Here is a 70,866-nt window from a genome sequence, read left to right on the forward strand (position 1 = left end):
ATAAGTCTGTGGGTTTATTTCTGGATTTTCTATTCGATTCCATTGGTCTGTATGTCTGTTCTTGTTCCAATACCATGCAGTTTTGATGATTATGGCTATAAAAGCCTTTTTTTAATGGGGTCTTGCTCCACTCTCAGAACCCCTGCTTTCTTCCCTAGAAGTAGCTACTTCCCTAGAAGTGTCTTCTTTGGAATATACTTCCATATTTCCATGCTTTTGAACCTAGTGATTAACTTCCTATTAAGATAAACGATCATTTACCTCTAAAATCTCTCTCTTCATATCCCCACCCAAATCACTACCTTTTTATTACATTAGGTTTTTCCATTTATATTACTGATATTATTGCTATATAAATATCATACTCTGATAGGCTACTTATATACCATAATTATAATTTTTTGTATTGTGCAATTTCTCATTTTCCTAGAGTCAATGTCTTTCCAAGTTTGCCTAGCTTTTTTGTACCTATAGCTAAATCTCCCTATATTTTCCAGTAAGTAATATAGTACAATTTTTCATGAAGTCAGCTGGTAAGAGAATCTATCATTGCTCTTGGTTGTCATGTTTTTCCTTTCAGGAAGCATCTCTCCCAGGACCCTCTGTCTTCCAGCTCCAGTCCTGGCTGATTGTTTTCCATGCCGGTGGCACAGACGTGGGCCTGAACTCTCCCTTCACTGTTATCCTTGGAATTCCTATCATCTCTATCCTGTATCGGATCTTCTGCCTTCTGGATTCCATAGCTTCCTTTTCCTTGGTATATTTCTTTGTTTCAGTTGAGATACAATTTTTTTTAATTCTGCACATCGGAAAAAAAGATTATTTTAGTATGAGAAGGTAAGTGTGCACTTTGACAATGAGATGATTGAGTCAGAGCTATGTTTTTTGTACTTTTATTTTGGGGGAGCTGAGGAAGAGGAGAATGGCAGATTAATTTCTGGGTTCAATATCAACTACCTTCTGGAGAACAGGAAAGTGGCTCCCTGTAATGAAAATGAGGGGTGCATGTGAGGCAAGAGGAACAAGGCAGGGAAACTGTTTTGCGTTCCTTATAGGAACAGGAGAGTGAAGGGGGTGCTTCCTGATATCAGGGGACTTGGAGCACTGAAAGGAGCATTTTGGACCCAGAATGGTGCTGGGCTGGTTAGGTAGGTTGCCTGCTGGACCTAGCTTTGGAAAGATGCCAACGTTATGCTGCACATGAGAAATTAAGTACATAGGCAGGTGACATGCTTTTTAGACACTGGGACGCATAGCTGTGAAGCGTCTCCATGAGGCAGTCTTCAAGGCCTTAGGCATCACCTGGGAAGGCAGAAAGAAATATGGAGAGCCTTCAGTATTAGTGAGTGGGTTGGTTTAAACCCATGTGAAGAAAAATAGTAGCAGGAGGTGTGGGAGGGTTTTGTATGATGCAGGAGGTTGAAGTGGCCTCCTTTTAAAGGGAAAAAATTCTGTAGATCCTCATCCACTTTAATTTTTATTATCATCTCATTTAGTATGTGTAGGTCTAAAAATCCCTAGATTTGTATCTCTTATACAACTGTAAAGCAAATTAGGAAAAGTTAATTTCAAGCAGCTATAAAATAAAAATGGAAGTTCATAACATTAATCAAATGTAAAATAAGATATTGTTTTGATGAAACTAAGCCATGTGCACCCTGAACGTGGCCCTGCTGCTCCACCCTAGGTCTCGTAGGTTTGCCCTACTTTGAGCCATGTGATGACCACTTTCATTCACATTTTTTTTTTTTGGAACACAATTGCAGGTATTCCTTCATACAGCAGACCAGCCACCAAGTAGTCCAAATGTAGCACTTTATTTATACAGTCTACATTATTTTGGTCTTATCTCAAAATTAATGGAGTGCTACTTGCTGATGAATACACTTGAAGACTCTAAATATCAGCTGTCTGATATTTATGATTTTAGCAGTTTATCTAAGTGATCCAGAATATAACTATTTTAAAGATTATTATTACCTTGAAAATGCATTAAAAATGTTCATAAATTCCTATATGTATAAGAATAATGAACTAAGCACTTGAAAATTTAAAACCACTTTCCAAATAACTCTTAAGCTAGAAGAAAATTGATGTTATGGTGGACTATTTATAAATTAATAAAGGTGTGAACAGTACATACTAAAATCCATAGGATATTGTCAAACGTATATAGCTCCCAAAATGTCATTAAAGGGAAGCTCTGGTGTGGACAGGAGACAATTAAAAGGCTACTGCAGTAACCAGACAGGAAAGGATGGTGGTTTGGTGGCGGTAAAGGTGGCATGGAGAGAAGCTGATCTTTGAGGCAAAGAAACAAGAAGCCATTGGCTAAAGCCCTCCTATCCCACTGAGGTCATAAACTTTCCCATTTAATTATAACCTCATGCTGACTCTGACCCTGAAAGCCTGGCTATGGTCATTGACTGGAGTGACTGATTCAAGAAGTACTAATCTCAGTAGACCTGTTAGTGCAGAACAAACAGAAAACACTGTCAAAGACCAGTCCTCAAAGGCCCCACCAGAGAGCACCTAGGCTAGCTGATTTTGCCCATGAATTCCGTCACAGCAAAGAAACTATTTTTCTAGTTATAGCAATTGTTCCAGAACACAGAAAATATGGAAGTCATCCCAAGTCTCTACTTAATTACATTATCAAAATCTGATAAGGAAGGGATGAACACACAAATATAGCCACTTTCATGTATGAAAGGAGATGCAAAATCCCTCAACAAAACATTAGCAAATTGAACATGGTAGGGTATTACAACAATGCATGATCAATTACAGTTATCCCTGGAATGCAGGTGGCATTGTTAGAGATATCAACTCCTCTTTATGAATGATTAATTTGGGGCTCATAAAGATTAAGTGACTTACCCAGGACTAGCTGCAAAGTGACTTTCAGAACAAGACTCCAAAGTTGGAATGACTCCAAAGTTATTCTCTTTCTCTGAAGAAGAAGCAAGTGGAGGTGTAAACTTGGATTGACAGTCTCAGGCATCAATAAAATTCCTCAGTTCAGTATTCCAATATTCCCCCTTCTTGTACCCACAGTCCTGATCTTAAAGCACACCTTTCCAAGTCAAGTGACAAGTTTTGATTTCTTTTGCCTTTTCTTTTTTCCGCTGCCTTTCTCTTTCATGCTTCCCTCTCCTCCCCTTTCCTCTGCTTTTCTCTTTCCTCAGCTTCCCATATCAACTTTGTGGAGACAAAAGCGCCACCTATTGGCTACCTTCTGTGTACCTGGGTTGAGCCTGCAAATGTGGAATGAGGCCAAGATCTATTTGGATGCTTTTTTTGGACTGTGGTGGCTTCCGGTGGCTGAGAGGCACCTGTTCTAGTAGAGAACCCAATTATTTGGTGTGGAAGAGGGGTGAAACTGGCTGAAGTTCTTCTGTGGAGCCCTCCCAGATCTTTCCTCTTCTCTATCCCTCTTGGCAACCCTTGGTAGCTGCCCCACTATAGGGGACTTGGAATGGGAGTGGGGTGGGCAGTGCTCCGTGCAGAGAATCCTTTACTTTGTAAGAAGAAAGTATGTGGGGTTGGGGCCAGGAAACCTGAAGTCTAGTCTAAGTCTAGTCTAAGTCTTAAATTCTTTTCATTTCTCTGTCCTTCACAGCAATGTACAACTTTCTTCAGGCTCCTGACTGCCCCTCAGGTGAGGACCCGGCCTTGCTCAGAGGAGTCAAATGTAGGTGCGTGGCAATATTGTACGCAGAGCACTGATAAGAGGGGGTGCTTTAGGTCATCTCGGTCACTTACCAGATCAGGCCTCTGCCTTGAGTTCAGCCTCAGGCTACCTTCAAACAGGGACACTGTGTTCTGCCCTCTCTGCCTGGATGGGGCTGGTCATTATAATTGCTGCAGTGGCTGGTGATACTCTACTCTGCCAGGCTGTGGGCTTCCCAAGACACACAGGCCTGTGTGTTCTCTGTTCAGCAGACTGTCTCCCTGATCAGGCAGCCTGGCCAGGGCAGGGCATGTAGATACTTCCACCTGAACTTTGTTTTTTTTTTTTTTTTTTAAGATTTATTTATTTATGCATACAAGAACTGGGTACAGGCCAGAGGTGTGGGGGCCGGGGCGGGGGTGGGAGGTGAGAGGATTCACCAGAGACAGAGCGGGGACCAGAACAGGCAGACTGACTGAAATACACTGCTGAGGGGAGCAGTGGGCAAGTCAGGAGAGGTCTGCTGTGCCATGTGAGTCAGCTCCCTGGCTGGCCAACGATCAAACTCATGCTGCAGTGGCTTGGGCTAGCTTCCTAGTGCTGAGACTGAACCCCTTGCACCACCAGGGAGGCCCTGGTTGGGAGTTTTGAAGGAGGGAAGGGAAGGCCTGCTGAACCTTTTCTATGAAACCCCTTTTCTTTCATCCTGATCCCTGTCCAGTCGGGTAGACTGAAGAAGTCTGACTGCTGCCAAAGCAGTGGGACCTAGAGAGGAGGGAAGGAGGGTGGAAGATCTGGGGCCTGAGCTAGCAAACTCACCCACTTCCTGCCTGGTGGGCAAACAGGAGTGCTCACAGGCACCTACCAGTTGCCCTGTCCTACCTTCAGCTCATCAGCTGCCACCACACGTGCGGTTGGAGCCTGAAGTGTTCAGTGTCCAGCACACAGTAACAGGTTTTATTACCCTCGGGTGCTGCACGCTCAGTCTTATTTATTGGAATGATTCCATTGTTTCTTTGAAAGTATTTATTTAACCGTTGAGTAGGTACTAAGTTTTCTTGGCTTTAAAAGTATAAAAAAGTAATCAGTGAAAAGTCTCTCTTCCATTTTTGTTCCCTGTTTTTTAAATTCACCCTCCTAGATATTTTTGTTGCATATATAAACCAATATAGACTTTATTTTCTCCTTAAAAACAAACAAACACACAACTGGAAGCATAATATTTACACTGTTATCTATCTTCTCTTTTTTCCACTGGACAATGTCTTGGAGCTCCTTCCAGATCAATATATAAACAACCTTATTTACAGATCAAGCTGTTCTTACATAGATAGGCCACCATTTGCTTCACCGGCCCCCCATCCTTGGGCATTCACATTGTTTCCAACCCTTCCCCTTTCCCCAGTGGCCTTTGATAAGCTCTCCCGGTGCCCTGTCATTGTGTGCAGGTAGATCTGCAGGAAAAATTCTGAGAAGCGTGTTTCTATACAGCCACGGGCAGGATGCCATGCCCCCTGCAGGGTTGTACAGGTCCTTTGGGCAGCTATACCCCGGGATTTCTCAATGGGATGGACCCTTAATGATGGTTAGAGCTGCACTTCTCAGAACTCACTGCCCTCCTCCTCATCAGAGTCTCTCACCAGGACCCCTTGTCAGATGTTTTAGCCTCTGGGTCCATCTGTCCAGGCTCCTCCTTTCTGGCTCTCAAACCCCGGGCCTCAGTGGCAGGTATAGGGGGAGGGCTCTTTGGCCCTCCACCACTCAGATGTCTGGGCCTCTGCCACATGTTGTCATCTTCTCTCCCCTGCCCTCCCTGTCTGCGACTCCCTCTGACCACAGAACCATGTTCTAAGCTCCGCTCCTCTCTGGTGTCATCTCCCATTGCATTGGCTCTAATTCCTCAAACAGGAGTGGCCCAGCTTATGGGAGGAAGTTCATGAGGGATGATCATGCAGAACCCCCAGGGAGAGGCATGCATGTCATGCTTGCTGGAAACAAAACCCTCAGCAGATTGTGGATTTCTGGGTTGGCCAGGTCCTGCAATGCCAGGTCATGCAGAGACGGTGCCAGTGGGGGCTGAGTAGGCTGGGATGAGTGGGGAGCCTGTTCTGGCAGGCCGAGGAGACTGTACAGGGCAACACCATGCAGAAACATGATTAGTATTCTGACCGTGAATGCAATTGCTCATTTGGCATTGTAAGTAGTTAAGAGTCCCGATTCTACAGCCAGACTGTCTAGAACACAGGAGGCACTTCTCACACAAGGGAACTGAGGATCTGGGAAGGAAGGACAGAGGCATGTCTGAGGTGACACAGGAAGGCAGGGGCAGGACTGGAGTAGAGCCCATGCCTCTCCAGTCAGGCTACACTGCTCTGTCCATTCACATGAACAAACCACGGGGAGGTGCATTATTGGCAGGTTCAAGTAGGCGTCCTCAAATATGTCATGGTGAGAGAGGAAATCGAAGGATCTCACAGAGGCGTCCTGACCCCATAGTTAGTTCCAATAATAATAGGTCTCAAGAGTCCCTGAGAGGTGGCAAGCTATGCAACTTTGGTCTGTATCTCTAACCTAGTTCTCTGGATACTTTACAAATGAGGAAACTGAGGCTTAGAGAGATTATTGATCTTATTTGTCTTAGAAACACTAAGCAGTGGTGGAGCAGACATTGAACCCAGCTTTAAGACCTGTTCTGCTGTACTGAGATGCCTTTGAGATTCCTACCCAAGGATTACTAGCCTCCACTCAAGCATTTCCAGGGATGGGGGCTCACTACCATGGAAGTACGTATCATGTCCATGAGGAACAGCCCAGCTGGAATGTGTTCCTTTCGTGGAGTCACAGAAATTGAATCTCTTACCACTTTCAGGCTCCCTTTTGTCTCAGCCTCCCTGCCCCAAGTCAGCCCTGTAGAGATTTGGGAGGGGTGTGTGTGGCAGCTGTATCAACCCTGAATGCTTTATTCCTAAGCATACAACTGTAGACTGATCTGTTATGTCCATAGGACACATTCCCATCCCTTCCTCTACTAATTAAGGTTAAGGTCAGTTGCTGTTTGTAAAATTCAACTCAAAAAAAGATAATCCATCCAGTCTAACTTAAGGAAAAGGGGGAATTGCTATTGGATGTCTGGAAAGTCTAAGTGATCTAGAGTTTCAGGCACAGCTTGATCCAGGGACTCAACATTGTTTCTAATCTGCCTCTTGTTGGGCTGTTTATGTACTTCAGTGTCAAACAGAACTCTGCTCATGGCAGGAACAATGGCCTCTGGCAGCTAAGTATGTATGCCTAGCTTCTGATCCAAAGGGAGAAGCACCTGCCTAAAGTCCCAGAGTCCGTAGATCTCTGCGTTCCAATATCAACTCTTGTAGAAGCAGTGATTGCCTCGACTTAGGTCGCTTGCTTGTTCCTGGACCAATCACTGGGCCTTGAACTTGAAATGCTCTGTTTGACCCAGTCAAGTTACCTGTGAGGGGAACAGAGATTGGACAGTCCCATTAGGACCACATGGAACACGGAAGAAGAGGTCTTACTCAACTCAGCGTTGGGGTACCCTAAAACTGAAAACATGTTCAGCCTACCATACAAAGGAGATAGAGTTCTGTCATATAAAGCAGGAATATTATGGCAGGGATTGGCTAGTTTGATTTGTCAAAACTATTTTTAAAAGTGAGAAACTGAGGCAAAGAGCATAAGCAAGAAATCTCATGACTTCAGGAGTCATGGGAAAACGCTCTGTGATGAGGGGGCATGTTCTCCCTGCAGGGATGGGGACTGATGGGGGAAAAACAATGTCCTCAGAGAACATGTATTTCTATTGATTATGTAAGCTAGCTTTCTGGGGAGTCCCAGACAAGAAGGATTGTCACACCATTCATTCACTCATTCATTCATTCAAGTATTCATATGTCTAACATTAATTGAGCACCTATATGTGTCAGGTTTTGCATCTGGCAGGAGGCATAGTGATTAATAGTGATGACAATGATGAGAAACATTTATGAACTTATAAAGTTTCAGGCACTGGGCTTTATAGGCATTATCTCATTTTATCATCATAATTCAATAAGTGTGGTACAACCATTATCCCCAATTTATAGACGAGGGAAGATGAGGATGAAGACAATTTAATACCTGTTCTACAGTTGATAGGAGCTGGCAGACAAACCATGAGGGAATTTCGGGTGCACAAAGGTGGGGGCCCCTCAGTCAGGCAAGTGTGGGGTGTTTTCGGAGGGAAGCATCTCATAAAGCTTGACACTGGAAATGGACAGATCAGGAGGAGCAAACCAGGCAGGAACAAGCCTCTGCACAGGTGAAGAGGTGAGAAAACAAACCAGATAGGAGTGCAGTGCAGGGGCCGGGGGTAAGGCTGGACAAGCAGGCATGGGACAGGCTGTTGACGAGCACAAGATGCCCAGAAAGTGAAGCTTCTCTGAGAAGGCCTCAGGCGAGTGGCTGATAGGACCAGGGCCTCCTACAAATTATACACAATAACCCTCTGGGCCTCTTCCAGTTGCTCTGTGGTGTTAGCAGCACCCTCTGGATATTAGCAGGAAAGGTTTCTGGGTCCCTCCCTTCCTTCCTGGGGCAAGGAGGTAAGTGAGATTTGTCTGAATTGGGTAGTTCCCAGCCTCCAATCCCACCTGCCTGCTATTTAAGACACTTGGCCAAGCCCTGGAATTTGGAACCCTTCATAGTAGCCTAATCTGGGCCTGGGTTGGGGAGGAAGAGACAGAGCTATTAGTGGGGCTGCCCTATCTGCCTTCCTGACTGCCCCAACCTAGAGCAGTGACCCCCCCTTTAGAGTTCCCACCTGCATTTCTCCTCTATGCCCAAACTCTCCCACCCAGACCTCACCCCATAAAAATGATCCCTTTCTCACCTTTACCTGCATGCCATCCAGGTGAAATGGAGAGGACTCTGACCTGGAAAACAGAATAGGGATAGTCTCACCTCTCCTACCAATTTACTGTGTGCCCTAAGGCAAATCAGTCCTCTCTCTGCATCTTAGTTTCCTCATCTGGCAAATGAGCTTTGAAAACCTAGAGTTCAATTTTGGGATAAATGACTCTGGTTTTATTTTCTGGGGAAAGAAAAACAGCACATCCAGCAATGCAGAGGTGGGTGAATGGCTGGAAGAATGGCCTCTTTGGAGAAGGGCCGGACAGGGAATGGGTTAGTTGACAGTGCAGTGTGGTGGCAGGAGCAAGCCTCAAGTCCTGGGATAAAGCTTTTGGTTTGAGGAGCTGAGAGCAGGAAAAAGGGAAGCTGACTTGGGCTCCAGAGAAGGCTTCTTCCTGGCAGAGGCAGGATTTGAAGGTAGGGTACAGGCTGGGAAAGGAATCAAGCATGGGCGAAGAGGAGTAGGGAATGGCTTTGAGTCTGGGGTGACTTTGTTAACTGATGAAGTGGGGATGGTCCCAGTCCTGTCAGTGGTCCAGTTCCTGACTCTTGGCATGGATGGTGGCTCCTCCAGAGGTCGCTGTTTCCCAGGAATCAGTCGCCAGCACCTGTATGACAATGGCACTCGTGGGTTCCCTAGCTCCCCTTCTGCGGGGTAACACTACCCAGCTCAGCTCCAGAAGGCTCGGGCTCCAGGCCACATTTCTTCCCCTATGTGGGGACTAACGGTTCACGGTTTACCTTGCCTAGGGCTCCCCAAGCTAATGGTGAAGCACCCAGCCTGTGCTTGTGCTTTGAGTGGTGGAATTCCAGTGGCTCTGCCCCCTCCTGCCCCAATTCTGGGGTCCCAAGGGCATCCGGTTCAATGGTATTGCTGCTCCGGCAGATGGGGTGTAGATGGTAAGGAGCCTACCCCCTGGCCCCACTACAGTCTTCCCGACCCTCCTGCACTGTCAGGGTGTGCTCTCTGCCCTCTCCCTGCCGCTGTCACAAATCCTTGCTCAGGCTGGAGCCAGAAACATCCTCCTTCTGCGCCTGGTGTCCTTATGGGCCCAGGGCGAGTTTGCAGTCCCGGACGAGGTCGCGCTGCTTTAGACTCTGGGGTAAAGTTGGTGGCGAGCCTTCCAGGGCAATCCTTGGCACAGCTGGGAGGGGCGGATCAGGACAGGCACCGGTGGCTTAGGGACATACTTGGGCACGCAGAGCCACTGTCCCCCGGAAGGGCCGACGGGGCAGAGAAAGACTCTCAGATCCGGAAACTCAGACCTTTAGACAGCAGGGGCTGAGGCTGAGGCTCCAGCACATTTGGAAGTGTCCACTGCTCCGTCGCTGCACATCTGTTCTCAGCGTGTGTTGCGTGTTTAATGTTGGTCTCTGCGGGCGCTGTTTCCACGCTCTCCTGCGCCAGAAACCCTCTTCCCACGAAGGACGAGGCGACAGATCCCGAAGCTCGCTCTAGTCTCAGCTGCCGCGCACTGCTGCGGCCGCGGGGTGCTCGGGCGAGACCCCCACCACGTGGTCCCGGCGTAGATGAGACCTGGAGGGGGCCCAAGTCAGGCATAATATTGGGATAGAGATAAAAATTTCTTCCGAGAAGAGAGGTGTACGCCGGCCGAAGGGCGCGGGGCTCCACAAAGACGCAGGTGGGCAGCAGGGGTGAAGGCGCACACGTTGGAGGCCCAGACATTTCTGTGCTGGCAGCTGGCAGAGGGTCCGGCCTCCCCCTGAACTCTAACCCGGAGCCCCGCTCCTTTGTAAGGAGAGCCCCTGCAGGTCACAAGGTCTGGAGTTTCCCCGCCCCACCCCCCGGGGCCACCGGAGCCGAAGGCTTTTGAGCGGGCGAAGATCTGGGTGGAGAATGGGATGGAAAGACATACCCGCTGCCTCCAAACAACCGGCTGGCTCGGAGCCGCGGCCGTGGCGGTAGGGTCGGGAGGATACGCCCGGAGCTCCGCTATCCCCGAGGCCCGTCAGGCTGTGAGTAACCTGGGAGCGGGCAGGCGCGGCGTCCCCCGGCCCAGCTCAGGCTGCGCCGCCGCGCGGCACGGAAAGGAGGGTCTCATCGCGCAGGGAGCTCCAGAACCCGCAAGGCCGCGTGGGATGGTTTGGCCCTAGGTTCCCGCCTTCAGCTCCGCGCTGCTCTTCTCCAGTTTCACGATCGACTCGATTATTTTCTCATAATCAACCGAGAGCTCTCATTTCCCTGGAGTGGAAGAGCACAACACGTCCACAGGGGTCATAAGAAGGGAGGGGAGGGCCACCCCTGACAACGGATCACAACATATACGCCACAATTTCTCTGCGGTTACGGAACATTTTGAGATGGGAAACCCAGAACAGGCACCCTTCAAACGCGTGCTCCCCGTTGATTCGGGCTGCTTTACGGGGATGGCCAAACAATGAAGCTGAAGGAGTCAGCACGACCAGGGCCACTATAACTAAGACCGCAGAGGCCATTCCCTCCTGCTTCTTGGGGCTGCTGGCATGGGTGCTGGGCACAGGCTTCTGGAAAGTGCCCAGGTTTTCCCAGAAGGGAGCAGCCAACTCCCACCGGTGCAGATGCCCCCCAGCCCTCAAAGAGGCTCAGCCCCCAGGCCAGAAAAACAGGAACCACCAGGCTGGAGAGAAAAAGGGTACAGGACCAAAGAATCTTTAACAGTACTGAACCAGCCCCCAGTGCACCTACTCCTGGCATTGTTCAAAACAAATTGACCCAGAGCCTTGAAAGAGATGAGAGGCTCCCAGAAATACCTACAGGCAAGAGTAAAACTAGGTCAGGGCTAAGCAGAGAGTTATTCAGAGAAATAGAGGAGCTCTCAACTAGGATTCCTCATACCAACTCCAGTCTTTCAAAAGCCTGGCAAGTCATGTGATCTTCTGGACCCGTCTCCACTCCTATAAAAGTGTGGGTGTGTGTTTTTATGGCCTCTTTAAGATCCTGGCCACTCTCCTCTTGCAGACAGTGGCTGGTGTGTGTGTGTGGGGCAATCTATATCCCTTTCCCCCAACCTGGATCTCAGCAGCAGCAAGTGTGCAACAGAGCCAAACAGAGGCACTGGCTGGTGGCTGCAGCTGCTCCATAGAGCATTTCCCCTGGTGCAGTAGAAACAGGATTTTGGGGTCTTGAATACCTCGATCAATCTTTCCCTGAAGCTGGGCAGGAGGCTGGAACCTGGGGGATAAGGAGAGCACTGGGAAGGAAAGAAGCTACCGTTTTGAAGTGAAGGTATCAGATGGTGAGCTGCAGTAGGACGACGCCTTTGCTGTTTTTCTCTATATTTACTTAGACAGTAGGACTGAGCTGAGCTGGGCTAGGGTTGGTGTGGGTAGACTGTGGCATGTCTGAGTGTGAGAGAGGTCTTCATGTAGTAGAGCAAGCTTGGGATATCTGGAGGGTTGCCAGTTAAATCTGCTAAGTTTAGCAACCTAGGTATGCGAGTTTATGTAAACGCCTGCAAGAAACTTCTCTTCTAGCGCCCCCCCATTTTTTTGTTTTCCTGAAGAGCCCTACCACCTAGAAAATTCAATTCTAGTGTTACTAGTCCCTGCCCAATTTCCTTTTCATGCTTTGAAGATTAGACCTCTTCTCCTTTTCCTAAGGACAGTCTACTTATGGATCCCCTGGGGTCTGAGACCCCAGAAGGGGTCATAGGTTATGACCTGCCAAACCTACCTCTCACCCTTCTCTGCTCTTAGCCCCATGGCTCAGGAGGATGGAGAATTCTATCATGGGCATTTCATGACAAGGACTGCTCTGGTAACTCCTGGATCAGAGTTCTCCCCACCTTCTGGACCTTCTTATGCTACGTGTGGAATAGATTTGTATTTGTTTCATAGACTGGAGGCTGCTGTTGGATGAAAAGGAGAACTTGTCCACCCTCACATGGGCTCTGCTGAGATACAGCCTACAGGGGCTGCACATTCCCCTCCACCATCTTATTTATAGGGACTTATTCATAGGGGACCTCATTTTTGTAGCAATGGGAGAGGATTCGATGGCAGCAGTAATGGGGGTGCGTGTTCTAGATCAGTGCTCTGGATCCAGGTGGGAGACACCACCACCACAGTCCCTTTCTCTTTCAGAGAACAGAGCCCCAAGAAGTCTGCGAGGTCCTCCCAATACCCTCTCCCTCAGTAGCCTAGAGCAGTGAGCGGTGTGGCTACTTTCACATATTAGTCATAGTCATCACGAGGTGTTTTTAATTTCATTTTTACAGAGGAAGAAACAGAGGCAGAGTTTAAGAAACCGATCTAAGGTGACAGAGCTGGTAAGTAGTGACACCAGGATCGGGACGCCAGCAACCCGAAGGCAGGGTCCCCGCTCTTAACCACTTTGCAGGAAACTGAGGCTCGGAAGGGGCGGTAACTCGCTGACAATCGCACAGCCCGCGGCGGCGGCCGGGCGCAGGGGTGGGGCTGAGGCCTCGCAGGCCCCAGCTTTGACCACTGCGCGGCGCTGTCCCGGCAGCAGCCCGTCCCGCCGCTCAGTTCTTGCCCACATCCAGCGCCCGACTTCCCTTCCACAGCCCCGCAGAGGCTGAGATGGGCGCAGTCTGAGCTGGAGTTAAGGGTGGCTGCATTCGGGGAGGGAGGCCAGGGGAGAAAAAGGCCTAATGGGATGGACAGGAACCCGGCTGCAAAGAAAAAGGTCACAGGACCCACTTTTGTGCAAGACACCCCTAGAGACGAAGCCAGTATAGGCTGGGGCTGGGATCAGGGTGGATCTCCGTGGGGTCCTGCCGCCGGTCTACAGCGCCTGCGGTCCCGCCAGAAAGGGAGCCCCCGCAGTGCGACTGGGAGGAGAGGGGGAAATTGAGGGCGAGAGCCCCAAGTGCACGAGCAGACCCCCAGACCGCTGCAGGGTTTCCACGGGAGACCGAGACAGATTCAGCGAGGGCGAGAGAGTCACAGTCACAAAGCCTGAGACAAACGGGTACCGACCCGGGGGAAGAGCCAAGTAAAGGCACCCTCGGAGCGATGGCCGGGTCCGCGTTCCGCGAGCGCGGCCTCAGCGCCGCACAGAAGTTTCGGGGCGGGGGTGACAGGCAGGCAGGGAGCTCCCCGGGGTTCTCCGCGCGCACTCCCGCGTCGGGGGTCCCGGGGCGCGCGCCACGGGGTGGGCGGCGGGCTCCGGGTCTTGGACGCGAGGAGGGGGGTGTAGTGGAATCTCTCACCTCTGGAAGCCGGGAGCCCCGAGTTTGCTCCTCGGCGGATCACTCCAGCCCGTCTCCCCTTGGGCCGGACCCAGTCGCTCGCGCTCCCGCGGGTCCCACTCCGGCGGCGGGAGTCCCGGCGTCTCAGGCTCGCGCTCCCTCTGCGCTTCGGCCGCGGCGGCCTGGGTGCTGTCTCCGGGGAGAGATGACGGGGTGGGCCGATGCGCCCCGTCCCAGCTCCGGCCGGCGCCCGCTAGCACCTCGACATCCAGGGGCTGAGCGCGCTGAATGCAGTGGCTCCAGGGGCCGGAGGGCCTGCGGGATCTGCGGGGAGCAGGAGGACCCGCCTCCGCCACCCCAGCCCAGCTCCCGCCGCGGCGGCTGTTGGTTCCCGCCGGGCCCCTCCGCGGAGGCGCACGCCCGCCCCCGCGCCCGCCCCGCCTCACCCCGTTCCGGGAGCTCCGCCCCGGCCTCGCGCTCTTCCGCCTTGGGCAGCCGCTAGGCGGGAGGGCTAGTCCCCGACACCCCCCACCCCCGGCTCGGGCGCCGGGGGGCCGAGGCCGGCCAGGGTTAGGGAAGGCTCCGCTCTTCCCCCGCGCGCGGGGCGCCCGCCCCCACCGGGCACTCCCGGGGCGGCGTCGCGCGCGGCCGGTGGGGTGCTCTCCCAGAGGTGAGCGCGGCCTCGCTGGCCGCCAGGGGGCGCTGCGGAGCCGGGGGGGGGGACTCCCCTCCCCGCCCGCCTCCGTCCCCCGCCCCCTCCCCGCCCGCGCGCAAAACACACTCGCCCCAGAGGCAGCGCGGCGGAGCCCGAGCCACGGCTGGAGCGGAGCCGGAGACCGGCGGCGGCGCGGCACCATGACCCTGGGCAGCTGCTGCTGCGAGATCATGTCCTCCGAGAGCTCCCCGGCCGCGCTGTCCGAGGCCGACGCAGATATAGACGTGGTGGGCGGCGGCGGCGGCGGGGGGGAGCTCCCCGCCCGCTCGGGGCCCCGCGCCCCCCGGGACGTGCTCCCCCACGGCCCCGAGCCTGCCCCGGAGGAAGCCGAGGCGGACGCCGCCGAGGACGAGGAGGAGTCGGGCGGCTGCTCGGACGGCGAGCCCCGCACGCTGGCGCCCCGGGGGCCGCGGCCGCCGCGGGGAGCCCCGGGCCGGGGGCGGCGGCGGCCCGGGGGGCGGCGGGCCCCGGGCCGGGGCCGCCGTCGGGGGGCGCGGCGACGCGGAGCCCGCTGGTGAAGCCGCCCTACTCGTACATCGCGCTCATCACCATGGCCATCCTGCAGAGCCCCAAGAAGCGGCTCACGCTGAGCGAGATCTGCGAGTTCATCAGCGGCCGCTTCCCCTACTACCGGGAGAAGTTCCCCGCCTGGCAGAACAGCATCCGCCACAACCTCTCGCTCAACGACTGCTTCGTCAAGATCCCCCGCGAGCCCGGCAACCCCGGCAAGGGCAACTACTGGACGCTGGACCCCGAGTCGGCCGACATGTTCGACAACGGCAGCTTCCTGCGGCGCCGCAAGCGCTTCAAGCGGCAGCCGCTGCCCGCGCCGCACCCGCACGCGCACCCGCACCCCGAGCTGCTGCTGCGCGGCGGGGCCGCGGCCGCGGGGGACCCGGGCGCCTTCCTGCCCGGCTTCGCCGCCTACGGCGCCTACGGCTACGGCTACGGCTTGGCGCTCCCGGCCTACGGCGCGCCCCCGCCGGGCCCGGCCCCGCACCCGCACCCGCACGCCTTCGCCTTCGCCGCGGCCGCCGCGCCCTGCCAGCTGTCTGTGCCCCCAGGCCGCGCGGCCGCGCCTCCACCCGGACCTCCGACGGCCTCGGTCTTCGCGGGGGCAGCCTCGGCGCCCGCGCCGGCGCCCGCCCCGGGCACGGGGTCCGGCCCGGGCCCCGCCGGCCTGCCCGCTTTCCTGGGCGCCGAGCTGGGCTGCGCCAAGGCGTTCTACCCCGCGTCGCTGAGCCCGCCCGCGGCCGGCACCGCGGCCGGCCTGCCCACCGCACTGCTGCGCCAGGGCCTCAAGACGGACGCGGGCGGCGGCGTGGGCGGCGGGGGCGCCGGGCCCGGGCAGCGGCCTTCCTTCTCTATAGACCACATCATGGGCCACGGTGGCGGCGGGGCAGCCCCCCCGGGCGGGGGCGAGGGCTCCCCGGGATCGCCGTTCGCGGCGGCGGGTCCTGGGGGTCAAGCCCAGGTCCTGGCCATGCTGACTTCGCCGGCCCTGGCTCCAGTGGCCGGCCACATCCGCCTCTCGCACCCCGGGGACGCGCTCCTGTCCTCAGGGACGCCGTTTGCCGGCAAAGTCGCCAGCCTCAGTGGCTGCCACTTCTGACCGCGTGCGGCTCAGGGCCAGCCAGCCCCGCACTCCGCAGCCTCTCCCGGGAGCTCCAGCGGCCCCAGCGGAACTCAGGGAGTCTATTTATGAAGAGTCTCCAGACCCTGGGCCGGCGCGCGAGACTTGGCACTTGGGGCTCCACACTCAGAATCTTGCCGACAGTTGGGACGAAGCGGGCTCCGACGCTCAGGGAGAGGCCCGGGTCTACGCGACGAGGTCGCCAGCCGTGAGATCCCGCTCCAGTTTGGGCAGTCAAGGGGGAGAGGGTAGCCCTCGCTCTCCCCGGCCTCTGCGCCCCCGCGTCGGCCCCAGAACGAAGAATGCTTTCCCGGAAAGATGCCTGCCCAGGCCCAGCGGATCCCGCCAGAAACACCAACTGCGCAGGGAGGGCTCCCTTTCTGCCTCTCCCTCAGCCCTCCCCCGACCTGCGGCTCTGCTTTTCCAATACGATAATTTAAAGACGCCTGTTATCCGCTTTGTGCTTAAAAGAAAAATTCACCTCTCCCTCTCCCCCTTATTGTTCTTCAAGGAAGTTTGTTCGCTCCGAAGCCTAAAGCAGTGTCTACACAGGAGAAGCTGAAGGGAGAGGTGAAGCAAGGGCCCTCCACTATTGTTGGGGAAACCCTGGATACCACTCCAGTGAGGAAAGTCCTCCCTCTTTTATGTTGGATGATTTTGAAGGAACTTTCCCCCTTTTCTGTGGCCGGCGGGGTCCAGCCACCCAGGGCCAGCAGCCCTCTGAGCGTCCTTCTCTGCCCCAGGCCCTGGGATATTTATTGTAGCTAAAGGCAGTGTGGTTGGGGTGGGAGAGGAGGGTCTGGGGCAGGGTCTGGAGAGGTGTGGGGGTGGGGTGGGTGAGGGCACATCCTGTGGCAGGGGGTCCTGTAATTATGTGTAAATATCTGTACAGCGGGCTGCTACCTGAGTTCTCTGTCCACTGGGTGTGCATCGATTTAGACTGCTCTACTTCGGGGAGATTCTGTGAAATCATCTGATGGTTTGTGTGGAAGAAAAGAAAAATCTGTCCCTCCACCCCCATTGGTGTCAATTGAATAAATGTATGTGAACTTCAGCAGTCACCAGCTCTCTCTGCTTGCCTGCACTCCCCTTTTCCAGTCGGGGCTCTCCCAGAAGGCCCCTAAGCTCCCAGGTGGAGGTGGAGTGAGGAAGGGCCCTGGGCAGACCTGGCAGGTAGAGAAGGACTTGGACTTAATCAGGACTGGGGGACACCAGGGCCGTGGCCTTTGCTATTAATGGGGCCAGCATTCTAGGAAGCCTGTGGGCCTTCCAGCACTTTCATTTTCACTCTGGTCCTGGGAAGGTTTCTGCCTGGGGTGTTGCAGAGAGGCGTTGTTTCAAATGCACCTGGGGATTCTCATCTTCTGGTTGAGACTTTAACTTGGCCTGGGCAGGTCTGGGTGTCCAGTGCCCATGGACACTGTCTCCTTTACGTACAATTTGAGGTGACTGTGTCTCTTGATGCACATCTGTGTGCCTCTGTCTCTGTGTCCAGGGACTGCTATGGAGCCTGTGGTTCATGGTGTTAGTCTGGATTATCACAGTCTTGCTTTTCATCTTTTTTTTTTTTTTTTTGGAGGGGGTGAGTTGTATTTCAGGATATCTGTTTTTATTTGTGTGTGTCCGTGAACGTGTCTCTGCGCATGTTTGTGAGTTTCTGTCACTGTCTCTTTCTGTGTCTCTGAGAGAGGTTTCTTGTTGGCTACTTAGGGTCTTCTTTGGAACCCCTTATCCTCTGGGCACATGGAGCAGTCAGAATGAATTGGGGACTGTGAAAACTCTCTTCTAATCTGAGAGAGCTGGAGGTGAGCTACGAGGTAAAATAATTAGTGCCCACTTACTCTACCAGGGTAAACCTTCCCAGCCCTTGAGCTGTGTTCATAGCCAGAACCTATTGCCTTTTTGCAAAGCCACTGGGCTGTTTGGAGACCTCCACAGACCCTCCGAGTCTCTGGCTCACTGCCTGGCTTGGGACTCCCAGTGGCCAGACTTGCAAGCAAGTTGGGAGAAAGGTGATGCTTTGGGTGAAACAAAGATCATTATTTATCTCTTTCTTCCGTACAGTCAACAGAGGTCGTAGAGGAGATCGCAGAAAAAGGCAGTTCAGACTTCACAGAAAATAGACATATGCTGAAGGTGAGCATTGGGAGACAAGTGGCGGAGCGACAGAGGGGTGGAAGACAGGGTCAGAAAAGCAGATGTAAAGAACTTGAGAAGTGCAGGCAGAAGTCAACTGGCCTCTTTCTCCAGATCCCCAGGCATTAGCAATAGTAGGAAAGGCGGCAGAGGTAGAGGACAGAGCACCCCATTGCAAGAGCATCAGAATCAGGATCAGGGTAGGAAGAATACAATAGCAGAGGAGAAAGAGTGGTTGGGACTCCAGAGTCTCGGCCCCTTCTCGGTGGAGGTGAGGCAAGGCTCAAGGTGCGTATGGTGAATGCAGCCCCTGTGTCAGAGGTGAGGTGCCAGTCCTCCATCTTGTTGAGAGGCTGTGGGAGTGGAGAGAGACTGAAGGCAGGGGGCCACCTTCCCATGATTTTATCAAATGGGAGAAGTAAGGTGAGCATGGATGGCAAGAAGGGGGGATGTCTGCTGATAGAGGGATAATGATCTCTGGCTGGCTGCTTAGTTGACTTCCGTTGCTGAGTCTGATTTCATTTTTTTACACTTGAGAAAGGTTGAATGTGACAGTGTGTGTGTATGTGTGTGCGCGTGCGCCCCCAATAAAGCACTTTGTAGCTTACATGATCGCATTTACCGTGAAGATGTCAGTCCCAGATATTATTAGTTTGGAGCTTGGCGTAAAAGATTTATCAATTGGTTTTTCCTTTCTAGAAGGAATTAAGCCAGACAGAATTCATATCTGATGGTGGATAGATATTTCCACAACTACTATTTCCAGGAAAAGCAGCAGGTCCTTCTAGATTCCTTATTGTGTCTTTGTGAAAGTGTGTGTGTGTGTGTGTGTGTGTGTGTGTGTGTAGGGAGGGAGGGCAAAAGGAGGGGGTAGCATTAGATACTTGGTGTCTATGTGTGTGTTACAGAGCTCATACCAGGAAAAGGCAGAAGATTGGAAGCGAGGGAGATACACCATTCCAGGGACTTCTAGGGACCTTGGCTCTTCAGATCTCTGATCTAGACCCCAGTTTCCCAGTGGGTCAAAAAGGTCATATCAGGGCCAGATATAATTATAGCTGAGGATTGGGAGTCAGAGAGAAGCTACTGATGCCCAACTGATTTTGAAAAATATCTGGAAAAGGATTCACTGCAGAAGGCTGGGGAGCAGGGGAGCCCATTTGGAACTCCAGTTATGTGAAAGGGGAACCTGTTACTTAGGAGCTGGCTATGACCTACCTGGGACAGGAAGGATGAGGATATTGCAGATTTCTGTAGTAGATCTTGACTTTTATTTATTTATTTTTCTCTCAGACCAGTGGGGCTTGGTAAGTGGCTTTTTCCCTCCCTGTGGCTGCACAGGGTGGGTGTTGAGTGTATGGCGACTTACTTAGGAGGTCAGCCTCCTGAGAAGAGAAATACTCTATCACATCCGGAGAGGCCGCTAAGGGTTTCCTCGCCGTCTGGGTGGAGACAGCTGAGCCTCCGCGGGGGCAGATCCTAACAATCGGTGACAATAATAAGAAAATATCCAGGGCACACCTTCATCTCTTGAGGTGAGAAAAAAAAAAAAAAAGGCTAAGAATTCGGCCTGGGGTTCAGAGAGTGCTGCTGAAAGCGGGCAGTTTAAAGGGGAAGAAAATTGGCGAATTTCACTGGTCAATTTCACTTCATTTCGTTCAATTTCGTTCAATTTCATTCCTTTTCATCAAGCGCTGGGAGGCTGGAGGCCACAAGGAGGGGGAGGGCTTTTCTTTTCCCCGGGGCAGAATTTCCCCCAGCTTGTAGATTCACTTTCTATGACTCAGAAGAACAACCTGGATCCTCAAACTTTGGCATAAGTCTCTCAGCCACCGTTAAGGACAGACATACTATTTTATTTTATTTTATTGCAGGGTATTTGTTTTGGGTGATGGAGGCACCTCGGTAGCCATTCCGCACTTCTCTCTTGCAGTCCAATTAAAGTGGTTAATTCCTTTCACCGCCAATTCCACCCCATCTTTTTTTCTCCCGGGGCTCCCCGGACCACCCAGGAGCCAGAGTTGAGGTGGGGAGGGGGGGCCGGACACTTCCCCTCCATATCCAATTTGTTCTCGCCACAGCGGGCGCGTCTTCGTGGTTACAAAGCGCTTTTCCTCTGATAACTTTTTACCCCTTTTCAAAAACAGTCCTCTCTGCCCCCTTCAACCAGCCACCCTCCCTCTCTGCTCCGGTTTATTTAAACTTCGCCTCCTCCAGCGCCGCCGAAGCGCGCACTTAATGAAGTTGAAGGCTCGGTGAGCCGGGGTGAAGAGGGTTTGGAATCTGTTGAAAGGGCGTTTTGTGACACTGATTGGGGCGGGAGTGGGGGCGATCGCGGACCAGACAATGACCGATTAGGCGGGTTTTCCTCCGCTCAGGGTCAGGCGAATAAAGACGCCGACACTGTTTAAACGAGGGACCTTACGAGGGAAATATTTTGAGTGTGGAGAGAAGATTCCGAGCGCGGAGCGTGCCTCGTCGTAGGATTTCGTGCTGAGGGCATGTGGGAGGAGGCCCCTCGAATGGGGTCTTTACGGACCCGACTCGGAGTTTAATTCGAACCCTGTGCATCCGGCCAAAGAGACGCGAAGAGTGTTTGGGTTGCGCTTAAATTATGCCGACGCGCAGTGCAAAAGGGGCCCGAGATGCGTCCAGGAGCGCTAGCCAGGATGCTGAGGTCCAGCCCAAATGTGTCCTTGGAGCTGGCGCGCGGAGCCTTCCGGAGAAACGTAGAAAGAGAGAGAAGGTGGGCAGAGGCCGTGCAGGATAATGCAGTTTCCTAATCTTTTCGTCTATCAGGGCAATCTGAGAGCAAAACCAATGTTAACTGGAAATTTGGAGCGGAATTATTCTGTTCTCTAAGGGCGGCACAGGCGCAAACCAAAAGGGAATTTGTAGGGAGGACAGAGCTTCCCATCTCTGGTTTCCGAACGAACTTTTCTGCGATCTGGTGGGCGCGGCGCGGTGCGGGGCGGAGCCGGCACCGCCTCCTTTCGTAGCCGAGCGAGCTGCGCGGCCGAAGCCTGCGGCCGCGGGGGGAGGCCCAGAGGTTCCTCGGTGCCCGGGAGGGAGGCGGGCTGCTCCGGTGCCTGCGCCCCGGGCTGCGCTGGGTGGTGACAGCCGGGGGGCTGTTTCTGACCCTAGCTACGCGCTCGGAGCTTTGATTCTTGGGTGTCTGCGGGAGCGCGCTCTTTTCGCTCCACACGGACTCAGAGCAAAAAATTCGCTCGCAGTCCGATTCTTGGCTTTTCTCCTCGAGGCAGGGACTGCGCCGCGTACCTTCCTCCCTCTTCGTTGCATCGTCATCCTTTTGGATGGGGTGGTCAGGGCCCAGTCTTCACCTCATCAGCTGTTGGAAGATGTGCGGTTACCGAGGGTCCGCATCAGACTCGGCAGGCGCCGGCTGCTGGGGTGTTGCTCTGAGTTGCCGCTTGCGGGGGTGGGGGGGGGCGTGCTTTACATTATGCAAAGTCGTAGCCTTGGAGGTCTGGACCGGTAGGAAAATCGCCTAAGGCCGATTTCACCTCCGGGCATTTCTGTCTACGCAGGCAGAAATATCTTCAGAATTCTGGTTGCACGGATTTTAGGACTGGGAAGGATGAATTATTTGGGGGGGGGCAAAACATTTAAATCTTTCCCTTCGATTGCTCAGAATAGCAGCGACCCTGAAAAGCTTATTTCAAATGGTTTGTTCAAGACACTGCCAAGCAGTGTGTGTGGCAGGGTAAGCGGGTACAGCTGTGAGCCTTCCTGTCCAAGTCAGTTCGCCGGGGCTTGCAGGGGACCTTCACTTTGCAATCCCACCCCTAAGCCCCTCCAGCAGGTGTGGATGATGTTAGGACTCCTCAACTTAGAAGCCCCACCCGTTCAGATGCAGAGGTACCTAGGGTCCAGGTCTGGCTGGGTCTGTGGAGGCAACTTCCCTACCTCTACCCCATTTGCCCCTTCCCCCAGGGTCATCCCTTTTCTTGGGCCATTGGGTTCTCAATCCCAACTGTGAGTTCCATATTAAGTCCGTTCTTTGGGGGGGGGGTGTAATTCTCCCATGCTTCACCCCAGCAGAAGAGTGAAGTTATCACTTAAATTAGCTTCTAATCCTGATAGCGGGAGCTAGAGGGTCCTGCGGAGCAGATGGCTCCACTTTCCACTTTGGAGAGAAAGGGACCAGGCTGAGGTAACACAGCCTTGTCATTGCAGATCCAAGGGTGGATCCGAGGACCTGAACTCCTAGGGCAATGAGTCAGATCCCGTGGCTGGAGTTGCTGGGCCAATTTTGTACCCAGAAAGTCCCAGCCACCCTGGTCAGCCAAGCTTTGTGGAACCCCAGGCAGGCAGGATCAAGGGCCATTCCAAGTATCCTTTTGCAAGCCCAGGGGTCTTTGAGATAACAATGGATGCGTGCAAGGTGTCTTCTACGTTCTCATCACCAGACGCATCCACTCTGGCCTGTGATCTGCACCCCGGCAACTCGGTCCCTCTGAAGACCATAGAAGAGTGTGAGTCCGATGTCAGGGAGGCTCGGTCTGTGTCCAAGAACAGTTTTCCTGTCTGAGGAGTTACCTGGTAAGGCTTAAACACCAGCGAGTTAATTTACCTCCAGCCCTGGAGATCTCTTTCCTCTGTCTCCTTCCGTCGTTCCTTCCTTGAATATTACTGAGCACCTGTTGTTTACTAGAGGTACAGGAGCACACACCTGCCTAGTCTAACTCCGGTAGTTGGGGATAGAAGGAAAAGGCAAAACAAGTGATGATCACCGCATTTGAGGTAAAAAAAAAAAAAATGTTTGGTGTTTCAAGAGTTTAGGGATGTAGATTTTCAACATCTGTGATGACGGTTCAGGTATCACAGCCCACAGACGTGTTTGTACTTTTCGGATATTGGGTCTGTGACTGCGCGTCTGTTTGCGTTCAAGAGGGATGCGAGTGACCGTGCTTAACGGTGAATATTTGTGCTAACATGTATAATTGTGACTGCATCAGCGAGTCCCCTCCAGCTTGCACAGAGGGTCAGCAGTCCTCGGGGAGCCTGAAGCCTTCCCTTCCATTCCCAGGGGACTCTCTTCCTGTAGTGAGGGGGACTGTGCAGTTTGTGTCAACACTAGTGCTGCAGCTTGCAAGGTGTTCAAGGCTATAACATTGAGCAGATGGGGAGGCTGGAGGGGTGAGGGTGGGGTTTGCCTAAAGTTGCTCGGCAGTATGCTCAGTGTGATGTTGGATTCTGCAGCCTCTATTTACCGACATTGGTGATTAAAGCAGCTGGCTATTTTGAGGAAACTGAAAAGCAATCTTTCCCCTTGAACTCTAGGGAAAGCTCAAGTGTCCCCTAGGCTGGGATGCTTCTGCATTCTCCTTTCTTCCCAGAGGCAGGGCAAGAGTAAAGTCGAGATCAAGGTATCTGAGAGCAGATAATGATCTGGATAATTTGGGGCATGAAATAGGTCACCCTGAGGCAGCAGAGGTGCTGGTGAGAGTGTGACTCAGGGACTCCTGGTCCTTGAGTTAGTGAAGGTGCTGGATCCTTCCTTTTGCCCCAGCCATGCAGAAGCTTGGGCACCAGTGTGACTTCAAGGACGAGGGGTGGGGGGTAGTGTGCAGGCAGGGTCTGTGTGTCAATCACCTCTTTTCCTCTAGTTTTCCCAGGCGAAAAACTTCTTCCCTCCCTGATTCTCTCAGTCTGTTGAGAATCTCTCAGCCAGTTCACCCACTGGCTACTCCTAGTCTGCTCCCTGTGCTTGGTCCCACCCTAGACCCAACACACAGTGGAGAATGAATGAAGAAAACAGGGCCATCTTGGCTGGAGACCATCCTGGCTGGAGCCATTCCTTTCTGGATCAGATGGGCTTTGGGGGGGGGGTGTAGGCCTGTGTGTGTGTGTGTGTGCATGCACATGTATGAGCTGCACATGTGCATTAATGTAGTGTGTGTGCTCAGATTGCAGCATAGGGATTCTGAGTTATACTTACTCCCCAAAGGTACCAGATCTTTGGTACCTCTCCTTCATTTCTCAGTCTTCATTTTAGCTTCTCCCCTGAAGATAACTCTCTAATATTGGAGGTGGAGAATGGGAGGAGTGGAGAGGATTCCAGAATCTAGCCAGGGTATTGACTCTGTGACCTTGGGTCTGTACAACCTCTCTTCACTGAAACTCAGTTTCTCTGTCTGAGAAATGGAGCTGGAATATGTTAGCCTCGCCTCACCTTGCGGGGCTGGGGACACTGACTTCTTCCAGCCTCATTCTTTAGTCTATGGACTGTTTTCCCTCTAGAGTGAGGGTGCCGGATGGGGCTGTGCTTCCCTGGGGCCCATGCTGCACCCTTGGGGCTTCCACTATGGGCTGCACACCAGGGAGGGGAGGGAGGGAAGCTTGGTCTCTTCCTTTCTGGATTCAGACCCTGGGGCTTTTCCTTCCTTGGCAGATCGTAGAGGGGTGGGGTGACTAAGTCTCAGTGGAGGCCTTGGTCCCGGGTTTGCATGAAGCTGTCTCCTTTGTGAGGATGAGAACTGCGGGTGAGTGTGGGGTCAAGCCACCACCTGATAGTCTGCTGCGCTCTCAACCCCATCCTGAATGTGTCTGCCCTGGCGCTGGAGTAGGGTGGCCCCCAAATGTGAAAAGGACACCCTCTGCCCCAGCTCCCTTTTATTTCTGTTGCACTTCCCTCTCTGGAAAGCTCTGGGGTTTGAGTGCGCAGGGGAGGTGAGAGAGCCAGGGTGCTGGACAGGAGCAGGAGAACTGGTGCCTGTGCAGATGGTGGTGGTGGTGAGGAGAGCCCCAAAGCTGGGCTGAGCAAGGAACTGTGGCTCTCCCCTTTCCGCCAGTGTCGCCACTCCAGCCCAAACCTGAGGACTGTAGATTCTGTGGGGTTTGCAGCTGAAAGTTCCTGTAACTTGGAGACTGGGGTCTCGCTTCTCAGAGCCAAGTCCTCAGATTGGGTGTCCCTAGAGACCCAAAGAGAAGTCGGGGTGGGGCCACAAAAGGTGGGGTCTGGCTCAGACCACACTTCAACTGGAGCTGGGGCTGCAGTTTCCTGGTGACTTGTCTCCACTCATCCTGCATCTAGAAATCTGAGCCTCAGGTGCACTCGAGCACCCAGTTGCATTCTGTGAGCAGAAAGTGCCCCAAGGCTGCATGCAAAGAGTATTGCGGAAACAGAAGCAATTCCTGAAGGGCGGGGTCCGGGACCTGAGTCTGCGAGGCTCCCCGCCAGAGAGTGAAGGAGCAACGTCCCAGAAACTTTTCCGGACCGGGATCCTGAGCGCCGGCGGGGCCCAGCCACTTGGGGGCGCCGCTGGACCCAAAGTCCCCGGAGCTTACTCTGCTCTAACCGTGGTGACCCCGCCCCATTCTGACCCTCGGTTAGAGGCTGATTCTGTAAACCAGGACTTTCGGCTCCTAAGCGGTGGATCTAGCGCCAAAAGGGGAGACCTCGGGCCAACGCGGGCGACCCAGCTCTGATCTGGCATGACCCTGCGCCAGCAGGCGAGGCCCTGCACTGACCCGGGCAGGCCCGTGCTGGCGGGCGTGCTTGGACTCACCGGGCTGACCTTGTGCTCTCAAGGCTCACCTGCGCTGATCTGGTGCTGAGACTGTCCTGTCCTTCTGTCTCCCCAAGCTTTGCCATCGAAACGGGGCTCCCTACCTCCACACTGGTCACTTCTCCACTCCTCTCCCCTCTGGCTCTTTGGGCTCTGTTCTGGGATATTTGGGCAAACCTTGCAGCTCTGGGACAAGGAGGTTGCTAGTCAAGATGGTGGTTGAGGGTGGGGAGGGAAGGCACCTAAAGGGAACCGGGGCATCTTGGCACCAGGGCTAAGCTGCCTTTCTGTATAGGAGCTCCCACCCCAGCAATAGCCCTGGTTGTACCCCCACCACCTGCATGGGGTCGCAGCTCTATTTCCGGGCCACTCCATCTTCTCCTGTGCCCAGGCTCCCACTCCATAAGAAGACTGGAACTCATCAGCAGGCTGCCCTTTATCTGCTTGAATCTCCTTCCGTAGCCACCCATCAGTCTCAATTCATTCCAACAAATGTATTATTACCTGTGTTGTGCCTGGTCTCTGCCCTGCACTGAGGATACAATGGCCTCAGGATGGTGACAATCTAGGGGAGAAGAGACAGAAACACACAATGTGTATCTAATGAAAATTGTAATATGGACTCTGGAGGTGAGAGAGAATAGCTGGAGGATATAATTTAGAAGGCGAATTGCCTTCACCCAAAGCTCCATTCTGTTTCCCTCTGACTGCAGTCTACAGAGCTCTGACCAACCCTGCAGCTGCAGGGAACCAGGGCCCCCCCCAGGGACAGTGTGCCGTGGTCTGTTCCAGAGATTTCCTTAACACCACTAGGAGGGGTTTGCCCTTCATTCTGACCCCCAGAACATCTTCAGAGCCCTTTTCCTCTACCCAGATCCTTGGAATTAGAAAAGGCACTCTACCTCTCAAGAGCAGGGCATAGAAGCTAGGTTTGGGATATGAGATCCCTTCAATTCTGAGATCTCAGTATGGTATCTGGCATAGTAAATAGTTGTTCATTAAAACAATAATTCTAGTCTATGGATCTACTTTTGCTAAACCCAAGAACCAATGATTCGATGGCCCAGGCAATTGATTATCACCTTTCTATATGGTTTGCTTGTTTTTTTTTTTTTTTTTTTTTTTTTTAGGGGGAGGGGTTACACAAGGATCTGAATGCCAGAGAGTGGACATCATTATAGTGAGTCTTGAAATCAGGTAACGTGAGTCCTCCAACTTTTAAAAATCAAAATTGTTTTAACTTACCTTCCTTTCCCTTTTCATAATCATTAATGTATTATGAAAAAAATATACTTTAATTTATTGACTTTTGAATAAATTTTTTTTATTTATTTATTTTTTTTTTTAAATATTAAATTTTATTTTTATATTCCCCCATACAATTGCAAACGCCCCATTCTGACCCCAATCCTTCCCCTCCCGCCCCCCACCCCCAAAAAGTGTCTCTGGTTCATAGTTTTTTTGTTGATTTTGATTTTCACTTTCTTATATTCATTTTCCTGGTCCCTTATTTAAGTTTTCTAGATTCCTGCTATGAGTGAGACCATCCGGTATTTTTCTTTTTCTTTTTGGCTTATTTCGCTGAGCATGATCCCTTCCAGTGCCATCCATGTTGCTGCAAATTGCATGTGTTTATCTTTTTTGAATGCTGAGTAATATTCCATGGTATATATGTACCACATCTTCTTGATCCAGTCATCTATTTTTGGGCATTTGGGTTGTTTCCAAAGCTTAGCTATTGTAAACAGTGCTGCTATAAACATAGGAGTGCAGGTGCTCTTTGGAATTGATGTTTCTGTGTCCTTTGGGTAAATACCTAGGAGTGGAATTGCTGGATCATATGGAAGCTCTATGTTTAGTAGGTCCAGAAATCTCCACACAGCTCTCCATAGTGGTTGGACCAGTTTGCACTCCCACCAACAGTGCACAAGAGTTCCTTTTTCTCCACATCCTCGCCAACATTTGTTGTTGCTAGTTTTTTAATATGTGCCATTCTCACTGGTGTGAGATGGTATCTCATGGTAGTTTTGATTTGCATTTCCCTGATTACAAGTGATGTTGAACATTTTTTCATATGTCTGTTGGCCATTTGCATTTCCTCTTCAGAGAAGTTTCTTTTTAGCTCTTCTGCCCATTTTTTGACTGGATTATTTTCTTTGTTGTTGCTGAGTCTCATCAGCTCTTTGCAGATTTTTGTGATCAGTCCTTTATCATTAGTGTTGGGTGCAAAAAATGTTCTCCCAGTTGGTGGGGTTCTCTTTGTTTTTGTTATTGTCTCTTTTGCTGTGCAGAAGCTCTTTAATTTGATGTAGTCCCAGCTGTTTATCTTTCTCTTCACTATCACTGCTTTGGGTGATGTGTCCGTAAAGATGTCTTTGATGTGCAAATCCCGTAGTGTTTCGCCTATATTTCCTTCTATGTATTTTATGGTTTCAGGTCTTATGTCTAGTTCTTTAATCCATTTTGAGTTGATTTTTGTGTATGGTGTGAGGTAGTGGTCAAGCTTCATTCTTTTGCATGTAGCGACCCAGTTTTCCCAGCACCATTTATTGAACAAACTTTCTTTGCTCCAATGCATAGTCTTTGCTCCTTTGTCAAAGATTAGTTGACCATAAATCTGTGGGTTTATTTCTGGATTTTCTATTCGATTCCATTGGTCTGTATGTCTGTTCTTGTTCCAATACCATGCAGTTTTGATGATTATGGCTTTGTAGTATAGTTTGAAGTCTGGGAGTGTGATGCCTCCATTTCCTTCTTTTTTTTCAGTAGAGCTTTGGCTATTCGGGGTTTTTGGTGATTCCATATGAATTTCATCAATAATTGTTCTATTTCTTTGAAGAATGCCATTGAGATTTTGATTGGAATAGCATTGAATCTGTATATTGCTTTTGGTAGGATGGCCATTTTAATAATGTTTATTCTTCCAATCCATGAGCAGGGGATGTCTTTCCATTTCTTTGTGTCTTCTTCTATTTCTTTTAACAGTGTTTTATAGTTTTCTTTGTATAGGTCCTTTACCTCTTTTGTTAGATTTATTCCCAAATATTTGATTTTTTTTGTTTCGATAATAAAAGGGGTGGTTTTTTTGATTTCTTCTTCTTCAGATTTATTGTTTGTGTATAGGAAGGCTACTGACTTTTGCGTGTTGATTTTGTATCCTGCCACTTTACTGAATTGATTGATGAGTTGAATTAGTTTTTCTGTGGAGATTTTGGGGTTCTCTATGTATATTATCATATCATCTGCAAATAGTGATAGTTTGACTTCTTCTTTTCCTATTTGGATTCCTTGGATGTCTTTCTCTTGTCTTATTGCTCTGGCTAGGACTTCCAGTATTATATTGAAAAGCAGTGGTGAGAGTGGACATCCTTGTCTTGTTCCAGATCTTAATGGAATTGCTTTCAGCTTTTCACCATTGAGAATGATACTGGCTGTTGGCTTGTCATAGATGGCCTTTATGATGTTGAGGTATGTTCCTTGTATCCCAAGAATTTCAAGGGCTTTTATCATGAATGGGTGTTGCACTTTGTCGAAAGCTTTCTCAGCATCTATTGATATTATCATATGGTTTTTATATTTCTTTTTGTTGATGTGTTGGATAACGTTGATTGATTTTCGGATGTTAAACCATCCTTGTGCCCCTGGAATGAATCCAACTTGGTCGTGGTGAATTATCTTATGGATACATTGTTGGATTCTGATAGCTAAAATTTTATTGAGGATTTTTGCATCAGTGTTCATTAGGGAGATTGGCCTATAGTTTTCCTTTTTTGTGTTGTCCTTATTCGGTTTTGGTATTAGTGTAATATTGGCTTCATAGAACGTGTTTGGTATTGTCCCTTCCTTCTCAATTTTTTGGAAGAGTTTGTGAAGGATAGGCACTAATTCGTCTCTGAATGTTTGGTAGAATTCATTTGTAAATCCATCAGGTCCTGGGCTTTTGTTTTTGGGGAGGTTTTTAATTACCATTTCAATTTCGCTGCTTGTAATTGGTCTGTTTAGGTGTTCTATTTCTTCTTTATCTAGCTTTGGGTGATTGTGGAGTTGTAGGAATTTGTCCATCTCCTCTAGATTGTTGAACTTGTTTCCATATAACTGTTCATAGTAGTTACTGATTATTCTTTTGATTTCTGCTGTGTCCGTTGTGATTTCTCCTCTTTCATTTATGATTCTGTGTATTTGTGCTTTCTCCCTTTTTTCCTTTGTGAGCCTGGCTAGGGGTTTGTCTATTTTATTTATTTTTTCAAAGAACCAGCTCTTGGTTTCATTGATCTTTTGGATTGTTTTTTTAGTTTCAATTTCATTTATTTCTGCTTTGGTTTTTATTATTTCTTTTCTTCTACTGGTTCTGGGGTTTTTTTGTTGTTCTTTTTCTAGATCTTTGAGCTTCGAGATTAGGTTGTTTCTTTGAGTTCTTTCTTGTTTTTTGATGTGAGCTTCTATTGCTATATATTTTCCTCTTATTACTGCTTTTGCTGCATCCCATACATTTAGGATATTGGTGTCCTCCTTGTCATTCAATTCAAAGAATTTTTTAATTTCTTCTTTGATCTCCTCGTTAGTCCAGTGGTCTTCCAGTAGTGTGGCTTTTAATCTCCATGAGGTAGGATAGTTCCTTGCCTTCTTTTTATGATTTATTTCTAGTTTGATGCCTTCGTGGTCAGAAAAGATGGTTGGTATGATTTCAATCTTGGTGTATCTGTTGATGTTTGTCTTGTGCCCCAGTATGTGATCGATCCTGGAGAATGATCCGTGTGCGCTTGAGAAAAATGTGTACTCCGTTTTTTTTGGGTTTAGTGTTCTATAGATGTCTGTTAAGCCCAAATGCTCTAGGTCCTTATTTAGAGCTTTAGTTTCTTTACTTATTTTTTGTCTTGTTGATCTATCCATTGTTGATAGTGGTGTGTTGAAGTCTCCCACTACATATGTGTTTTCTCTGATGTCTGTTTTCAGAGAGGACAACAGTTGTCTGATATATTTTGGTGCTCTTTCGTTTGGTGAGTATATGTTAATGAGTGTTATTTCTTCTTGAAGTATTGTCCCCTTAATCATAATGTAGTGACCATTGGGGTCTCTTTTTATTTTTTTGAGTTTGAAGTCTGTTTTATCTGATATAAGTATAGCTGTTCCTGCTTTCTTTTTTGGCCCATTTGCTTGTAGGATTGTTTTCCATCCTTTGACTTTGAGCCTATTTTTATCTTTTGTAGCTAAATGTGTTTCCTGGAGACAGCAAAAGGTTGGGTTTTGTTTCTTAATCCAGGCTGCAACTCTGTGTCTTTTTATTGAAGAGTTTAGTCCATTTACATTTAGAGTTAATATTGATATGTTAGCATCTGTATTTGCCATTATGTTTGTCTTTCCTTTGATTTTATTTATTTATTCTTTTAATAACTTTTTTTTTTTTTGGTCTTCTTTCGTTGTTATTCGTCCCTCTGAGGTTCTGGCTTTAGGATTCCTTGTAGTATTTTTTGGAGTGGGGGTTTAGTCGCAATGAAATTCCGGAGTTTCTCTTTGTCTGGGAAGGTCCATATTCTTTCTTCATGGAGGAAAGAGAGCTTTGCGGGATAGAGTATTCTTGGTTGGCATCTGTTTTCTTGGAGTCTGTTGACTATGTCCTCCACTCTCTCCTTGCCCGTAGTGTTTCTTCAGAGAAGTCTGATGTCAGCCTGATTGGTTTTCCTTTGAATGTTATCTGTTTCTTCCCTCTTGTCAGCTTCATTATTTTTTCCTTGTCCTGGATTCTTGGGAGCTTTACTATTATGTGTCTTGCTGTGTTTTTCCTTTCGTCGTGGAAGTTTGGTGTTCTTCTTGCTTCTTGTATATCAATTTTCAGCTCCTTCTTCTCATTTGGGAAGTTCTCTTCAATTATATCCATGAATATTTTCTCTGTTCCTACATCTCTCTCCTCTCCTTCTGGAATTCCTATAACTCTTATATTTCCTTTCCTCATGGAGTCAGATAGTTCCTGAAGTCTTTCTTCATTCTTTTTCCTTCGTACTTCTCTTTCCTTTTCTGTTTTGGTTCTTTTTATTTCTGTGTCTTCAAGATTACTTATTCTTTCTTCCATTTCATCTATTCTGCTTTCATTGCTTTTCCCAGAGTTCTTTAGTTCCTCCATTAATTCTTTGATCTCCTGCATTTCTCTTACTTCCCTCTTTAGGGACTCAATTTCCTTCTTCTGATCTATCACTTTTTTAATCATGGCAATTTTAAATTCTCTTTCTGGAAGGCTCAGAAGTTCTTCCAAGTTGCTGTCGTTGCAATCTGGGGAGTGGTTTTCTTTTTGTGTTGTGCTTCTTTCCTGAGGAGTTTTTAGGTTGCGTGTGGTTCTTCTACTCCCTACTGTCTGTTTTCTAATTTGTCGTATGCGTTGGGACACTGTGTTGCTCGGACTGACTGACATCTTGGGTGAACTTCTCCGCTCCCCTCTGGCTCTTCCAGGAGCCATCTCTGTCTTCTGGGGAAGCTTTCTGCTGGTTTTAGGCAGTTTTTACTGAAGAAATGTCCCTGTTCTCAAATGGCGAAGCGGGATGCAGTCCCTGCGCCTCCGGTTTCAGGCACACTCTTCTGCGCACCCGGTCTGCCCCGGACGTGGGTGCCTGCTCCCTCTGTGGGCTCAGACTGCTGGTCGGAAGGGGCCTGGCGTGGAATAACTTCCCGGCTGGCCACTGGGTCCTCCAGAAACCTTCTGCCCTTTTCAAGCAGACGGCAGCCCGGGCTGTGTGCGCGTCTCCCGGGGTCTTTGTTCTTCTCTAATGGCGCCCGGAGCCGTTCGCTCACCGCCGTGGCGGATCCTGCAGGGTTCGCCTCAGCTCCCGTTCACAGGGTGTGGTGGCTGCAATAGTTCCTTTCCGCTCACAGTCCCGCTTGCTGCGTCGTTTGTTCTTGTTGGTTGTTTTGGTTTTCTGGTTTGCTTGTTTACTCCAGCTCAGGTGTCACCTCCTCCAGGAAGTGTCCCCTCAAGCCCCCAAGCCTGGGGTCAGGTTCTGTTCCTAGCACACAGCACAAAGCCTGGTACATCTATATGTGGAATCCATGATGTGTGTGGAATGACTCTGAAAGTGTGTTGAATTGCTTTGATACAGGTGGAGTGAGTGTTACTCAGAAGTAGGACCTGTGATAGAGCAGTAATGATCTCTAGTGCCTGGTGGGGAAGGCGAGAGGAAGTGGGAACAGGGATATCCAGCACAGTGTAGTGAGATAATCTGAAGGGAGTGGGGGCTTTATTCAAACTCAGTTTGGAGTTCTCCATTCTCATCTCTATTCCAAAGAGAGCTTGGTGTGGCAGGCACCCTCTGAAGGGGAAGGCCTGAAAGCCTCTTTCCCCCACCCTACTCCCACTCCCCCTTGTAGCGACTGTGCAAGGCTGGGCTGCTAGAGCTGCACAGAGATAAATGCTCCCTGCTCAAGGGCAGAAGCTCCAAGTGCTTGTTGGGGGTGGGGCTGGGTGGTATAGGAAGAGGGGGTGGTGAGCAGTCAGAGGGAGTGGCTTTCAAGGGTGTGGGACAAAGAGCCTGACTCAGCTGGGACCTGCAGGAGGTATCTTTCAGCAGGGTTGGAGAGGACTCATCTTTTTTTAACTCCTTCGTGATTGCTAGTGTCTTCTGGCTACCCAAACTATAGAGACCTAGAGGACAATACTTATTGACTGGAGATCCAGACTGGGTAGAAATAATCTCAGAGAAGGGAAACTGAGAAACCAATGAGGGAACGTGCTAGTCTTCCACCCCCACCTTGGAACATACATTTTTCTTAACATGCATACTCTGTGAGACCTGGACAGGCATTCAGGGGGAGAGAGCTGAATTAAACAGTTCTCTGCCCACCCACCTGCCTCCCATGCAGCAAACATCTGAACCTATTGTGGACAGGCACTCTTGGACTGGGCCTACTGCAGGTGTGGGGTGTAGCTTGGGGAACAGGAAGGGAATTTACTCACAGTCTCATGTTGCTAGCTTTTTATGCAATAAAGGGCAATAAAAAGGGGGAGGCAGTGCTGGAGACTTCCTGGAGGAAGTGGCATTTGAGCTGGGTCTTGAAGGTACAAGAGAATTTGGACAGAAGCTTGGCCGTGAGGGGAGGGCATTCAGGGCCTTCCATGTTTATGAGCAAGGGTATTTAGGAGAGCTAATGGGGAGTCCAAAGTTAACTGAAATTGAGAGGTCTTCTCCAGGTGTCAGGAGGACTCCTTGGTCCTGCTCCCCAAGGGAAGATTTCTTGTGTGTGTGTGTGTGTGTGTGTGTGTGTGTGCCATAGATCTCCTTGGGCAGGCTGATAAAGCCTCTGGACCCCTAAGAATAAAGATTTTTTTCAATGCATAAAATCCAGCTCACAGGACTACAAAAAATAGACTTAATTGAAATTCAAATGTCTAAATATTTCCAGAACTTTGTGATATAATAGTATGTATGGTAAAACAATAGAATACATTTGTGATGATAATAAAACAAATTAAATTTAAAAAATAGCAACAGCATTAACTGCAAGTTCAGAATTGTAAAATTCACAAATGACCTTAGGCTATTTCTGCTACAGCTTAACATGATGTAAAAAAAGACTTTGATTTCTTTGTGTGGCAATGCTACAGATATGGGGGAACACCATTGTCGTTTGTTAGCTCCCTTATAATTGAATAAAATGCTGAATTTCAGTTTAGAGTTTTATAAAAATAATTTTTTCTTCATTCAAATTTATGGGCGTCCCATACAACATAGTTGATCATTGGCTCCCTGGGGATTGTGGACCTCAGGTCTAGGTCCTTGGGGCCTCTACTGGATCTTCTCCTTTCTTTAAAGGAGAGAGAATAGAGGATTCTGGGGGAGTTTTCTTTAAAGGACCACATCTGCAGGTGGCCAGTGTCACTTTTGACCACTGTTCTTGCCTGGAACACTGTCCCATGGCTCCACCTAACTGCAGGGGATCTGGGAAATACCATCTAGCTATGTGAGTAGGAAAGGGAATGGGGTTCGTGACCACAAGATGTTAACTCTGCCAAGACTCTTTGACTCTTCTGTTCCATTCAGTGTTTTAAAGATCCAGGTGAGAGACTGTGATGGACTTAGATGGGAAATGCAGGGGGCGTCACACCTACATCTTGGAAAAGAAGAGGACCAAAGACAGAGATCTTCCTTTGTTCTAGATCCAGTAAGTGTAGGAGGCACAGGGTCCAGTTTGTGCTGAGTGGCTCCTAGAGCCAAATACTATTCTCCCCTCCATCATGCCCCACCCTTTCCATCCTGCCAGGCTGTGAGATCCCCAGGTAGAGACCAGCACATTCTTCCATCTGCCCCTCTTTCTCTTCACCAGGATCCCTTGGGACTGATCTTTTGGAATCAGGGCAGAAGCTTGCATGAGAGAGGATCCTCTGGGTATGTGTGGAAGGGAGAGAGAAGAATCAGTTCCTATTTGCTTACCTCTTTCCCTGGGTAAAGCTGCCTAAAACCAAAAGTAGTAGATGCTTAGTAAGTTAATGGTGAATTGAACATCTGAATGAAAGAGTCTTCCCTGCAGGTTACTTGCCTCTCCTTGCATCTGTCCATCCGCCTGTGTTTCAGTTGGGCTGTCTGATTTTTCCCTCTTAGCCAACTCAAATTGTGGAATGAGGCAGGACCTACAAGCACTCATAAGTACTAGTAATAAAATCTCCGTGTGGGCAGATAACTTCCCAGAGTCATTCCCACTGTCTTGTCGCTTCTCCCTACTGGCAATCTCAGGGAAGGAGGCTCGCAGACATCTAGGCAGCACCTGCTCCCCGCTGTCCTGTCTAGTCTTCAGAGCACCTCGTGATGGGCGTTTGCAGCTCCTGTTTTTCAGATGAGACTTGGTGGGGTTTAGTGGCTGCTATAGGATTGCTCCATAAATCGCATCAGGACCTGAACTAATCTTATGATTCTATGGGTCCTGTCCGCCCCCTTACCCCTCTGCTTCCAGTCCCCTAGTCTCTCTCTCTCAAGTTTTCTTTTTCTTCTCTCCCACCAGCTCCTGCTCTCTTTGTGCCTCCAGTCAGGTCCTTTTACAGGGTCTGCGAGGTGGGGGGGGGGGTGCTCAACCCTCTCCCTTCCCATTCTAGGCCCGGGGACAGGGATGAGTCCATAAGGACGTAGCACCAGCATCATAGAAGCACAAAGGACAGGACTGACTTTCATCATTGGCTTGTGGAGGCTGCAGGAGACTCTGTTCCTGAGTCCTTTCATCGCCTCCCACTGCAAGAGAGCCCCTGCCTCTTATCCCAGCCACCGCTGGGGCTCCTTTGGGCCTCAGTCTTTTCATCCATCCTTTCTCTCCTTCCACCTTCTTCCTCCCTCATTCTCCCTCTTCTTTCTTTTCCTATTTATCTTTCTGGCCTTTCTCTGCTCAATCTGAATCTCCTGGTCCAGGGCAGGCCAGACTCCAGAGGAAGGCAGCTCTGCAGGATTCTATCTGTGCTCAGGCATGTCTCCTAGGCACCCCTGCCTCCCACACCTCCAGGAGGGGGCTGAGGCTGGTTACTGTCATCACAGACCAGGAGCTCCAGCAGGTCTCCAGAGGGACTGGGAACCTGTGGCCTCTACGGACCACTACACGCCACTTTCCATCCCTCTGGGCCATCGTTGTGATTACAATGGGTGTGGGTCCCCAGTTGATTCTCCTCTGGGCTGATGGACCCAGTTTTCTCCGTCTGCTTTCATGGCCCTCTCTGTTCTCATTTCCCTCTCTTATCCCTTGCTCCCTTCTCTGTTCAAAACCCCGTCCCCTCTCCCCATTGCTGCATCAATGGGGGATGTGGGGATCTGGTTTCCCGTGTGTTTGGTTTGCGATTATTGTGCCCAGGGCAGCACTGTTCTGTAAAGACTCCCTGGGGAGAAGTGCTAGGTGTGCTCTGTGCAGAAACTTAGAGGAAGACATGCTGGGTGTGAGCACATGCACACCCCTCAACACTGCCCCCCAAACACACACTGGCACCTACACAGAAATGTAGAGTCAGGGGGTCTGGATACCCACCAGGATGAACTCTTCAAACATAGCAGTGGAAAGAACAGTGTAGTGAAGTCCCTCTACACCCATTACTTAGTACAGTGATGCCCAGACACAGGCCCAGACAAGGGACAGCTGCATTTAGCACAAATATGTGAAGAAATGTATTTAGTGTTTTCTGGTTATATGGATGTAGAGTTGAGTGTGTGACTAATTTTCTGATAAATAATTACGAGGGAAGAGCATATTTCCTGGGAATATGTAAGGGATGGGCATTACCAGCACTCACCCATGTGTGCGTGCTGCTTTCCGCAGAATAGCCACTGCCATTATCTTTGGAGTGTCCTGTTTGCTGATGACAGGGGCTGACTGGGTGAGTTGGTGGTCTGTGTGACACGTCGTGGATGTTGGTGGGATGTATCCTTAACGTCGGAGTAGGTTCACTTTGTGATGGTGAATGTGTGTGTGAGGATGTGTGTGTGTGGCAGGGGCTCGGGCGTGTGTGCACATGTGTGTGTGCCGCAGGCGGCGGGAGAGGTGTGCCAGCGTCAGGAGTGGTGTGAGGCAGCCAGCCCTGCTCTTGGGAGAGACACTCATGTATGAAGAGCTCTGCGCTCAAAAGCGGCTGTTTAACAACTTGAGCATCAAATTATAGCCCACGTGGACAGAGGTGTCAGCGGTCGCTGGTTGCTGTAAATACTTCAGTGCAATTGACAACAGCTTGTGGAGGACTAAGTAAAATGGGGAGGGGGCAGAGGAAGGAGTAGCGTCTCCCCCAGGGACCCCATGCTCTGTAGTTCTGTCACTGCTGGATCTAGTGCTGATGGGGAGGGGTGTGGGACGGGGAGCAGCAGGTCTGTAATGGGGTGGGCTTCGGAGCTAGACTGGTTTTTATAATCCATCATTTCCTGCTGGGTAACCATGGGCAGATGACTTTCCTACTCTGTGCCTCAGTTTCTCTATCTGAAAAAAACAAAACAAAAACAAAAAACCCAAACAACAGAGATCACAATACCCTGTGAGATCTTTTTGAGGAATTATAGGAACTTCTTTCATCTGAAAGCACTTGTGGCTATACAGACATTCGCTTTTATTACCGTGTGTGAGATAATGCCTGGGAATTAACATAGTGCTTCTCACATTGAAAGCCATCCATAAATGTTAGCTAATGTTGTTAGCCTATTGCTATTGTCTCCATAAGCCTGGACCCATGGCTGGAGATGCCACAGCGCTTCCAAATAGGCATGGAAAAAAGGCTTCCCAGAGGGCAGCCAGTGGGTCGGTGTGGGTTTGCAGAGAAGACATGCTTTAGCCTCCAGTCTTTCAGAGCATCCTGCTGGACAGGATCTGAGAGAGTCTGCCCAGGGAGCTCTCTCTGTAGATCAGCTCGCCTTCATGAGTGCCTTGGCTGCTGTGTTCTCAAAAAGTCCTGTGTAAATGGGTTTCTGCAAACTCAATCCCGTTTAAAATGCACTAGCAGGGCCGAGGGCTTAAAGAGACCCTGTGGTGAATTCTTTTGTAAAGCACAAAATCTCCTGAATGTATCTATCTTGTAAAGTACAGATATTTATAAAATAGTAAGTTGGGATTTCTTGACTGCCTACTATGTGCCAAGTACTCAACATCTGTTATTTTATGATAACCACACAATAGGCATGTGGGGGACAATATCCTAATTTACCAGAAGAAAAAATAGGTGCACAGAGACTCCCCTACTCCTACTCGCTATCTCACAGCTGGAGCCTAGAGTTGCTGGGAGGGGTGGCTCGTTCAACTCTAGCGAAAGCTATTGCATTTTCTTCTCCAGCTTTGCCCTGCCCGCCTCTTCTCACCCCTTCCTGCTTCCCTTTCTCCCTTTCTTCTTTTTTCTGCAATCACACAAGAATTTTTATTTTGTATATACTTCCAAGAGGATAGTTCTAAGCCTAGTGTAATCAACAATCACCTAAACCACAAAGACTTCAGCAGTGTTTAAAAAGTAGGAGCAGTGGCTGTACAGACCTCTGAATTTTTAAGGCCACTTGTTAAGAACATTTTCTTATGAACCTTTTCAAAAATATGCAGAAGTAGAAAGAACAACAGTAGAATAACCTGCTCCCACGTATACCCAGCATTTATATCAATAATTATCAAGATTTTGCTTTATTTGTCCTCTATGCCTTTTGAGATGTATTTTAATTTTGGGAGAGAGGGAATGATGCATTGTCTGTAGTGGTTTTCTGATCGCTTACCACACTATATATACCTTTGGAGGTATTTGCTTTTATTCAGAAGAACTTGATATATAACCATGTTATAAGAAAGTGTCTTTTCCCTACATGTCTGTGAAGAGTTATTCCAAGGTCCTACGAGGCCTTGTAATTGCTATCCTTTCCTTGTTGGCTACTTTCTGTATCATGGTAAATGTTCCTGAGCAGACCCACTTGAGGAAGGAGGTGCCTAGCCAGGTGGAAGAGACCAAACTCTCTAGCTCTCTCACCCTACAAGGCTCATCATTTGATGGTCACCAGGATATTCACTTTCTTTTGTAAGGATGCAGAGTCTCTTTGCTCCCTTTGTTCAAGCAAATAATTGTGAAAATAGTTAATAATAGCTACCCTAATTATTTTTCATTCTCTACGGAGACCTCAATGTGAGTGGTCCTGCTTCTCTTCCAATTTCTGGCTTTTATGGGTTGAATTCACCTTAAAAAGCCTTGCTACCATCACCTTGGTGATGGTATCTTGGATGGAAGCAGCAGGAGGGAGTTCTCCTTCTTAGAGGAAGTCTTGGCTTTCAGGGATGTTATAAAATAATAACATCCATCTGGACCCTGCTCCTCCTTGACCCTGGAGACTTTGGTGGCAGGTCTGTGGGATGAGTCTGGAGCGCTCGCCCTTGGACCTCTGGGTGTGGGTGTTCCAAGCACAAGTATACTGAGGGAGATGAATCCCCAGCCCACGAGATCTGTCCTTCTGATGTGGGATCAGAGTTCTGCCACCTGGAACAGTGGTTTGTAAGGCAATCGGCTGAGCAGAGTGGATAACCCTCTGTGTGGCCTGGCCATACCCCCTGCAGCTGCCTGGCTGGTATCTCATGGGATCACTGAAGGAGAGTGAGGTAGGCTGGGGGCAATACTATGCTACCACTTCCCCTGGCAGAGAAACCTTCCCTCCTTCCTACCAGCTAGATACCCACCCGTCTTGTTTAAAATAAGGCCAGGCAGTCACCTCCCCTCATGATCTAACACCCCAGGGTAGTTTAGTTTCCTTGGGACTGCTGAGACACGATTGCATCTCAGGCTGGGTTGCATCTCTGGCTGGGTTGATGAAACTTTCACCTTATTTTAAATTTACTCTGTGACGATGCCTTACCTCACTGAGTTCACCTCATTCTACCAAATTATCTTTGAACAACAGTCATTAATGGCAAATTTTCATGGTACTAATTACTGGACAAGTTGGGAGGCAACAAATGGCAAGATGATTTCTGCTGGTTGAAGCATTGTCTGTGTGCAACACTATTTTGGCTGCCAAGCAGCCCACTTCCAAATTATTAAAAAGATATAAGCAAAAACTACCCAAGATGGTAACTTAGAGTAAAATAAACAAAATGAAAAGTGAACTGACTTTAAAAGCAGGATGCTGCTCAGCACAGATGTCCAGATCTTCACACTTAACACTGAGACATTTGAGACTTGACAGCAGTGACATCATGGCCCCCTTAATATCACGGTGTTTTCTGATGAGCTTCCAGGCTTGTCCGGGCTCAGCACACTCAGGCACCACAGCCCTGAAGCATGCACTGCGGTAAGCAAAGGTCTTGCGGGTTTAGGTCCCGGGACTGTGGGTCTCACAGCCACTGTGGGAGTCAGTGATGAGATTCAGCACAGGGCTGCCTCCACAGAGGGGGGTAGGTTCCCGGGAGGGAGTGACTGCAGCTGGACAGGGGGGTTCTGGAAATTTCCCTGAAAGAGATGGACATTGGTTGAAGGCCTTAAAGATTTCAGAGCATCTCCACGAATGGAGGTGGTGTTGGAAAGGAGAGGCTGACGTGATGACTGAGCACCGCCAGGCAGAGAGGATGTGAGCAAAGGCTTGTTGGGGAAAGCTTTTCACCATTTGCAATTGCAGGATTACCTTTTAATGACTTGTGAAAGCAGAGACTATTTTAGTGCCCCGTTTGCCAGTGGATTCCCAGCACTGGAGCTCATAGTAGGTGCCAGTCAGGTGCTTGTCTTCAGCAGGACCTTGAAGGAAGGGAGACTTGGATACAGGGAGAGGAGACAGGAGGGCATTTCTGGAGCGGAAGTAGTGTGGGCAAAGGCACAGAGGTAGGAAAGCATGAAGCATGCGCTGAGATCAATGAGGAGCCTGGTTTGTCTGGAAAAAAGGGTTTGTGCCAGGGAGTTGTGGGCGATGAGGTTGGAAGGTGGGCAGGAATGCCACATTTTCCAGGTTGGGTTTGAGGTCACAACAGTAATTCCCTGCAGAAGGGAAGGGGAAAGGATTGGGGAGCAGAGGGGTTTGCTGTGTGGCCCATGGTGGGATGGGGTGATGGGCAGGAGGCTGTGACCACCTCCTTGAGTGTCTGTCCAGTCCCTTGTCTCTTCTGGTGTTTTGCAGCTGGGAATCGAGGGGCGTGCCAAAAATGTCATTTTTTTTCTATGGGCAGGCGCACACACACACACACACACACACACACACATCAATCGTAAGAATGACTTTTTTTCCATTTGTCAAGAGCCAGAAAGAGGCTGAAGGTATAAAGTTCAGAACTGGCAGGGCCTGAGGGCTGACAGGAGACAGGCTGAGGATCTTTGAGTTTCATAAGCTGTGGAAACAGTTGGGAGTTGGGGGAAAAAAAAAAAGAAAGAAGCATTTCCAAGCAGCCTCCGCGGTGGCCTGTGGAAGGCTGTGTGGAGTTTGTGGAGGAGGGCGTGCGCTCTCTCTCCAGCTTTGGCCACACTGGGGGAGGCATCGGTATCCATCAAACACCTCCTTGGCCTTGGAAGGTGAGGCTGCAGGCACCTGGTCTTATGGCCAAGGTCACGCCTCCTGGGTTCAAATCCAGACTCATGCCAGCTCTGTGACGGGCAAGTTATTTAACCTGTTGGTGGCTCCCTTTCTTTGTCTATGAATGGGAGTAGAAGCAACTACCTCCCAGGGTCAGGAATTAATATTTATTTACAGTAGTCACGTGGTAAGTGCTCAATTAATGTCGTTACTACGATTGATTGACAACTTGGAAAAGGAGGAGATGCGTTTGCATTCACTTGGATTGAGTTGGGATTTGGTAAGAAAAAGTTAAATTACTTTGCATATTCTGATGAAGAAGTTAGTTAACATGTATTATATTTTTAAAATACAGTTTCTAGGATGATTAGCCCCCTCTTTTTTTTTTTTTTTAACAAGTTAATACTTATTTTTTTAGCCATCCAAAAGCTCAGGTATCGAGAATAGGACATTGATCAAAGGTTCTGGAAAGCTGCAGCTTCACACAGTATAGACATTTAGATATGAGGTGGTAGGGCACACAGGACAAGAGGTCACCCAGACAGCTAAACGTGCGTGGACGCCATATTAACATCAAGAAGATGACAGGCAACAGTGTGTTTGTTCTGTAGGGCAAAGACAAAGGATTTGAGTGCTGGTGCAGCCAGTTCCAGGCTCCCCAATTCCAGACCAGTGACTGGGTCTTCCTGAGTCTTGGTTCCCTCATCTATAAGATGAAGATAAGAATCCATAATCAATGGTGGTGATGGCCACAATAATAATGCTATAAAAGAGAATCCTTGTAAGAAATAGCAAAATGCCCCATATAATTTTAAAATGATAAGCATTTCTCAATTCCTAAATATAATTCATTACTTTAAACTTTGATTTCCCTTCTTCATTAAGTAATTCTTATTAAAACATTAAAAAAATTACCATGAACTAAAAGAAGAAATTAAAAACCAATATAATGTAATGACACTGTATTTGGTTTCCAGTGAAACACTGAAAATCTGTTTAGCTTTAGCAGAAGTAAATTAGGTGACAGTTTGTATTTCACTTCATTCTCATAAGAGCCCTGTGGGACAGGCAGGGCTGGGATTATTACATTTGTCTTATAGACAAAGAAATTGAGGCCCAGAGAAGTTTCTGACTCGATTAAGGTCACACAGCTAAGCTTGTTTCTTCTGGATGGAGGAGTCAGGGATCCTTTCCAATTAGGCCAGGAAGACTGGGGGACGTGGGCAGCTGGGCTTGCTGACCGAGAACCGGGGGAGGGGGCAGGGAGGAGAGAGAGGGGAAGGCGCTGAGCTGGCCCTAGACGTGCAGAAAGACATGCTGGCTCTGGCAGGCGGGAGCCATGGAGTGGGTGGAGGCTCCTCCCGTGGGCTGTGGGTTTGCTTTTCCAGGGCATGTCTCTGGTCACTTCTTACCCATTCATCCTCACCCTTGGAAAGTTCCAAGGTAGGTGGAGCAGATGGAAAGAAGGGAATGGGGGTGGGTCCCAAAGGTGGCAAACTTTGCCCAAGCAAAGCATGGGCAGGACACCTTCATTTGGTCCTTACCTGAAGTGATAATTTACCAACTTCTTGTCCCCTCACCCACTTCCATCTTTCCATCCTCCAGGCTGCTCCCCTACTGGCACTGGGTCTCAGAGCACAGGGTACCACCTTCCTCTGCTCTTAGGTGTTTCTTCCTCCTGGAAACCTTCCTGATTCACTCTGCCAGGCTCTGGTTGGGTCAGATTTGCCTGGACTAACACCTCATGTGTCCTTGCTCTGGGATGGGTGCCCCTGTTAACGTATCCTAACACTCACTACTCTCCTTCCTCCTGCGCCTCCTGATCTGAAGGGTGCCTGTGGGCCAGACCTTTGCTGGAGTCCCACTGTCAGCCCCCACCACTCCCAGATGCTCCAGGATACCTGCATCATACATGTCATCCTGTTGTCACTGTGGTTCCCTAGAGCTGGAGTTAGCCAGGTGTGCTGAGTGCAGGTGCAGAAAATCCACTGTGGGGGGCTACCTCAAGCTGAGGTAGTTATAAGGGGTCACATCCTTGCATATTTGAAAATTTTTAATGAAACAAAACAAATCTGTAGGCTCACCTGCCTGCCTTCCTTCCTCCCTCCATGCTTCCCTCCCTTCCTTTCTCCCTCCTTCTTTCCTTCCTTCCATTATATATGCTGACTTATCCCCCTGTAACTACTCATCTACCAATTTAATTTCCCCGGTATTTATGAAGATGAACTGGATAATGGATCTGGTCATGTGTCATTTACGTCTGAGAAATGTTTAGGCATTTTCTTTGTTGGGACATTTGCTCAGCGAGGCAATTTCATCATTTTGTTAACATGTAGAGTGTAATCACACAAACCTGGCTGGCACAGCCTCCCACACACCTGGGCTGTGTAGCATAGCCCGTTGGGACCGCAGTCTCATATGGGGTCCATAAGCAACTCATAACTACTTTTCCATCCATCCATCCATCCATCCATCCATCCATCCATCCATCCATCCACCCACCCACCCATCCACCCACCCATCCACCCCCCCCACCATCCATCCATCCACCCATCCATCCGTCCTCCACTGTTACTTTTCCATATCATTTCTTTACCTCAGCTAGCCCATTTCTCTGAATGTTCTCCTCAATCTCCAACCTTCCAATTCAGAACTGTCCCTTTGAAGCCATAGGTACCTCCTTTGAAGCACCTGTCACCCTTTTCTATCTCAGCAAGTTTTTCTGGACTCTTCCACTAAGGGACCGCCTTTGCCTGGTTTGCTTTTTGAATTTAAATGTTATTGTCTCTTTAATTCTCTCTTCTGCCTGGCCCTTTTTATTCATCCACACCTTCATGCCTTGTCTCCAATCATTTCCTCTGCCTGGAAGGCTCCTCCCTACACTCTCCTGTGGGTGACCTTCTGTTTATCCTCAGGACTCTCCGTTCAAATGTCACTCTGTTTTGACACTGTTTCTTCCACATCTTTCCACATCACCTTCCCCAGATGAGTTAATAGTCCCCTCCTCTGTGCTCCCACAACAATTTGTACGTCTGTCTAGCATAGCACTCTCCACTCTGAATTTTAATTAATTGCTTGCTTGTCTGTCTCACTGGCTGGAGGGAGCATGCTTAACTCATCACTGCATTCCTGGCACAAAGCTGGGCCAGTAGTAGTAGCAGTCTCTCTCTCTCTCTCCCCCCCCCACCCTCAGTGAATAACTAAACCACGCTGTGGACACATGGCCTCTGTCCCTCACTGCTGTGGTCTCCATTGGCCTATCCACATCCTACTTTCCTTGAAAGCTTTGCTCAAGTGCTTGTTTCTTGACACCTTCCCTCAAGTCCAGCCCTCATCAGAATTCCCACCTCCTGTTCTAATTGTCCCAGTGCCCAAGGGGACACAGAGGAGGGGAGTGGGGAGAGGGAGCATGAGGAGACTGACAGACACCCCTCCCCCCTTCCCACATGTCCCTGGGCTCTGTCGCCACCCCCCAACCCATGCCCCAGGTGATTTAGGCAGGCTAAGAGAGGAGCCTTCAGAAGTACTGAGACAGGGTGGAATGTTCCAGAATAGGAGGGGCATGTTCACCTAGAGAGCTGTCCAAGAGGATGGCTCAGGCTAGGGGACTTATGTAAATCAGAAGCAAATTGAATGCAAATATTATGCAAATACACATGTGGTTCTCCTGATTGCTTCTTTCAGTGGGAGGGGGCCCCTGGCAAGCCTCTTGGGGTCACTTGGAACAGCGTGAGCAGGCGTCCTCCCCCTACCCATTCTCCCCCTCCCTCCTCCTGTGAGGCCCATCCTTTCTATTGGTGACTGCAGCTACAGTCCCTGCTTTAGCTGTGAGCGTGTGGAAGCTAGCCTTCCCATCATGCTCTTCTTAGAGATAGGCTGACTTTTGTCAGACTGGGAGCTCCCTGAGGGAAAGTGAAGCTGGCTTATCTCGACCCTAGCTAATTCTATGAGGCTTCTCCATGCTGTCTCAGTGAGGACAAGTTTCAGGTCAGTGAAGGATCTAGAACTTCTCAGTGAAGCCAAAGAGGTCTGGCTGTGTGGAGCAGAGAGCCAGGGCAGGGGCCAGGGAGTTGAATAGGGATATTCCTGTCCCTAGAAAGTACAAGATAGTACAAGATAGTACAAGAGAATCCAGGAGAAAGAAGCTTCTGGTTACACAGAAAGACCATTTTTAATGTTAGGAGACTAGATTATATTAAAGAACAGAGGGGTGGGCCTCCCCAGTGGTGCAGCGGTTGAGTGCTGGGCTGCGAAGCTGCCCGCAGCCTCTGCAGCGCCGGTTCGTTCCCCAGCCACCAGAGAGGGTCCCACATGGCGTGCAGACCTCTCCTGCCACCCGCTGCTCCCCTCAGCAGTGTACGTTGTCGGCCGGCCTGCGCTGCTCTCCACTCTGGTGAATTCTCTCACCCTCCCGCACTTCTGACTGTACCCAGTGCTTGTATAAATAAATAAATAAATCTTTTTTTTTTAAAAAAAAAAGAACAGAGGGGTGATGGAGTTTCCATCATGACTTTTTAATAAAGAGATTAAAAGTGGTTCACAGTGGTGGGGTGGGAGTTGAGGTGTAAAGGCAGCTGGAGTTGACGCCATTCCTCATTCATTCATTTTTTCACATCCAGGCATTTTGCTAGGAGCTCGATATCACTTTGTCACTGTGGTCTCGGCTCTGTAATTTATCAAAGTGACCGACTTTTATACACATGGCACAAAGTGTAGCACCTAGAGCTGATTAGGCTTTTTTTTTTTTTTGACTCAACATAGAAACTCACCCACTTTTTTTTTTTCTTACTTTGCCCTGAACATAGTTAGCTCTCTTTAGCCAGTGTTTTCGGAGTACTTACTATGTGCCGGACTCTTACCTGAGCACAGGGCAGACACTGCCAGATTTAAGGTAAGACACATATCAGACGAGGGTCAGACAACGTGTCCCCACATATGCTGCCCTGAGTGCTACTGGAACAGTTCCAGGTGGGCTCTGCCCCAATCTGAGCTTCGGGCTTGTCTGTGGCCTTGAGCTGAAAGTCAAAGGCCTGTGGGTATTACCCAAGTGAGGGACAGGGAGAAAGGCCTCCTGGCTGAGGAAATAGCATGTGGGAAGCTGGCAACACAGGTGGGGTGTGACAAAGCAGGTGAGTATCCTGAGGGTTGGTGGCACGTGTCAAGAGAGGCAGGGATACCCATGAGGAGATGGACTGTCAAGCCACAGAAGCTGCTTTTCCTGGTTCCTCAAGGCTGTGGGAGAGACACCCACACAGTTGGGAGGGGAGAGATTTGGTCAGACTTGGATTTTAACCCAGTCTCTTTAGCCACAGTGGAGGGATGCATTGGGAGGCAAGATGGGGTGTGAAGGAGTGCAGCTAGGAGCTGCTGCTGAGCCTCAGGGAGACACCAGTTGCCTGGCTGGTCGGGGGAGGGTGCTGTGGTGGGGAGGGAATACTTGGGTCTCCCAGCTCCTTGGGAATTGAACTGACAGTACTTGGGGACTGGCTGGGCAAGGGTATGGGGGAGAGGGAGGAGTTGGAAGGAAACCAGGGTTTCTGTTTGGGGTGATTAGCAGGGTAGTGGGGAACCCTGGGGGGCACATGTATGTTTCTTACTAATGTTTTGAGATTGAGATGTTTGTGGGACATCAGAAGGCTGGAGTTTGAGGAGATTTAGAGGGGGCAGGACACCATAGAACTGAGCAGTGGGGGTGTCTGAGGGACTGGGCCTTAGGAGGTGGGTGATTCTGAGCCATCTTGACCCACCACCTTCTGGACTATCTCACTGGCTTCTGGTTATGGGAGCCTCGGCCTTTCTAGGGACGCCTGTCCCTTTATGCTGCTCTGTCACCATAGCCCTTACTCCCAGGGAAGGTGGCTAATGAGACTGGACTTCCTGGTTTGTTGTTTACAGCAGGATCTTATTTTGTTTACTATTACTCCTCCTCCTTCTCCTTCTTACACACACACACACACACACACACACACACACACTCTCACACACATGTGAATGAAGGGAAGGATGAAAGGAAGAAAGGAAGAAAGGAAGAAATAAAGAAGAAACAAAGAATAGGTTGTTTTTGCTGAAGAGAGAAAAACTCAAGTCATTTCCATAACAAGGTCCACCTCCTCCCCTGAGCTGAGTAGGCTCCTTAGTGGAGCCTGGCTCATGGTCTGAGTATAAATGAATCAGTCCCACTGGCTCTCTCCGTAATCCAGGGCATGTGTTTAATTAAGGGGACAATTGCTTGGCTCAAGGCTGGGGGCTTCCAGCCAAGAGGTCCACCCCCTGGCAGATCCATGGTGACTTGTGTATCTTCTCTCTGTCTGTCTTGGAGTCAGGCCTCTTTCCTTCTTCTTACCAGAAGGGACAGTGTGTGGATAAATTGGGATGGGAGGCAGGAGAGGAACCACTGTCTGTGATCAGGTCTGGTCACTAGTGAGTGTTTCTCTATGAATCTGGAGCTGATAAGAGCAGTATGATGCTGGACCAGAGCCCTTGACATTTGCATCATTCAGTTCTCAGGTGCAGAAGCCAACCCCTCATTTTATAGGGGTGTAGTGAGGGAAGTCTCTTTTAAGGTCACAGAGAAAGCCAGTGACAGCACTCTGATGCAGGAACTTTTACCTTGTGTTAAGTTGAATTCCTTGGCTTCTTTGTCTCTATAGGAGGCATGATCTGAGGAGAAAATACATAAGTGAGATGATGTTGGCCTGGCCTTCTGGGCTCAGCACTTAGTAGGTACTTTTTCCCAGCAGTGTGTTTATATCTGAAAATAGTTTATATTCCTTCCTTTCTTCAAACGCTGCTGCTGTTTGTCTCTGCTGTTTGTTAGTTCCTGGAAACAGAGTCCTAAAAAGTCCTAAAAGTCCTAGTCATCTACAAAGGCTGTTAGTATTAGAGCTGTTAAGTTGGGGTTCCCTGGTACCCTGATGAGTCAGGGAGAAGCTTGGATCTTGGGATGCTGAGGATCCCAAGTGGCTCTGAAGTTGGGGCTGGCTGAATGGTCTCCTGGGTTGCTAGATTGCCCCTGGGGAAGAGAAGCCAGGCCCTGACACTGGGACCCATGGGAAAAGGGGGAGACTCAGAGGCCTAATGTGCTTTTCTTTTCTCAAAGACAGCCTAAAGCTGGGGATGCATACTTGCTGGGTGCAGGGAGGGTCATGGCCCCATGAATCTACTTCCTGGCAACTCAGCCAGGACTATCAAGTCTGTTTTCAAGGGTAACAGACAACAGTGAGGGCTCAGGAAAGCAGTGGCAAGTCCCTATGTTGTGGGCACACTCTTGGGCTCATGGTGTTTCAGTGGCAGAGTAGCAGCTGGCAGAGAAGTGGGGCCCAGAGGCTACCCAGCCTCCTGTGCATCGGGAGCTGCTCTTTCCACAGTGGGAACTTTGGGAACCCTGGCACATAGCTTCTGCACTCCCGCAACCCCTCAGCCCCTGCGATGTGTTCTCAGTCAGGGACATTTTAGGTACAATACAGTAGAAGGTGGGACTGAGCCAAAGAAGGCCTGGGTCATTGGGAACTAGTGGTATGTGTGTGTGTGTAGGGACTCTCTCGCCTCTCAGGTTGTCCAGTAGTGTGGGTAGAGGTCAAGGTTAAGGATGCAAGCTCTAGAGACAGATAGTCCAAGTTCAAACCATGCCTGCCACTCACCTCACATTTCTGCACCTGTTTTCCCCTCTGTAAAATGGGGCCAATCTTATCTCATAGAGAAATTGTAAGAATGAGAAAAGAGAATGAAAGCTCGTGGCTTATTGCCTGTCAGGTGGAGGCCTGTCAGTGAGGAATGAGTTTTTTGTTCCATTTTGCTGTTCAGAATGACCCTGATGGAATCTCCACTCTACCTGTTTCTCTTCAGCTGCATTGATTGAATGGCAGTGATAATAACATCAATAATAGTAACTCTACCCCCACATTGTTTGTTGCTTTCACATTGTTCATCTGTGTCATCATGCAATCCTCACAACAGCCCTGTGAAGTAGGTGACACTGTTATCCCACTTTAGTGATAAGAAAATAGAGGCACTTTGAGAGGACAAGCAGCTGCAACTGGGTACTGGGCAGGCTTTGCAGAGGGAAACCCTTTCCAGTGGAGCAGAGACCAAGGCTCGCTTGGGTCTGGGGGGTCTCTGTGCTTATGCAAATGGATGAGTGCTAATCGCTTTGCTAATGGGAAACATGCAGGGAGATAGCATCTGCAGCAAGGCGGAAAGGCCTTCCAGAAAAGCGGAGCTGGGAGAAACCCCAAGGAAATATGGAAAGATAAGACACTGCCCGGAGAACTTGCAGCACCAGGGAGGCTGAGGTGCCTGTAGTTAAGTGGCTGCCTTGGGCCCCCTAGCAGCTTGGAGAATAGGATTCTTTGCCTTCAGTCAGGCCAATTTTTTTGCTGGGCAGCTTAGCTCAGAATGCAGGACACCTCCCCTTTGCTTTGCCCTGGGCTCTGGTGTCTTCCAGACAAGTGTAAACTCAGCCTCCGAGGAGAAGAGTTCAGTAATGTGAGCACTTGGGCCCTGGGGCTAGATTGCTTGGATTCAGACTTAATGTTGGTTAGTAGCTGTGTGACCCTGGGCAAGTTACTCAGCCTGTCTGTGCAGCAATTTCCTCTGGGGATGCTATGTGTTAGTAGTGATGCTGCAGTGAGAATTAAGTGAATTAATTCACCTAGAGTGTTTAGAAGAGTGACTGAAGCAACGAGTAAGCGATAGATATTTATTATTATTATTATTCTTATTATTGAAAGATAATAAAAAATAATAAGCAAGTCCTTCCCTTGCTTAGCCCATGGTGTCCCATTACCCTTAGGCTCGGAATTGTCGGCTCCATCTGGTCCCTGCTCCTGCCCCAGCTTTGTCACTCCCGGACCCTTTGCCCTGATTCCTTTCCTTACAAATAACCCATTTTCCTGACTGTATTATACTCCGGCCCCAGGGCCTTACATGCACTGTTTCCTTGTCTTGGAGTTCTCCCTTCCAAAGGGTGTACCTCTCCACATCCCTCCCCTTGTTTTGTTCTTGCTAAGGAAGCTTTATTTCTGGTGCCCATCAGATTATGATGCCTGCACCCTGGACCGCCTCTCATTCTTGCCCCTCTGCTGTGATCGTTCAGGGTCTGTCTTCCCCACTGTGCTGGCTTGCCTCTCTGTCCCTGGTGTACAGAACAAGTCCTGGCCAAGAGGAGATTTCACAAATGTTTGTTGAGTGAATCTAGAGGGATACTCAGGCAAGTACCCCCAGCTCTCCTGAGGCCCATATCCAGCTTTTATATCAATAAAGTAACAACATGACAAAGAATATGGCAGCTTGCTAGGCAGTAGAGGACTGTTAAGTCAAACAGCCGGGGTTTCAATCATGGCCCAGGTCCTGTGAGTGTGTGACTTTGTGCCAGTTGTGCAACGTGTCTGAGCCTCAAATTCTTCCTTGGCAAGTGAGGGTTAATAGTAGACACTTGAGTATGACATGAATGACTATGTGAAGTGCTGTACACCATGTCTGGCATGTAGTAAAGGTCTCTGGGTGGTGACCATGGACTTACCTTGACCCATGCATGAAGAGCTCTTCTCTTTGCAGCCACCGCCTCTAACCTGGAGGAGCAGCCAGATGTGTGAACTGCATCTAAGCTACTAAACTGTCTCTAGGCACTGCCCCTCACACTGTCACTGGAGTCACTTGGGAATTTACAGTGGAAACAGGACCAGCTGGGTGCTTAAAATCCACCTGTCTTCCCTGAAAGACCCAGCTATTTCCAGAGTTCTTGTAGTGTTTAAGTTGGATCTGGTCCCATGGATTCTGGAATTTTGTCTTACTCTGCCTGGTATTCTATTGCATGATTGTTAAAAAAGATTATTTTATTTATTTATGCATACAAGAGCTGGGGTATAGGCCAGAGGTGTGAGGTGGTGAGAGGATTCACCAGAGACAGAGTGGGGAGCAGAACAGGCAGATTGACTGAAATGCACTGCTGAGGGGAGCAGTGGGTGAGACAGGAGAGGTCTGCTGCTCCATGTAGGTCAGCTCCCTGGAAGGATCAAACTCAGACTGCAGTGGCTGTGGATAGCTTCATAGAGCTGAGACTTAACCCCTGCACCACCAGGGAGGCCCTCTATTGTGGGATTAAAGACACATCGTGTATGGATACCTTCTGGCGTTCATGCACTCACTCATTCACTCAGCATTTGCTCTGTGCCTGGAGTTGAAACTCCCAGACTGATGACACTGCCCTCAAATTGCTCACAGTCTGGAGGGGCAAAAGACATGCAAACAGGCAGCTGAAGACCAAGTTGTCAGAGGTTGTGAAGGGGTGGGAAGCTCCCACCTACTGGGAGCCCTTTCTCCATCTCAGGTGCTTTGTGGAGAGGTCTTTATGTGGAGTGTGATTTGGTCCTTGTGGGAGCGCTGCAGGTAGGCATGTGTGTTGCTCTTATTTGCATTCATTTCCTGTTCCTGCTGTAACAAATAACACAGACTTAAGTGACTTAAAACAACACAGTTATGGTCATACAGTTCTCTAGACAAAGGTCCAAAACCAGTTTTACTGGACTAGAGTCAAATTGTTGGCAGGATTGTTGCTTTCTGGAACCTCTGAGGGCAGAATCCATTTCTTACTGTTCTTAGCTTCTCAAGGTTGCCTGCATTCTCAGTTCATGGCCCTGCATTCCTGTAACCTCTGCTTCTGTCATCACCGCTTCTCTGGCTTTGGCCCTCCTGCCTCCTCTTTAGGGATCCCTGTAATGACATTGGGCCCACCTGGATAATCCAGGATACTCTTCCCCACTCAGAATCCTTAAGCTTACTCACATCTACAAAGTCCCTTTTGCCACGTAAGGTGAACATATTCACAGTTTTCAGGGGTTAGGATGCAGACATCTGGCAGGAGATGGGAGGGTGTTATTCAGGTGAGAAAACTAGGGTTATGAAGGTTAAGGAATTTGCCTGAATTCAGGACTCCATGGCCTCAGTCCTCAGTTCTTAACCTCAAAACAAGAAATCCCCAAGGTAGAGGCAAACCTTGAGCTAGAGTGAGTCAGAACTAACCAAAGGTATGTCAGGTAGAGGAATGGTGTGTGTGAAAAAGCATAGTGGTGGGAATAAGCTTAATGCCAGCTGTGTTTTGGGGTCATGAATTGCACCAAATGGCTAGAGTTCAGGTCGGTGAGAGAGGACAGCTTGGTGGGATCCGGATCACAGCTAGCTGCGTGGAACAGACGTTTGTAATCTAACCTGCCAGGTGTGAGAACCACTGGGTGTTTACCTATACATGTCCTGGGTCAAATCGCTTCTCCTCTTCATCACCACTTCCCGTCAAGGCAAGTGACAGGTCAGCTCTTCTGCTGTGACCAGGGGCGCCCGCTTTCCCCTCCAAGCCTCCCCCGAGGTCTGGCCCTATCCATCCCTGGGAAGAAAGGAGGACTGGATGAACGTCTCCCTACCCCCACGCCCAGGACAGCGACGGTTTCCAAATATCTGTCTGTTGAAATAATGTTCTCTGGGCGCTGGGCCTCCCTCCCTCCCTCACATTCCTGGGCGAGTCTGCCTGTTTGGCTTGCTCGGACAAATATTGACTTTCTCTGTCCTTCTCACTCTGGGTCTGTTTAAAAGGCATCAATCTTTGCCGGGGTGTGAGCTCCCTCTCGGTAACCTGTGGCCTCTGCGGTCCTGTCCAGGCAGGGAGTGGTGGGGAGGGGCTCGCGGGCCCTGGGGATCCCCCTTTCTTCCTTGGCTGTAATAGACAGGCTTTTATTGGAATGCTGTTAGTGGTCAGGTGCCTTCCATCCGGTCCTAACAGTCTTACTGAGCTTGTCTATTATGTGGGTCATTACTGTGGCAGCTGGTGTAAATACCAGGCCTTCCACCCACCTTTCTCCAGACTGCACAGTAACTGGGCAGGGGGGCGGTCCAGCCTCTGAGATCAGAGGTCAGAAATCCAGCCAACTACCTTAAAAAATGTACTCATAATCTAACCACGTTTCAGCCTCCCCTGCTACCAGCCTGGCCCAAGACCTGTTTCCCTTCTCCCTGTAGGAGCCAGAGTGATCATTAAAATGTTGGCCAGATCTTGCCACTCCCATGCCTCCAGCCCTCAGCGGCCTCCCAGTGACTTAGAATAAAAGCAAAATTCTAACGATGGCTGGAAAGTCCTGGGTGTGCTGGCCCCCTCCTCGGGCCCTGACCTCCCCGCCTCACGCGCGCCTGGCTGTCCGCTCCAGCCACGCTGGCCAGCTGGCTACCGCAGCCACGTTCTGTCCCTCTTCCCTTGAGCTTGTTTGGACTTTCTGTTCCTTCTGCTTGGACCGGCCTCCCCAGGAGCAGGCAGACCCCCTCTCTCACCATTTTGTCAGTTTTGCCTAAAGGTCACCTTTTCAGGGAGATCTTCCCTGGATTCTGGTGTCAAATGAAACCCTACCCCATAAACTCTCCCCAGCACTCCATCCCCACTCCTACCTCACCCCTTTCCATAGCACTTCCTACCAGCGAGCTCTGAATATTTGAATCATTTCTTTGTTTAAGGCCTGTCTCTCCGGAGGGCGGGGAGTTCTGCGTTTTGTTCACAACTGTATCGCCAGCGCCTAGAACAGAGCTGGCACGCGCCCAAGAGCCTGGTCCCCTTTGTAGAGAGAAAGTGTGAATTCCCATTTAGAAGATGAGTTGTGGGGTATTAGTGTAATAGCTAGGTTTTATTGTGGGCTTTCTGAGCAGTCCTCTAAATGCTCACAACATCCAGTCTGTGGGGTGGGCGTGGCTACTGTCTCTCTTTCGTGCGTGAAGAAATGGAGGCACTGAGTGATGTAGGAATGTGTCCTGGCTGGACTGCCCCCAAAGTCCATCACTGCCTTGCCATGCTGCCTGCAGCCTGGAGTGCCAGGGCCACAAGGTGCCAGCAGTGGGGCAAGCTGGTGTCCCAGCCCATGAAACTTCACCACCCCCTTACCTGCTGGCCTTACCTGCCCCCAGGACGCACCTGTGCAGGAACTCTCTGCGCCATCTTATTCTGTCCCATCCCATGGCATTTGGCCAGGGCTTTTTGTCTCTTTTTTGCTCCTCCCTGCTTCCACCTCCCCTCTCTCTGTTTCTATCTTTGTCTCTGTAGACTCTCCCCATCTCTGTCTCCCTCTTGGGACCACCTCACCACCCTTAGACCTCATCTTCATCCTTTCTTTTGCCCAGAGCTCATATTGCCTGGGACTGGGGCTAAACTCCCTCCAGGGGTTCAAAGCCCTATGTCTACTCTGGAAACCCCCACTCCCCCTCCCTTTCCTTGATGAAGGCTGACCCCGGCTTCTCCCTGCACTGCAGTCATCCCAGCCTTGCTTTCTGGATGCCTTCTAATTTTCTCTGTCTTGTCAACCCCCACCTCTTTTATTCTGAAAAATTTTTGAACAGAGAAGTTGTAAGAACCACAGCCACCCTCTGAGCCCTTTATCTAGATCTCCCAGCCATTACATATTCTCTGTCCTCCCTCACTCCTTACCATTTTTGAGAAAATAACAGACTTCACCCCTCAAACGTCAGTATGTATCTCTTTAAAAAAGGAGATTCTCCTTCATGACCACAACACAATTATTGACCTAAAAATTTAACTTTGATACTATATTATTACCTAATATGTACTCTGCATCCACATTTTCTAACTTTCCTAAATAATGTCCTCTAGAGCATTTTATCTTGGTTGTCATGTCTCTCCAGCTCCTTTAATCTAGAGTAATTTCCCAGCAGTTTATTGTCATCTTTCATGACATTGACATTTTTGAGGAGTCTAGATCTGTTATTTAGCAAAATATCCCCTGATTTGGATTTGTCTGAGTGTTTCCTTATGATCAGACGCAGGGCAACTATTTTGGCAGGAATACTCTCTTCCCGACCTCTCGTCCTCCCCTCTCTGGATCATCCCACCCACCCTGCAGCCCCAGGCCTTGTCCTTGACCTCGCCCATGCCAGCCCATGCCCGGCCCCTCCTGCAGGTCAGTGAGGAGGCCTGCTCTGCTGCCAAGGGATGAGAGTGGTGGGTGTGGGGAGGCCACCCTGCCCTGTCTTGCCCTGGAGAGGCCCAGGTGTTCTTAGCAGCAGAATCTTCTGTTCATACACTTCTCACATGGAGGTGCAATGGAGGCTGGCCCTGCTTGTGTTTGCATTTTTGTGTGTGTGTCTGTCTGTCTGTCTCTGAGGTCTGTAGCTCTGGTCAGTCAGATTCCTACTCTGCTCCAGAGTGTCCCTTGAAGATTTTCCTAGAGCTTTTGGGTTCCCACTGATCCAAGGACGCTGGACCCACAAACATTCACGGGACATGCAGGGTCGACACACAGAGGGCCTGACGGTGGTGTGGCACACAGGTTCCAGATCTGGCTTCCAATCCCATTTCCATCTGGCCGTGTGCTCCCAGGCAAGTTACTTGACCTTGGTTCCTACTCTGCAGAATGAAGTCACTGATAGTATCCACATCCGTATGTTCTTGTGAAGATGAAATACAACAATACCCTTGAGGTCCCGGCACGTAATGGATGATCTCTCTAAATGGAATGAGGGGAGCAGGGAGGTGCTGCAGGCTGGGGTGCTGAACCCCCACCCAGCAGGTTAAGGCTCAGGAACCAATTGTCAGAACAGTTGTTTCTGATACACAGAAGGTTTGTTACTTTCCACTCCAAGCCTGTCATTCTGTGGTGGGTAATCAAGTGGGGCTTTGATGGTGGATGCAGTGGATTAGGGTGGGGAGGAGTTTCCAGACCCAGCCCTTGGCAGTGACTCTGGTGGTGGGTGGGGGGAGACTTCCAGAGCTGAGGGAGGGAGCAGGGAGGCGGGAATCCTAATTCACATCAATCTCTGTTGGAGCCTACCTCACCTTGTACTTGGAGACCACACCAGCTTTCCCAGATGTGGGAGAGGAATTGGTCCCATGGCTCAGTAATTGGGGGGTCTGAGTTCTGGTCCTGACTTACCCACTGACCCTTTGTGTAAACCAGGGTGTTACTCCAGGCTCTTGGCCTACTTTTCTCACCTGATAATGTTGTATTTGTGTGTGTTGGATTCATTTACTCACTTATCAGTATTAATTGAACACCTATTATGTTCCGGGTGCTGGGATAGAGTGGTGAACAACAGAGACAAAGTCCCAGGCCCTTACCTTCTAAAGGGAGAGACATACAAGTAATAAGAACTGGGAAGGAGAGGGGCGGGTTGCTCTAAGACTGATGGGAAATGGTGGTGGAGTCAGGGAAGGTGTCCCTGAGAAAGTGATATCTGTGACAGGCCTGGAAGATATGAGGGAGCTGTATATGTGAAGAGAAGGTAGGGGTGTGCCATAAGGGCAGGAGAGAGCTGCAGACAGAGGATACAGCATGCACAAAGGTCCTGGGACAGAGAGAGCCTGAATGATCTACAAAGACCATTTTGACTCTGTCACCTGTGGGCGCCTGACACCCTTCCCACGCCTAGTCTCATTTGATCCATGGGAAGTGCCTCTCACAGTAGATGAAGACTTCTTTTCCTTTGTTCCTATGGCCCCAAAGAGTCACAAAAGGGCAGGGAGGAAGCTGGAGATAGGACCTCTTCCTCTTTAAAGCCTCATCAAGACATTCCTTTTATCTTGGGCCATCTCTCATTTCTTCACTTGCATAATGGGATTTTTCTTATTATTTATTCTCTTCTCCTTGTGGCTCTAATGCCTTTCTCCCGGCCTTCTATTAGAGTCTATAGGGAGGGGAAAAGCTTAGAGATTTTTTTTGTTATGGTGTCAAACCGCCTCATTCTCAGTGATCCAGGTGAGGGGGGTGTGTGTGTGTGTGCGTGTGCGCTCGTGCATGCGTATTTTCCATGAAGTCATGGCCTCCACAGGCTCTGGGGAAATCCTATCTAATTCTAAGAGTTAATGAGAAGACCTAATAAAAGCTGGGGTGGGTAGGGGCGTGCCAAGAGTGCGTGGTGGTGGTGGCAGTCAGGAGTTTGGGGGTCGTAGTCAGCTCTCAGCCCTGTTCATGCTCTGGGGCTAGCCTGTGGAGAGCAGGAGAAGTGGGGTAGGGAGGGGTCCTCCCACCTTCAAAACCCTCTTGACAGGCATGGCTGTGATTTCACTCAGGTTCAGCTGGGGCTGGAGCAGGGCATTGTCTCAGGCCGGCTGGTGACAAGATGCTGCTGTGGTGCCCTGAAGCTGTTCTCGTGGGCCCCTGACAGCACCCATGGACCTGGGATGTTGCCTGAAACCCCACTATGAACTCTCATGGCCAAAAAAGCTGAATGAACCCTGGAATGTAGACAGTCCTGATGGCTGCGGGCTGCATGCAGGCAACACTTAGGGAGTTCCTTAGGAGACTGAAGTCAGGAGTTGGTGCATCCTGAGTCTCTACCAGAGTCTGTGAAAAGAGGATCTGGGCAGTGGAGCATCCATGGACTGGGGACTTCTAAGGACTTGTCTGAAATGAACAACTGAAGGAGCTGTTTGAGGTTTGAGGACGAGGAGCTAGAGGATTTGGCCTCCGCCAACTTGGTGGAAGGCAGGCAGCTCCCAGGGCTGTGATGGTGCAGATGGCTGGGTGGAGGGGCTTTTCCTCCAGGCTCTTCCTCCAGGCTACCCAGTTTGTGCTCTGGTGGCGGCAGCACTTTCCAGGTCCCTGCAGGTATGCACAGCCAATTCAGCATGGCTCCACTCAGCTGCATAGGTCAGCTTGGCCCACGCCGGTTATATGCACCTCTTCTAATCTGGCCTCCACACAGCTTTGCTAGAGGAAGCTTGATATGACTCAGCTGGACCCAGCTCAGAACTCCCAGCACACTCTCCCTTCTATCCAACTCTGTTTAATCCAACCTTACCCTGGATATCTGTCCCACTTTGCCAAATTTAACCCAGTTCAACTCAACTCAACTCAACCTACCATCCATTCAACTAGTACTTTGACTTGATTCAGCACACATCACTTTCTTTTTTGAGTACAAATTACACTTTCAACTTGACTCAACCTACCCCTTCACCCTTCAGGTCAACCTGACTGTAGAGGCAGGAAAGGACACAGTGCAGGTTTTCTGATCCCATGCAGACCAGGTAAAGGAGGAGTCAGAGTCCTTAGTGGGTTTTTGCAGGTCTTTTATTGGGGTTCACCAGGCATATGGCAGGCAGGGGTGCTGGGGGGCCGGGAGGCTGGCAGTCCTCCCAGCCCCCAGCAAATCCTCACTCTATCTGGGCTCTCTGGCGTTCTCTGCTTCTGCTGCTTCTTCTCTGCTTCTCTTTCGGCTTCTCTTTTGGCTTCTGCTGCTGCTGGCGTCCCTGTGACACCTCCCTTAAAAGCAGTCTTAGCCCAGGTGAATCCCATCTACCTATGCCCACACCCTACTCCAGGTGCCCGCCATCAGGCATGCATTCAGGACCGCAAGGATCCATCATCTATCCTGATCGCGGGAGGGCAGAAAAGCCTGACATTTTTCCTTACCCTACACTGATTTAAAAAATCAATTCAACACCATCTAATTCAGCCCAACATAGTTTACCTGAGCTCAGTTTGGCTCAGTTTTCTCCAGCTCGGTCAAGTCAGTTAAGACTAGCCCTGCATCACCCAAATTCTCCCAACCCAGCCCCTCAGTTCAGTCTAACTTGAATCAACTTAATTTCACTCAAATAGTTTCAATGAAAAGTTTTCTAGATTTGATTTACTTCATCTGTGTCCTTAGAATATGAATTGTATGAAGGCAGAGATTTTTGTTTGTGTTAGTCATTTAGTTATCTCAGCTACATAAGCCAGTGCCTCATACATACTAACTGCTCAATAAAGATTCATTAAATGAATCATCCTGGTCCAGCTCAACTTATTGGTCTTAATTTGGTTAGATTCTTTGTAGACAATGAAGCGCAAGTGTGACCTTCCTGTCTCAGGGACGTGTGAGTGAGGAGAAGGGAGGGCAGGTTCTGTGACCTCTATATTTCCTTCTGATCATGAATTTCCATATATCTGTGGTTCTCTGAAAATATCTAAAACCCAAGTCTGAGCAAGTCCCTGTAAAGTTTAAAATCCTCCCATGGAGGCCCAGTGGATGTAAGAAAATTCTAGGTCCTCAGCACCGGCCCCAGCCCAGGGCCGCCTACTCTCTCTCCTCCCTCCCTTGACTTCCATGGGCTCTGCCTGACCTGCTAACCCTGCTGTTTCCTTCCACAAGCTTCTCTCTTGCCTCTGGGCCCCTGCACCTGTGCTTCTCTCTGCCTACATTCCAAATCCTTGTTTTTTCTTTTTTTCAATCCCAGGTACATGCAGCAAGTTGAGTTAATGACCTTTCTGCACATGCAAACCATGGTTCTCATCTTTCCCGCAAGGCCCTGCTCTTGTTTTGTTGTATGCGTGGTTTTCCTGCCCCTTCGTTCCCAGTTCCTCCTCCCATTTCCCGTTCCCCCACAGGTCCCCTCTTTAATGTGTTCGATGTACGACCTTGGAAATGCTTGTTTCTTTGAAAAAATACATGGTGTTGTTTTCTTTGTGTATGTTTCTAATTTATATAAATGGTATTTTGCTTTAGAGCACCTTCTGTTTCTTATTTTTTCCCACTTAACATGTTTTTAAGATCTATCCATATCATTGTATGTCTCACTAGAGTCTAGTTCATTGCCTCTAACTGTACATGTGCTATGTGCGTACACTGCATTGTTCTTACCCCCTCCCTGGTGACATTTTGCTCCTCAGCACTATAAACAGTGCCCTAATGAACCGTCTGGTACTTTTCCCTCAGGAAGAAGGGCCTGTGGTATTGTTGTGAATAGCCAGGAGGAGGATTGCTCAGGGGACTCAGACCTGGATTTAATTTCCCTTGGTCCTGTCTGATAGTAGCTCAGTGACATCCAGGGACTTGGGTTTCCCTAAGTTCTTGCCAGCATTTGGTATTATTCAACTTTTATGTTTATAATCGGAAGGGTGTAATATGGTATCTCATCATTTTGATATGCATTATCTCTGATTACTAGTGAGTTGAGCATCACTCCTTATTTGCCCCTTTGGCTTTCCCTTTTGTAGGGTAAAGAAAATGTCAGGCTTTTCTGCCCTTCCGCCATCAGGATAGATGATGGATCCTTGTCCTGAATGCATGCCTGATGGCGGGCACCTGGAGTAGGGTGTGGGCATAGGTAGATGGGATTCAGCTGAGCTAAGACTGTGCTTTTAAGGGTGGCGTCACGGGGACGCCAGTAGCGGCAGTAGAAGCCGAAGCCGAAGCCGAAAGAGAAGCCGAGAAGCAGCAGAACGAACGCTAGAGAGCCCAGATAGAGTGAAGACGTGCTGGGGGCTGGGAGGCTGGCAGGCACCTCTGCACCCAGCACCCCTGCCTTGCACGTACCCACTGAACCCCAATAAAAGACCTGCAAAACCACTGAGGACTCTGACTCCTCCTTTGCCCGGTCTGCATGGGATCAGAGAACCTGCACTGTGTCCCGTCCTGCCCTTACACCTTTCTTCTCTGTCTGGGTGAAGTCCTGCTGGTTCTTTGGGTCTGAACACATGGGCACCTCCCCTAGGAAGCCCTCCTTGACTTCTTCACCCATGCTATGTTTCTAGCCTCTACTTTCTTCTCTTCATCCCCTGCATTTCCCATTGTAATAGAATTTAGAATTTATCCTATTGTGTACTAATTGTCTGTTTTTCCCACTAAACTGTGGGGTCTTTGAGGGTCACATTGAAGTCTAATTCATCTCCCTGTCTCTGAGGTCTCCCATGTTCAGGACCCGGTCCAATGAATGTGCCAGAGAACGTGTGATGACTGAGAGAATCAGTGTTATGGCTTTGAAGGGTTGAGAGGTCATGCTGGCAGAGGGCAGTGTGAGCCAGACTGAGTTAGGACTGGGAGATTTATAACTGGAAAGGACAAGGGAGAAGCAGAGGAGACTGTAAAGCTGCGTTTATATACTGAGACATAGACGTGAGGCCCGGTTGCAAAGTTCCCCCAATGATGGGACTTTCATTTGCCGTCTGTTTAGGGGTGGGAGGCTGGCCAGGCCGAGGTGCAGGTGTAATTAGAAGCAGGCGCGTCACGATGCCTCTCACCTGGGATATTGCTTTTCTCACCAATGCTGGCCTGTTGTGCATCTACCTAATTGGATGGTGTTCTCATTTTCTCTGGCCTCCTGCCCAAACTGGAGTCCAAATCGCATCTTCCTAACTTGAACTCAGTCTCAGCCTTTATCTTTGGGCCAAACATCAAGGGGCTGTTGGCAAGGCTTTAGGCTTCAGGCCAGGCATCAAAAGTCTTGCCGTTACTCGCAGCTGCAACTGCGGCTGCCTCAGCTCAAGGATGCTCCCGGCGGCAGCCCACTGCCCTGGCCTGTGGTGGAGGTGACTCCCCGCCAGAGTCTGCTCTCTTCTCTTCAGCGCCCTTCTTTTCCTTCCACATGGTTTGGCAGAGGCTGAAAGGCAGAAGATTATAGGCATGCAGTGCAACCCCACAAACCAGCGTGAAGCCCCGTGGTTGTCTTTTTCCACCCTCTGCCTCTACTTAGTTTTTCCTTTCTCTGAGGAACCGGGTTCCCAACATCTCCTTCCCCAGGATCAATCAGTTGGCAGGGTGTTGTGGGAAATAAATTTGCATTCAATCATGCCCATGGCAACCATCACAAACAGGGCCTATGTTCCTGTCCTCCAGCCCAGACGCCATTCTGTTTAAAAGGCTTGGGGTTTACAAAAGTAAGCGGACTAGAACATAACTTTTAATAGCACATTTGAACAGAGTTTAATGAGGTTTTAAGACAGAACTATAAAGTGGTTTTTCTGCAAGGACTATTATTAATCATAAGAATAATCATAGCAGTCTATCTTATTTGCCCAGCATGTTCCAATATTCAAAACATTTTCACATTAGTCATCCCATTTGACACGCTTAAGTCTCCTGGGAGGTCAATAGTGCTGGCATCATCTCCTTTGGAGCTTTGAGTTGTGTTTCTCAAAGATAATGTGTGGATGGATCACCTGGGGAACCTGGTTAAAATGCAGAACCTGCTTTAGTAGGTTGGGGCTGGCCTGGGAGCCTGCATTTCCTAGGAAGAGCCCACGTGATGCTGATGCTGTAGGTCCTTGGACCACACTTGAGTGATGAGAATGAATAACTCACCATATGCATGGATAAATGGCTACAGAGCCCGAATCTCTTCCTTCCTTCTTTCTCATTTTTCTTTTTTCAACAAGTACCAACCAAGTGCTTGGTGTAGTTCTAGGTGCAGGAGTGGATGAGTTAAAAATACTTAACAACAGGACAAGCGCTGAGCACCAGCTCACCCAGTGTGACACCAGGTCACGGATGGAGGCAAGTGAAGAGGCCCTCAGGGAGGGTGTGGGTGGCCAAGGAGTTACGGGTTTTGGGGGTGCTCAGTAGATAAGTCTCTCCATATTTAGAACCAGTTATAGAGTAGCCTTGGGCTGCCATGTAGAGAAGACTCAGGCAGGATTTCTGGCTTTGGTGAGCTCACAGTGCACTGGGGGACGTGTGTGGATCCACAGGGCTGGTGAGTGTTGTGGTAGAGCTTGTGAATGCCATGAGGGCAAGCCATCATCTGTCCCCTTCACTGTTGGATCTCTAGTCCTTGGCAGTGTCTGCAGCATAGAACATACCCCATAAGGGTAGTGTTTAAGGTGGCATTAATGATGAATAGGACCCAAATGAGGGAGTGGTCAGTTCTTCCTGTAGTACAATGAAGTGGGGAGGAGCTGTCCAGGATGGCTTCCCAGAGGAGGTGTTATTAGAGCCAGGTCTTCAAGATCAGAGGGTGTTTGCCAGGCAGCTGTTTGGAGAGAAGGAGCAAGTCAGGAGCAGGGGTTCCTGCTTAACCCCACAGCTGCTTGAACACAGGGTGCTGGTGACTCTGTGCGGGTTCAGAGTACTAGGCCACTCACCTGAAGTTCTTCTCTCCTCCCTGGGGTCTGGGTCACTTGTATGTGGCATCTAGGTCCTCCCAGCTCCCGAGGAAGTCCTCCGTCAGGAGAAAGGCCCCTCTGGAGGAGGATCACTCACTGAGCAGAGCAAGCTCAGATCCAGAAAGGGCCGCCCTAGTGTCGGACGCTGGGGCCCAGGAGGTGAAGTAGACTGCCCTCCAGGAGCACCTGTTGAGCCCTCCCCATTCAGTCTCACAGGCCAATGGACTCTCTGCCGACATTGCAGCCTCCTTGCCTTTGTGCTCTGAGCTGTGGTTTCTGGCCCCAGCTCCCACTGCCTTTACTCTCCGTCCCTCCTTTACAGAGTTTGCTGTAGTCTCAAAGCTTCTTTATAACAAGCTGTCGTAATCCCCGTTATGTAGGTGTCGTAATCCCCGTTATGGTGTGGAGACTCAAAGGTTTGGGAGAAGGATTGTTTGACAAAGGACAGAGGGGGAATGAAAGCTCAAACCAGGCTTTGATTCCGGGTCTACTGACTTGCCCAAGAGACAATCTATTAATGAATGAATGAATGAATCAAGAATGTTTGTTGACTGACTACTATATGTTAGACTCTGTTCTAGGTTATGGGATTTATCAGTGACCAACAGAGACAAAATTTCTGCCCTGGTGGAACTTTCTCTTTAATGGTGGAGGGAGAGACATTTGCAAATATCAGGTAAAATGTATAGTCTGGCAGATGATGATCATATTATAGACCAAGAAAGAGCTGGGTGGGGGATAAGGAGTGCTGAGGGGTTATGTTTGCAATTGAAGAGAGTAGTTCAGGACTGCTTCATGAGATTATTTTGAAAAAAGGCTTGAAGGAGGAGGTGGAGCAAGCCTCAAAGATATCTGGAGGAAGAGCAAAACTTTTAGGCAGAGGGAGGAGAAAAGGCCTGAGGTGGAAGCCCCATGCTTCCCCAGGGCTCCTGAAGTGAGTCTGCTTTCTCAGCCTCGCAGGAACAAGAGTCTTTGCCATCCGCTCTCACCATGTCCCCGTGGGCTCCAGCACGTGCTTTCATAAGAGAGCGCTGGGAGCACTGCAGCTGCTGGAGTGGGTGGCGACAAGCTAGAGAGACTGGGAGCCTGTGGTCAGGATGCCCACCCGCCCGCCACCTCTCGGGCTTGGGCCCAGCCCACCGTCCGCTGCCCTGGGATACGTCTCTAGAGGAGTGGTATTGAAAGGTTGATCTCCCCATTAGAAGGGATTTGTCAGCACAAGCTGGGGCTTAGCAGTCTAAGCTGTGGGTCTGAAGGCTCCGACAGGTTCAGGGCCTCAAGGAGCTGACTCAGGCCTGACTCCCCAGGGAATCAAGACAAGGCCACCAGCTGAGACTGCGGGGGTCAGAGTCAGGAGGAATTGTCTGGTGTCTCCAGAGGCACTGCCAAAGCCAGTGCTGTTGCCAGTGTTCCCCCTGGGTTCTAGGAGCAAGCCCCATGCCCCAGCTTGGGATGTGAAGCTGAGCAAGGCCTCAGAAGCTAGGTGCCAATTCGGCTTACTGTGCCCTCTCCCCTGGGACAGTCCTGCCTTCTCTGTGACTTTAGCTGCCATCTGCACACCAGGAAGTCTCCAGCTTCCTGCAGCCTGGTCTCCTGAGGCCCAGCAGTCTACTTGACATCTCCCCTGGGATGTCATAAGCCTCTCCTACTGAATGCATCCAAAATGGGTCTCCCACCCTCCTCCATACGTGCTCATGTCAATCACAGCTAACTTTTACCATTTCTCGAGATTCAGAGTATATCCATTTAAACCCTCCAACTACTGTGTGAATGAGGCCCTGTGACAGCCCATTTTATGGACCAGACGACTGAGCAAGGGTGGGGGGGTGGTTACATCACACCATGCTGGCGTTGTACTGTTCCACCCCTCCAGGTCGCCATCCCTGTGTGTTTGAACTGCTCCAATAGCTTCCTAACTGGTCTCTGCTCTCATTTTTCCCAGTCCATTCTCAGAGCAGCCCAGGTATGGTTCAGAAAATATGGAGCTGATTACTTCACTTTCCATGGTTCTGGAGATAAGATCCAAACTGTATCTGTGACCACCCAGGCCGTGCCCAGCCTGGTTCCTGGGTGCCCCCCTCCTGACTTGCTTCCTGGTCCTTACTCAGCTCCCACTGGCCCCAGTGGGCTGCTTTTGGGTCCTTAAATGAGATGAGCTCCTTCCCTCTCTGCTTGGGATGCTCTGCCTTGACTGCTTTCAGTTTAAACATTGACTTCTTCAAGTCTCATCACCCTACGAGATGTTCTCCTGGCTGCCTGAGCCTCATGTTGACAAAACCTAGGTAGACTGCAAGTAGCTGATGCCTGGGTCCTTCCTTGCTGATCATGGCTTCCTGCTGGGTCATGAGGCCCAGGAGGGGAGGGGTTCGCAGCTGCATCCCTGGCCCAGCAGCCCACACACAGCGGGTGCTCAGAAATGCTGGCGAGTGAGCGAATGACATTCTTCACCTTTCTATTCACTTGGTCCCTAGTTGTTTCCCATTGCACCTTGCACACCCCACCTTAGCCGCTCTTCCTTTCCTTCACAGAGCCACCTTCCTGCCTCTGTGCCTCTGCTCTTGCTGGTCACCCTCCCCACTTACCCACAACTTACTGGTCCTTCCAGGGACCCCTCCACCCCCACTCTGAGGAGGCTTCCATCTGCACAGGCAGGTGGAATAGTCCTCATTCTTGTCGCTGTCCCATCTCCCCCTCTCCCAGTACAGCCTACGCAAGAGTCCTGGCCCTCTCCCCGGTGGCGCAGTGGTTGAGCACTGGGTTGCTAAGCTGCCCGCAGCCTCTGCAGCGCCAGTTCGATCCCCGTCTACCGGGTGAGGGTCCCACATGGTGCGCAGACCTCTTCTGCCACCCGCTGCTCCCCTTAGCAGTGTACTTCGTCAGTCTGCCTGTTCTGCTCCCTACTCTGGTTCTGGTGAATCCTCTCACCCTCCCGTGCTTCTGACTGTACCCAGTGCTTATGTAAATAAATAAATCAATCTTTAAAAAAAAAAAAGAGTCCTGGCCCTAAGCTTTGTGCAGGCAGAAACCAGAGCTTCTCCTATGTTGTCCCCAGAACTGATAAGCTCAGGGCCAGAGGGCCACACAGGAGATGCAGGGGAAGATTGAAACCTTCCATTTTTCTGGTCTTTTAGGGTGCACTGGGATGTGAGCTCCTCTATCCCCCACCTCCTCTGCTTATACAACCTGAGTTCAGCGTCTCACCCATCAGACCCTCTGAGTCAGTTTGATTGTGAGAAAGCAGAGGCTTTGGAAGCAGCAAGGGATTTCTTGCTGTTTAGTCCAAAATCCTATTTCTGTTGGGCCATATGAAATGGCCGTGTCTAGCCCCCAAGCTATTTCATATCAACAGCTACCTGTAGCACCATGCAACGTATTCCCAGGCAGTGCATCTGGTTTCTTTCAGGCTAAGCTTCTTCCTTTCTTTCAGGCTAAGTGAAATGGGGGTAGAGGTTCATTTGCAGTTGGGGAGAGGAGAAAATGAAGCCATGTGGGATTATGGTGAAAGCTTGAGTTCTGGAACCAAATTTGAACTCTGGATCCATTATCTTATTGGGTTCCTAATTGCAAACAACAGAGTACATTATCACTAGTTTAAGTAGAGAGAGAATTTATTCCAGGGAGTCAACCAGGTCACAGAATCTCTGGAGGGCCCCCAGAATGAGACCAGACTAATATGTAGGGGCATTTTTAGTGAAAATATCACTGCCCATCACTGTATATGGTAAACTGTATATGGTATATGGTAAACTCTTAATAGTTAAATATTGTTATGTTACTATTAATGAATTTGAGACCTTTTAGCACAATGCCTAGCACAGAGAAGATGCTCTTTGTATGTTGGTTGAATGTAAACCCTGTTGTAATGTTATTGTTTAGTTTCTCTTGGTCAGCTCGTATCAGCAAAGACAGCTGGGACCAGCAGTGTGCTGTAACCTATCTGATTTTTAACTTTTCAGGAATTGCAAGGTTTGGTTAGTATCATACTGGTAGCTTGAAATCTTGCAATTTGGGAGAATTTACACCATGGAAATTGGCAAAGGCTACAATCAGGCCTCTCCTTTCCCAGAAGAAGCAATTTCACTGGCTTGAAGATGTACCATTGTACCAGGCTAGACACAGGGTATGTCCAGCACTGTGCCAGCAGCCTTGGTCATTTTACATGTGGTCCTTCTCCCTGGCAGGCAAATTCTTAACATCAACATTATTTTCTGATGTCAGAATACATAGATGAACCCTGGCTTCATGACTTTTTCCTGTTTCCCTGGGTGGATATCTCTTGTGTACCGATGAGGACTGTCCTTTGAGTATGTCCCTGCACCCAGCATAAGGTCTAGCACACAGAGGTTCAGGATGCATTTGTGGGATAACTGAGGGCATGCTATCTTTGCAGCTTCCCTACCCTGCTTGCCAACATTCTCTCCCCTTTCCTGATGCCCTTCGAAAGGCATCGCCACTCCTATTTTCCTTCTTCATGCCCTTCTGCCATGTGGATCATATAAGAGTGGAGTGTGAAGAGGGCTGGGGAGGTGGCAGGGCTGCTCCAAAGTTGGTGAGCCTCCTAGGGGGGTGGCGGGAGCCTCCTACTTGGAAACATTCCTCTGATTGCTCTGCACAGCTCAGCAGGCTGCCCTGGCTTAGGAAGAAAAGGGGGGAGAGGCAAACACCCTTCATTTTAATTAAAGCCAACTTTACATTGTTATTCCATTTGCCTGTGTTATTGCACGAGCTTACAATAAAGTTATATGGCGCCCCCAGGGCGGCTTGAGCTGCGTGATAGAATGTGTCCAAGTTCAGCGCTCCAGGACTGTGCTTGGCTTCTCTGCAGGGTGAACCAGAGCCAGCCCTGGGTCCTCTCTGGGGCTCTGAGCCATTGTTCAAGCTCAGATCTTTAGCAGTGCCTTTATTTATATTTCATTTATTTGAAAAACATTTATTGAGTACTTTCTATGTCCTCTGTAGTGGCTTAGGTGCCGAGCCTACCCTTGGCACACTGCTGCACACCACCAGAGTACACATACCCCAGTCTCCAGGACCTCACCCTGTCCAATCTCCTTTCAATAACACAGAGCTCCAAGTAGAACCCCCTCCAACTCCCCCTCCCTCCAACACACACAAATTCTTACTCTGTTTTTTCTTCCTTTGCTCCAGGGAGGCATCAGTAATTGAGCTAAGCAATCCCTTACATTTAGCAATTCCCTAAATTCTTCACATCTGACATCTCTTCTGGTTCCCACAACACTCCAATCCAGATTCTGTCTGCTTTTCAGGACTCAGTGCAAAGGCCACCTCCTCCCTGCAGCCTTCCCTGGTCACATCTTTTCCTAGATCCCTCTGGTCCTCCCTTTGTCCCTTTTCATGGATTCCATCACAAGTTTTAAAACTTATTTTATTAAGGACCATTTTAGATACAGTGGAATGTATAGATCTCTAGCAGACAAGTTTTGACGAATGCATACACCTATGTAACCACCAACCAAACCAAGGCATAGAACATCTCCATCACCCCAGAAAACTTCCTTGTGACCCTTCCCATTCAATGCCATCCCCCATTAGCAACCACTGTTCTGACTTGTAACACTCTATGGGGAACGTCTTAGAAATGGAGTCAAACAGTATGCATTCTTTGTGTTTGGTTTCTTTTGTTTAATGTAATATTTTTGAGCTTCATTCATGTCATTGGTAGATTAGTGGTTTGTTCTTTGTGATTGTCAAGTTGTATTCCATTGTATGGATAGGCCACTTTTTGTTAATTCATTTATTTGGTTATTTATGGCTTGAGGACATGAAAAAAGCTGTTATAAACATCTCCAACATAAGAGAAATGGGCATATGTCTTCATTTCTCTTGGGTAAATATCTATGAGTGGAATTTCTGGATCATAGAGTAGATGCATTTTTAACATTATGAGACTTCCAAAAGGGCTTTCCTATGGAGTTGTACTATTTTACATTCCCACCAACAATGGCTGAACATTTTGGTTACTCTACGTCCTTGCCAACATTTGTTGTTGTCTGTCCTTTTTCATTTTGACAATTCTATTGGGTATGAGGTTGTATTACTCTGTAGTTTTAACTTACACTTAGAGATGATTAATGATATTGAGTTACTTTTAATGCACATATTGGCTATTTGTATACCTTTGTGAGTAACTAAGCATTTGCCCAGTTTTATTGGATTGTCATTTTATTATGAAGAATTTTTATATATTCTGAATACAAGTATAGGTTTATTATATTGATGTTCTTAATATCTTATTATTTTTTTTTTTAATAGAGGCATGCTTTATTTATTTATTTGTTTGTTTGTTTGTTTTGTTTATACATGCACTGGGTACAGTCAGAAGCGCGGGAGGGTGAGAGAATTCACCAGAGCCAGAGCGGGGAGCAGAGCAGGCAGAAGGACCGAAGTACACTGCTGAGGGGAGCAGCGGGCGGCAGGAGAGGTCTGCGCGCCATGTGGGACCCTCCTCCAGTGGCCGGGGAGCAGCCGGGGATCGAACCGGTGCCACAGAGGCTGCGGGCAGCTTCGCAACCCAGTGCTCAACCGCTGCGCCACCAGGGAGGCCCTCTTAATATCTTATTTGATGGACAAAAGTTTTAAGATTTGAGGAAGCACAACTTGTCAATTTTTGGCTTTATTGTTAGTGATTCTCCTATGTTTTCTTCTAGAAGTTTTAATTTTTGGTTCTTAAATTTAGATCTATAATTTTTTTGGTGTGCATTAAAGTAGTGGTTGGGGTTTATTTTTCTCATATGAATAGCTAAGTCCTATTTGTTAAAGAGATTTTTCTTTCCCTATTGAATTGACCTGATCAAAATTCAGCAAGTGATTTATGTATCATCTATTGTGGACTCTATGCTGGTTCAGCCATCTGTTTGTCTATCTTTATGACAATTCCAACTTTTCTTCATGATACTTTTCCAATTTATTGTAACTTTCTGATAATTCTTGAAATCAAGTAGACCTAACTAATTTAACTCTATTCTTCTTTTCCAACGTTATCTTGGGTAGTCAAGATCATTTGATTTTCCATACAAAGTCTTCAAAAAAACTGTTGTGATTTTGGTTGGAACTGTATTGAATATATCAATTTATTTGGAGAACAGATTATCTTAACAATATTAAACCTATCAATACATGAAAATGTATGACTTTCCATTTCTTTAGTCCTTCCATAGTTTCCTTCAACAATGTTTTAAAATTTTCAGTATAGAGGTCTTGCACATATGTTACTAAGTTTAGTTCACCTACATTTTTGTTTTTGATGCTATTTTAAATGATATTAAATACTTCATTTTCTAATTGTTCATTGCATGCATATTTGATT

General features: G+C 49.3%; 1 protein-coding gene and 1 long non-coding RNA gene across 2 annotated transcripts; both read left to right on the top strand.

Annotated features, from left to right (window-relative positions):
* Positions 1–584: 584 nt before the first annotated feature.
* LOC119235980 (uncharacterized) lies at positions 585–18,432 on the top strand. The gene is made up of 5 exons (XR_005122960.2): positions 585–837; positions 3,623–3,698; positions 12,796–12,846; positions 17,790–17,884; positions 18,144–18,432. It is a non-coding gene; the product is annotated as an uncharacterized LOC119235980 (long non-coding RNA).
* FOXD2 (forkhead box D2) lies at positions 14,587–16,862 on the top strand. The gene is given in 2 exon segments (XM_037499592.1): positions 14,587–14,851; positions 14,854–16,862. Coding segments are annotated over 2 exon segments (1,470 nt in total). The 3' UTR covers positions 16,059–16,862.
* Positions 18,433–70,866: the final 52,434 nt, after the last annotated feature.

This window comes from Talpa occidentalis, unplaced genomic scaffold, assembly GCF_014898055.3.
Source record: "Talpa occidentalis isolate TD23 unplaced genomic scaffold, MPIMG_talOcc4v2.1 talOcc4.9, whole genome shotgun sequence".
Classification (NCBI taxonomy): domain Eukaryota; kingdom Metazoa; phylum Chordata; class Mammalia; order Eulipotyphla; family Talpidae; genus Talpa; species Talpa occidentalis.